At 31.1% G+C, this 72,089-nt stretch overlaps 5 protein-coding genes across 11 annotated transcripts; all 5 read right to left on the minus strand.

Annotated features, from left to right (window-relative positions):
- Positions 1 to 24,181: 24,181 nt before the first annotated feature.
- Positions 24,182 to 26,687, minus strand: LOC110640820 (stearoyl-[acyl-carrier-protein] 9-desaturase, chloroplastic). The gene is made up of 3 exons (XM_058148311.1): positions 26,465 to 26,687; positions 25,600 to 26,104; positions 24,182 to 24,902 (listed from the first exon to the last, which is right to left on the minus strand). The coding sequence occupies exons 1-3, from the start codon at positions 26,587 to 26,589 to the stop codon at positions 24,342 to 24,344; spliced, it is 1,191 nt and encodes a 396-aa protein (XP_058004294.1). The 5' UTR covers positions 26,590 to 26,687; the 3' UTR covers positions 24,182 to 24,341.
- A 4,121-nt stretch (positions 26,688 to 30,808) lies between these two features.
- Positions 30,809 to 38,202, minus strand: LOC110670166 (uncharacterized). Its single transcript, XM_021832130.2, has 17 exons — positions 37,881 to 38,202; positions 37,675 to 37,804; positions 37,302 to 37,352; positions 36,981 to 37,156; positions 36,494 to 36,571; positions 36,277 to 36,388; positions 35,827 to 35,911; positions 35,682 to 35,733; positions 35,528 to 35,589; positions 35,300 to 35,415; positions 35,098 to 35,219; positions 33,650 to 33,718; positions 33,412 to 33,469; positions 33,085 to 33,158; positions 32,188 to 32,236; positions 31,675 to 31,754; positions 30,809 to 31,121 (listed from the first exon to the last, which is right to left on the minus strand). Exons 2-17 carry the CDS (start codon positions 37,778 to 37,780, stop codon positions 31,059 to 31,061), a joined length of 1,353 nt encoding a protein of 450 aa, XP_021687822.2. The 5' UTR covers positions 37,781 to 37,804; positions 37,881 to 38,202; the 3' UTR covers positions 30,809 to 31,058.
- A 1,002-nt stretch (positions 38,203 to 39,204) lies between these two features.
- Positions 39,205 to 44,766, minus strand: LOC110670146 (protein IQ-DOMAIN 14). Of its 2 annotated transcripts, none has more exons than XM_021832104.2 (6): positions 44,333 to 44,766; positions 43,019 to 43,116; positions 42,094 to 42,519; positions 41,576 to 41,809; positions 40,792 to 40,920; positions 39,205 to 40,132 (listed from the first exon to the last, which is right to left on the minus strand). In XM_021832104.2, the coding sequence occupies exons 2-6, from the start codon at positions 43,091 to 43,093 to the stop codon at positions 39,365 to 39,367; spliced, it is 1,632 nt and encodes a 543-aa protein (XP_021687796.2). In that variant the 5' UTR covers positions 43,094 to 43,116; positions 44,333 to 44,766; the 3' UTR covers positions 39,205 to 39,364. The 2 variants fall into 2 exon arrangements, with proteins under 2 accessions (XP_021687796.2, XP_021687803.2); XM_021832111.2 differs by having other exon boundaries at positions 43,019 to 43,149; positions 44,333 to 44,749.
- A 15,063-nt stretch (positions 44,767 to 59,829) lies between these two features.
- On the minus strand, positions 59,830 to 62,337 carry LOC110670119 (uncharacterized). 6 transcript variants are annotated; one of them, XM_058148313.1, is made up of 3 exons: positions 62,049 to 62,337; positions 61,819 to 61,909; positions 59,830 to 60,623 (listed from the first exon to the last, which is right to left on the minus strand). In XM_058148313.1, the coding sequence occupies exons 2-3, from the start codon at positions 61,841 to 61,843 to the stop codon at positions 59,953 to 59,955; spliced, it is 696 nt and encodes a 231-aa protein (XP_058004296.1). In that variant the 5' UTR covers positions 61,844 to 61,909; positions 62,049 to 62,337; the 3' UTR covers positions 59,830 to 59,952. The 6 variants fall into 6 exon arrangements, with proteins under 6 accessions (XP_058004296.1, XP_021687762.1, XP_021687780.1 ...); XM_021832070.2 differs by having other exon boundaries at positions 59,830 to 60,618; positions 62,049 to 62,336; XM_021832088.2 differs by having other exon boundaries at positions 59,830 to 60,576; positions 62,049 to 62,335.
- A 2,620-nt stretch (positions 62,338 to 64,957) lies between these two features.
- On the minus strand, positions 64,958 to 70,304 carry LOC110670109 (uncharacterized). The gene is made up of 6 exons (XM_021832054.2): positions 70,156 to 70,304; positions 68,832 to 69,266; positions 67,406 to 67,713; positions 67,247 to 67,303; positions 66,472 to 66,950; positions 64,958 to 65,642 (listed from the first exon to the last, which is right to left on the minus strand). The coding sequence occupies exons 2-6, from the start codon at positions 69,248 to 69,250 to the stop codon at positions 65,328 to 65,330; spliced, it is 1,578 nt and encodes a 525-aa protein (XP_021687746.2). The 5' UTR covers positions 69,251 to 69,266; positions 70,156 to 70,304; the 3' UTR covers positions 64,958 to 65,327.
- Between the last annotated feature and the right edge of the window lie 1,785 nt (positions 70,305 to 72,089).

A 72,089-nucleotide genomic window follows, 5' to 3' on the forward strand; every position in this document is an offset into this window, starting at 1 on the left:
CTAGTCCTATCCTTGCTATCTCTACTTTGCTAGGGCATTTTAGGGTTTATTTGATTGGGGTAACTTGCTTAGAAAAGTTTAAGAGTCCTTATTACTGTTGGAGCAATTATCGATAAAATCACTTTTTTAAATATATTAGTTAAAAAGTATTAAAAAAATAATTTAAAATTAAATTTGATTAGTTTTAATTATAAAAAATTTAATATAACAAAATAAATTTTTTAAATAATATTTAAAATTATACTTTTATTAAAAAAATATTTTTAACCCTCCAAATTCAAGCCCTTGAAAAGTTAGGTGGCCATTAAGTTTTTAACTACCCAAAAAAGTAATGTATTGCACTTTCTTAATGTACGGAAACTTCAACTTTGTTGGCATCAAGTCCTCTTCCTTCCAACCTTACCCCTCTTACTTCCCTATCTTTTCTCCATAATCTTCCTGCTCTTTCAATGAACAGTTATGCCCTTTAATTGTTAAATCAATAAGTAGCACTCTTCAAAACAATTACTAAGAAGGAGTAGTAGGGTGGGGAGAACATAGGAAAAGCTCAAAAAACTAGAGGGTTAGGAGGGCATTGATGGGCCATTAATCCTAGTTTATATGTGCAAGGAACCATGATCTTGCTAACGATTTGCATTTATTTATATTTATAAATGGAATCTCTAAATAGTTATAGTTATGTAAAAGTATTTCATTGTGTACATTGTTAAAGTTAAATAAAAAATTTATGATAAACTTATATTAAAAATAATGAAAAATTAGATAATAAATATAATAAGAAAAACTTAAATTAAAGAAAAATTATTTTCTATTATTTAATTATAATGTTAGAATAAAGATGTATTTATATCATATATGTATAAATATTTTCATATTTCAATAAAATTTTTAAAATTTAAAAAATAAAAAATAATTTCTCTTTTAAATAAAAGAGAAAATTCTTTTTCTTGAAAATGATTTTATTTTTTCTTTAATAAAAAAATATTTTTTATTAACTTATTTTTTTAAATGATTCAAATACTATAAAATATGAAAAATATTTTTTCGTAAAATAAATGAAACCTAAAAGAATGGGAAAATATGCATACGTATTTCTTATTCATTTTTCTTAAAATACTGTATCAATTACCTCAAACAAGAATTTTTTTTTTATTTGTATAATGTCCATATCTCTCTCCCTTTCCTCTCTCTCTCTCTCTCTCTCTCTCTCTCTCCCCAACTCGTTACTCTGTATCACTCTATTTCTCTCTCTCTTTCCATGATTATCTGTCTCTCTCCCTATTTTTGTCTCTCAAACTCTCATCCATAATAGCCATTTAATTTTTTTTTTACTTTTTTTAAAATTTTAAAATTCTTAAATTTCTGCTCATCATAAAATTTCTAAAAATTATTTATTTATTAAATTAAAAAGAGTGAATTATTTTTTTAAAAAAATTATATATTTAATTAATTATTTTAAAAATGAATAATAACCTTCTTTATTTTTATATTTCGTTATATAACATATTAATAATTTTTTAAAATTCTTTTTATTGCATCAATTAAAAATTTTAAAATTTCTATTGATTAAAATATCTCTAAAACTACTCTTTTTTTAATTAAATTTTTATTAAGTTAGAAAAAAGGTGACTTATATTTTAAAAATTACATATATACAAATATAAATACACGAAAATTATATATATAAAATTTAAGCATTTATTTTAAAAAACATTTTTTTATTGTATTTAAAATTTAAAGAATTTTAATAATAATAATTCAAAAAATTGCGACGTAACGTGTGCTTTTTCCTCTATTTATTTTTTATTGGTATATGACAAAAATAAAAAAAATAATAGATTAATATCTTTACAATAAATTTATAATGAATCAAGAATTTTATTATTAATAATATGATTATGAAAATATAAAATTTAGAAAAAATATATTAAATTATATTATTAAAATAAAAAAAAATGAATGACATATGCAACACGGAACAAAACTGACTAGTTACATCATAAAGTAGATGTCCAACATTCAATATTGAATCAATAATCTAAAGTACTTAAATGAAAAGAAAATTAGGTGATGCAAATTTTGACAAGCAATCTCTCACATTAGAAGATCACAAGAAAGTGCTAATTATGAAATTCCTTCTCCCAACCATGCTAAATTCACTTGGTGTGGTGTGTGTAACTTGTGCTTCTTGGCCGTGCTCACTAGAATGGAAAAGGAAAGGCAACCAACATCCCTTGTTGTTCATGGTTTGAATGCTACGTACAGTTTGAGGTTGTAAAAGAACTAAGAAATTTTGGAATAAGAATTCTAATGTTTATTGCCCCAGAAATCAAAGATATATATAAAAAATTACAGCTAATAAATAGGTTCCTAATCAAGCTAAACTATCAAAATTGTATCAGAATCTTACAACAAAAGGTAAGAACAGATATGCACACAAAAATTCCTAAACAAATGCCCTAAATAAATGCAAAATAAGTGGCAGCTAACAGCTGCCTTTCTAATACCCTCCCTCAAGTTGGAGCGTGGAGATCTCGAATGCCCAACTTGCGAAGAAGAAAGTTAAACTAATTCTTTTCCAACGCCTTTGTGAAGATATCCGCAGGTTGCATTGAACTACGTACATAATTTGTTCGAATGTTACCATTCAATATCTCATCACGAATAAAATGACAGTCCACTTCAATATGCTTAGTACGTTCATGATAGACAGGATTAGCAGCTATATGCAGAGCTGCCTGACTATCACAATACAAATTCATAGGTTCAGTATGCGCCACACCAAGAGAATTCAATAATCCTTTCAACCATTTAAGTTCATAAGTTGTAGTATTCATAGACCGATATTTAGCTTTAGCGGATGAGCGAGACACTCTCTGTTGCTTTTTAGTCTTCCACGAGATAGGGGATTCACCCAAAAGAATAAAATAACCGGTCAAAGACCGTCTCGTCAAATGACAGCTAGCCCAATCAGAATCACAGTAAGCAGACAATTTGAGATCACAATTGGCATGCAGTAGTATACCCTGACCTGGATTTCCTTTCTAATAATGCACAACTCTAACAGCTGCCTCCCAATGAGCTTTCTTCGATTATTGCATGAACTGAGCAAGAATATGCACACAATAAGATAACTCGGGCTGAGTTATTGTTAGATAAATAAGCCGTCCCATCAGATGCCTATACTGAGCAGGGTCATCCACATCATCACTCTCGGTAAAGGCCAGCTTGTGATTTTGTTCAAGAGGAGTTTTAGCCGGCTTGCAACCCAGTAATCCAACTTCTGAAATTACATCCAATGCATACTTACGTTGACACAAGAAAATACCATTCGAGTTTCTGGCTACTTCAATCCCTAAGAAAAATTTCAGCTTCCCCAAGTCTTTCATATGAAAGCAATGACTCAAATAGTTCTTGAATTTTTGTACAGCGGAAACATCATTGCTGGAGATAATAAGGTCATCCACATAAATAAGCACATTCAATTGAACAGTCCCAGCTCGAAAAGTGAATAAAGAGTAATCTTAATATGATTGCTAAAATCCATAAGCTTTCAGAGATGCAGCCAATTTCGCAAACCAACATCTAGGTGCTTGTTGCAAATCGTACAGAGATTTCCAGAGTTTACAAACCTTCCCTGGTGATTGAGAAGCAAATCCAGGCGGCATCTTCATGTAAACCTCTTCCTCTAAATCACCGTGTAAGAAAGCATTTTGGACATCCATCTGATGGAGTTCCCAATTCTTTGCAGCCGCAACGGCAAGAAAGGTGCGCACAGTAACCATTTTTGCTGTAGGAGCAAAAGTCTCCTAATAATCTATGCCTTCAACTTGATTATTTCCCAATATCACTAACCGCGCCTTGTATCGTTCAACACTTCCATCAGAATTGTATTTAATTTTGTATACCCACTTGCTTCCTATTGCTTTCTTCCCAAATGGCAGATTTTCAACTGTCCATATACCATTATCCTCCAAAGCTTGTATTTCTTTTCTCATAGCCGCTCTCCACCGTTCATCCTTAACTGCTTCTGCATAAGAGCTTGGTTCATGTCCTGTAGTAATGGCTACCAAAAAACATCGGTGTTGTGCAGAGAATTTATCATAACTCACATAATGTGCTATAGAGTAAGGCGTACCTGAGGAATCAGATTGGGAAGATGAGCATACTGAGGGGCTTATTTTGATGGCGTTTGTCACATAATCCTTCAAACGAACACTAGGTTGCTTGGCCCTTTGTCCCCTAGCTAGTTGCTCTTCAACTTCACCTCTATCCACTCCCTCACTATTTTCATGGATCAATTCTTCCGTTTCAGGATTCACCTCACTTTCTCTAACCACACTTTCTTCGTGCTCCTTTCCCAAGGTGTTCTCTAAACCATCAACTTCATCACCCAACTCCTCAACTCCATTTTTAATGAGTTCATCACCCATTGTTTTCTCATTTGCATTTGGAAATTCTGTTTCAGCGAATACCACGTCTCTTGATACAAAGTATTCTTTAGTTTCCAAATCATACAATCTCCATCCCTTCTTTTCAAATGGATACCCAACAAAAACACACCTACGACTTCTACTACCAAATTTATCTTTATCCCGATTCAGATTATGCGCATAGCACAAACAACCAAAAACCCGAACGTGTTTGTAAGAAGGTACTTTCCCAAAGAGCATCTCATATGGGGTTTTACCATTTAATAACATAGATGGAGTCCTATTAATCAAATACCCGGCTGCAAGTACACATTCTCCCCAAAATTCTATGGGTAAATTTGCTTGGAAACGCAAGGCTCTTGCCACATTAAGAATATGGCAATGTTTTCTTTCCACTCGGCCATTTTGTTGAGGTGTTCCTACACAGGAAGTCTGATGCAACATCCCTTGTTCATCAAAATATTCTTTCAAGCACATAAATTCACTTCCGTTATCACTTCTGACAATTTTCACATTTTTTTCAAATTGGCGTTTAACCATCACAATAAATTTCTTAAGAACACAAGCTACTTCTTGTTTTCCATTCAGCAAATATATCCAAATAGCACGAGAGTAATCATCAACAATTGTTAAGAAGTAAATTGCTCCACAAGAAGTTGGGACTTTATAAGGTCCCCACCAATCACAATGTATCAATTCAAAACAACCATCAGCTTTATTGTCACTAGAAAAGAAAATCTCTCTTGTTTACTTTGCTCTAAAACAAACTTCACAAGTTTTATTAGTTTTCCTAACTAGGCTACCAGCTTCTGGAATTAACTCTACCACCTTATAAGAAGGATGACCCATTCTCTTATGCCAAAGCTCAAAAGACCCCACATCAGTTACCTTGCAAGCATGTACCGATGTCACTCCCTTGAGAAAGTACAGCCCCTCGTGTTGCTCACCCACTCCAATCAGGTTCCTTGAATTTAGGTCCTGTATAGCACAAATTTTTTTAGTGAGTTGAATAACCAAATTTGAATCATTAAGTAGTTGTGATACAGATATCATATTGCAATTCAAATTTGGCACATAAAGGACTCGTTGCATTTTCAAGTCTCCTCCAAGTAACACAGTTCCTTCTTTCACCGCCAAGGTCTTCTCCATTAGGTAACCCGACTGAGCATGGCACAATGTCACGCAATTCACTCGAAAATGCCAACATTCCTGTCATATGATGGGAAACTCCTGTGTCAATAATCCAAGGAAATATCCTCTGCTTACCTATCAGCCTCTCATTGTCACCATTCTGACAAGAATTCAACATGCCCAACAAAGCAGCCCACTGCTCTTCATTTAATCCACTAAGACCCTTTTGATCTGAATCTGTCACAATTCCACGCCCACCATCAACTCCAGTTGCTTGTGTGGCGTTGGCACGAATAGCTCCTCCCTTGCTACGTCCTGCTCCATTGCCACGCTTTTAAACACCTCCTCGTCCAGCAGAAGTTCCACATGGTCTATTACCCCACCATTCTGGATAACCTATCAGCTGGAAACAACTTTCAGCATCATGTCCCTCTCGGTTGCAATTAGAACAAATTGAGGATTTGTCTTTATCTCCCCCTGAATTTCGACTACCTGCTCGAATTGCAAAACTCATAGGATTGCCTCTTTCTTCCTTGGTTCGTGTCATAGTTCGCACCCGCTCTTACTGAACAACCATAGCATAGGCACGATTCAAATTAAGCAAGGGTTCAGTGCTCAAAATATTAGAGCGCACTGTTTCGTATCCTTATTCATCCAAGCCCATCAAAAACTGATGAACTCTCTCTTCTTCACGCTTTCTTTCCAATTCAATGGTAAGATTGCATCTGTAGCCTGCACAGATACACACTGGTATCTGATCATAGTTGTTTATTTCATCCCATAACGTTTTGAGTCTTCCAAAATAGGACACGATCGGTTGACCTTCCTGCCTACAATTCGCGGATCGATCTCGATTCTTTGCATTCGTGGACCATTCCCAATCGAGAACCTCTGTTTAATATCCTCCCACAGATCCTTTACGTTCTCCATGTGAGAGATGGTCGAGCAAAGCGTCAGTTCAATGGTGTTAAACACCCAAGAAACCAGCATAGAGTTAACCGTCCACCAATCTTCGAGTTCCAGTGAGTCATCTGCTGATTGCTTGACAGATCCATCAATAAAACCATATTTCTTTTTGGTCTGCAATGCAGTCCGCATAGCTCGCGCCCATTCTTCGTAATTCTCGCCCTTCAACTGAACTTGGGTAATCAAGTTACCTGGGTTGTCAGTCGAATTCAGTGTGTAAGAACTAGAAGTTTTCTTCCCTGATCCAGAACTCTCATTTTTCTTTTCATCAGCCATGGCTCTGATACCATGTAAAAGAACTAAGAAATTTTGGAATAAGAATTCTTATGTTTATTGCCCCAGAAATCAAAGATATATATAAAAAATTACAACTAATAAATAGGTTCCTAATCAAGCTAAACTATTAAAATTGTATCAGAATCATACAACAAAAGGTAAGAACAGATATGCACACAAAAATTCCTAAATAAATACCTTAAATAAATGTAAAATAAGTGACAGCTAACAGCTGCCTTTCCAATAGGGGTATATAGAAAAAACAGAGAAATCAAGTCACATGGGGTGCCAATGATTATACAGAAAAGCAGAAAGCAAGACATCTATACGTTAAGTTACACTGCAACATAATTATCATATACTGTTTGGTATCGTTGGGCAGAGCAAAATGCAACAGGACCTTCTCAATACAAGATGAAATGACTTGGGAAAGCATTTACCAACTCAGTGAATTCTTTGACGCTGCAGTTTCGCATTATGTAAACTCTCCATCTCTTCCTGCAAATTTTAAATGTTTATATGTACAACGAACCATGATCTGGCTAACTATTTGCATTTATTTATAGTTATAAATCGAATCTCTAATTAGTTATAGCTATGTAAAAGTATTTCATTGTGTTCATTGTTAAAGTTAAATAAAAAATTTATGATAAACTTATATTAAAAAAATGAAAAATTAGATAATAAATATAATAAGAAAAACTTAAATTAAGATTCAATTTGTTTCACGAAAAATAATTTATATATTAAAAATATTTTCTATATTATTAGAAAATATTTTTCATTATTTGATTGCAATGTTAGAATAAGGATATGTGTTTATACCATAAATATTTTCATATTTTAATAAAATTATTAAAGTTTAGAAAATAAAAAATAATTTTTCTTTAAAAAAAAAATCTTTTCCTTAAAAATGACTTTATTTTTCTTTTAATCAGAAAAATACTTTCTATTAATTTATTTTTTAAGTAGTCCAAATGCTATAAAATATAAAAAAATATTTTCTATAAAATAAATAGAATATAAAAAAGAGGAAAATATATATCTCTTCTTCGTTTTCTTAAAATACTCAATCAGTTAATCAAACAAGAAACTTTTTCTTTTTATTTGTATAATGCCCGTATCTCTCTCCCTTTCCTCTCTCTCCTCTATAATTCTCTCTCTCCACTCTCTCTCCTTTCTCTTTCCCTCTCCCTAACTCCTTACTCTGTATCACTCTGTTTCTCTCTCTCTTTCCATGATTATCTGTCTCTCTCCCAATTTTTGTCTCTCAAACTCTCACCCATAATAGCCATTTAAATTATTTTTTTATTTTTTTTTTAATTTTAAAATTCTTAAATTTCAGCTCATCATAAAATTTCTAAAAATTATTTATTTATTAAATTAAAAAAAGGGTGAATTATTTTTTAAAATATATATATATTTAATTAATTATTTTAAAAATGATTAATAACCTTCTTTATTTTTATATTTTGTTATATAAAATATTAATAATTTTTTAAAATTCTTTTTGTTACATCAATTAAAAATTTTAAAATTTCTATTGATTAAATTATCTCTAAAAATTACTTTTTTTAATTAATTTTTTTATTAAGTTAGAAAAAAGGTGACTTATATTTTAAAAATTATATATATACAAATATAAACACACTAAAAAATTATATATAAAATTTAAGCATTTATTTTAAAAAACATTTTTTTATTGTATTTAAAATTTAAAGAATTTTAATAATGATAATTCAAAAAATTGCGACGTAACGTGTGCTTTTTCCTCTATTTATTTTTTATTGGTATATGACAAAAATAATAAAAAAATAATAGATTAATATCTTTACAATAAAATTATAATAAATGAAGAATTTTATTATTAATAATATGATTATGAAAATATAAAATTTAGAAAAATGTATATTAAATTATATTATTAAAAAAAAATAACTCATGCAACACGGAACAAAACTGACTAGTTACATCATAAAGTAGATGTCCAACATTCAATATTGAATCAATAATCTAAAGTATTTAAATGAAAAGAAAATTAAGTGATGCAAATTTTAACAAGCAATCTCTCACATTAGAAACACGACATTTTCAAAGATCACAAGAAAGTGCTAATTATGAAATTCCATCTCCCAACCATGCTAAATTCACTTGGCGTGTGTAACTTGTGTTTCTTGGCCATGCTCACTAGAATGGAAAAGGAAAGGCAACCAACATCCCTTGTTGTTCATGGTTTAATGGTACGTACACATTGAGGTACTAGTTTTTTTAATGTGCGTTATTGCAATCGTTATATATATTCATGATTAATTTTTTTTAAATAATTTTTATTAATTTTTCATATATAATAATAATAATAATAATAATAATAATAATAATAATAATAATTTCATTATAAATTAATATTAAATTAAAATATAATTTATTTAAGGATTATTGGTTAGAAAAATCCAAACCTTTGAGTTGATTGCTCGTTTTATCTAAATCTTTTAATTTTGGACAATTAAACCAAAACTTTTGCAATTGAAGAAATTTTATAAAATTGGAAATTTAGACTTTTGCCTCAAACATGCAGCAAACTCTCACCCCTAACCTCCATATTAGAGCCATCATTATCTCTCCCTCTCTTCCTTGCACCTCACTACAATGTACTCCCTGTCTGCTTCTTTGGTGGCCTTTCAACTCCTCTCTTCTCCACGCTCTTCTCTAGCACCTCTTCCCTTAGAGTTCATTGAACTGTAGCTTGGAGTTCACAAGTAGCAAGACTTTCTAGTGAAAGTTCTTTGAACAAAGTAATTGCATTGTTGATCTCTAAAGAATTTTTGAATGTAAATAGAGTAGACCCCTTCATCAAGCTTCTATTAAATCATTTATGTTGCCGGATCACCCTCTTATACCTTTTAAATTCCTACAAAATAAATGTTTTATGTAAGTATATAACTGGTTTCTATAGCTAGTTTTCTTGCTATAGTTCTATTTTAATAAAATTCTTCAACTTAAAAAAAAATGTAATTATTATTAATAAAAAGTTAGATTATACTATTAGAAATAAGTTGAACACTTAAGGTCCTTTTTTCCTTTAAAAATTTTTTGAGATAATACACACCACCCACAAAATTAGCTTATGGATGGCGACTCTCTCTAGTCTCTGTATATTCATTAGGATTACACTTATTTTCTTTATAGTTATCCATATATTTTTTTTAGAAAATCTATTATGTAATGTTTATTTTCATTATATTATGTTTGTTTAATTTCATTGGCCACAATTTTATACAAACACAACATCAAACTCTTATAATCCCATTTAAACACTATTGCATGAGAACTCTAGGGTTTTTTAGTTAATTTCTTTACTTTTTAATTTTATCATATTTTATTTTATTTAAGATATATTAAATTTCAAAACAATTTTTTTTATAATTATTTTTAAATATTAAGGTAAGATTATAGACTTGTAGGAATTTTTTTCCCTTTTCATGTTAAATATGATAATAAATAAATAAATAAATAAAAATATGTTTGATAACATCACTTAAATTATTTTTGTTTAATAATATAGTAGAAGGTTTTCCAAAATAGAACTTTGAATTCAAAAAGGATTTATTTTAAGGTTTTTTTAAATAATTTAAGTTTAAAAGATTTATTAATTCATGTAAATATTTAGTTTTTTAATTAATTTTATTTACATTTTCTAGTTAATTAAGCGAAAAGTAATTTTCTTTTATCTAATTGAAGTTTGTTCATTTTATGCAAGAAGTGGTGGAAAATGGTAAAAAAATGGAGAAAGTTTCATGGTGGCAGAATGTAATACCTCTATTGGCACAGCCTGGTACATTTTACTGTTCTGATGACCAGTGTCAGTCCGGACAAGTAAAAGAAGTAGAATCACATCTAAGACACCTAGATAAGCCCTGAACGCAAATAATTAGTAATTGTCAAATAGTTAAGTATAAAGAAGAAAAAACAGAACACAAAAAGTTAGATGAGCCGAGAGTCACAGTGATGGGTGATCTTCTCAAGAATGACTGCGAGGTCAGTCTAAACTTAAATTTTGAACCGAAAAATGTGATGCCGTGGTCCTTAGGACTATTGCGAACACAGTGGGAAAGAGAAAATCACGAAAAGAGTTGTTAAACAGGTCAAATAATTAGGTCAGGGATCGGGAAGAAATATTGAATTACTTGCAAACTGGATCAAACCGGCGAGGGGCAATTTGGTCAATTTACCCCTAGAGCTGACTCCAAACCTAACTGTCTAATAAAATCAGAGAAAAGAAAATTTTGGAGTCAAGAATTAAATTAAAGAAGAATGGAAAAATGGAGGAAATAGAAAAAGAAAAGAAAAAGTGAATTATTATATCATCCAAATGACCCCACCATGACATCATTAAATGATTTTAATTTATTTAAAATTTTGACTAAGTAAAAATTAAGATAAAAGAGCATAAAATAACAAAAAGAAAAGAAAAAAAAAATTACACTTCTTCTTCTTCCCAAGCCGGCACCTCTCTCTCTCTCACTTCACCATTGAAAAACTTCCATGGAAGCTTGATTAAAGCTTTTCAAAACCTCACTTTGTCTCCAAATTTCCCATTAAACCTTGTTAACTTCACTTGAGAAGAAGCTTGAGCAAGAAAGAAAGAAGAAAAGAGAGAAGAAATTGGTTGAGTGAACTTCAAAGTTGAGGTAAGTTATTTAAAGTGAAATTCTTTAGTTAAAGCATATGATTTAAGTTAAGTTAACTTAGAAATTAACTTAAAATCAAAAGAAAATAATTGTTGGAGGACCAAATAGAAATTTCAGCCAGCTAGGTTTAGTGTTTGAAATGAATGAGTTTGAGGTGTTTGAATGGTTATTTGATGTCAATTAGGTGTATAGATCATGAATATACAGTTTGAATACATTAGATTAAACCTTATGTAATTAGGGTTTTGAGCATGTGAAAAAAATTGGAAAAAAATTTGAGAATTAGTCAATTGATGTAGTTGACCTTATGTGAGTTGAGAAATGGTCAATTGTGACCATTTGTGGTGTGTGTGAATTGTTAGAAACAAGTTTCAATTCGGATTAGTTAGGGTCAGTCTGCAGGCAGCTTGACCTAGGTCTCTTTCAGGGACCAAAACTAAAAATTTACCAACCCAATTGGTGTGAGGCCAATTGGGAATGAAACTAGACACAAAATGGACCATTTTTCATTTAGGAATCATGCCCAGAAAGTGACCATAACTTAGTGAACAATTAGGCCAAATCCGGAATTAGGCACACTACCCTATACAAAAATGACCAAATGAATAGTAGTTACGTAAATGACCATAACTTGGTCTAGGAAGGTCCAAATGACCTAAATTTTATACCGATAGAAAGCTGAGACATAGCCCTACAACTTTCATTAAAAAAAACTCAAATTGTGACCATAACCTGTCCAAAAACTCACCTGCAATCAATGTACAAAAATTGCCAAAATCCAAAAAATGGCAAGAATTCTGGGTAACATCAAATTCGACTAGCCATGTTCAAATAGCTATAAATAGGGGTACAAAACTCCAAATGGAGTGATTCAAAAAGAGAAATAAATTTAAGACAATAAGGAACAACTTCTATGAAGAAAACTTAGCCAAATTACCACAGCAACTTGACCAATGGAACAGTGCAAAACAGGGCACCAAATCTAAAATTTTGGAAGTTTCACCTAAGAAACTTAAAGTTTGAGAAAACAGCCAAAACTAACAAATTAGGTAATCAAAATGTGGTATGTGGGTGTAATTAGAATTCTCATACCTATTAAGCATTAGAAAGTCAACAAATTGACTTGAATAGTATCAGAAATAGTAACCCCGAAGTGTAAAATTTAAATGAACATCAAGTTTAGCATATTAAAGCTAGGTATAAATAGATTTGAATTTATTTTTTGACTTATGATAAATTATGATACTAAAATAATGTAAAATTGTGTGTTTCAGTTGAAAAGAATATCGGGAAAGAACCCGAGGCATCGAGTCAAGGCCAAGAGGCGACTCACATAAGGTTTGTGCACAACATAAATATTCTTTAAAATTCCTTTGCAAAATGCATGAAATGATTTGTGGTTTATTTATATTGCAAAATGATGATTGAAATGTACACTATGCTTTTGATCTAAATTGTTGGAAATTTGATGATATGTGATTTAATTGTTAGTAAATGTTTGATAAATTATTAAGATAGTTTTGAAATCACAATGTCATGACCATATATTTGAATACTTCACTAGCATGACTAGTGAGAGGAAATAGTTTTGAATTTTGATTCCCTCTCTTATTGAAGTGTTGAGGTGTGTGCCAGTAGAGGAAGAAATTTGAATGGGTACCCATAGTTTGAGCTAGCTAGCCTTGTGATTACTCATAAGCCTCCGGCTATTGAGATGAATATTGTTCTGAATGGCATGATATAACTCTGTGTTTTTATTAAATTCGTTTTGCGACTTCCTAAATGAAATTTTTTAGACTAAAAGTTTATAAATCATGTTTTGTATCAGTCTTTCATTTTCAGTACTGTATTTGAATAAATGTGATTTGAATTATGCATAAACTGTTATTTTAGTATGTTGTGCACCACTGAGTCATAGTACTCGTGATGGTCATTATTCTTTGCCGCAGATATAAAGACTAGAGAAGCAGCAGAGCGAGCTGCTGAGGATCTTGGAGCCACATCCCTGAAATTTTGTCGGGTATATTTTATACCCTGACTGTAATATTTATTTTGGTGTATGTAAATGTATGTACATGTATAAAATGGTCATGAGCAGTTGTATAGAGTTTGTAACAAAATTAGTTTGGATTTTCTCATGTATATTTTGGATGATGAATGTAATTTGTTTTTACTTTAATAAAAAATGAATGAAGTTATTTAGTGTTATATTTTGAAGACAATTGAAATGAGAATTATTTTGAATTTTGGAGTTGGGAAAAATTGATGTTGATTTTGTTGTGGTAGTGTTTGATTTGATGAAATGAGATATTGGAAGTGTTTTTACAGGTTTTTGAAGAACTGTTTTCTTAAAATATAGACGGCACTCTGTCAAAATTTTTTCAAAATTTGCGGACAAATAAAAATAGACAAAAATTTTAACTAACTTTTAAACTTCTATTAAATGTGAGAAAATGCTCACCACTTCCAAAAAGTAAGAAAATAGTTTTAAAATCCCTTGTAGGGTACTTAATGAGTTATCGGTAGGTGAAGTTCAATAGTTCATTAGGTATTCTACGGGATCATGTTATGCCTTACAGAGGGGTAAGGTGTGACATGTTTTAGTGGTATTAGAGCAAATTTTTAAAGTGTGTTTTGACTTGTGAATTTGTGTCTTTTCTTTTATAAGTACAACTGCTCAATGTCCTTATTTGTTACATACAATGCATTACATCATAAATATGAACTAACGGAGGGAAATCTCCTTGTGTTATTTATTCAGGAGATATCCTAACTCCAGACTGAAATGGAAGAAGGGGATCGCTCAGTTGAGTAGTTAATAGAGGCTGAGGCCTAAGGGGAAGCCCCAGCTCTCCAAAATATTAGTGGGTCAGTGGCATCAGCCCCACAAATGCCACAATTTTTGGCACAATTCGCCCAGCAGATGGCTACTATGTTTCAACAAATGGCTGGGGGTATGCCTACTCAAGCTCCACCCCAGACTCCTGTGGTACAACCTCAGGTCCAGTCAGACAGTATGACAAGCTGTTGAAATATGGGGCGACAGAATTCAAGGGTACAGTAGACCCTTTAGAGGCAGAGCAGTGGCTAGAGAGGATGGACTGAGTGTTTAAAAAGTTGCACTGCCTAGATGAACTAAAATTTGAGTATTCGGTATCGTTATTACAAGGGGATGCGTATGACTGATGGAAGACCATTCCCCACAGCTTGGCAGAATCACCAGTATTGACCTGGGATGACTTTAACAGAGAGTTTAGAGAGAAATATGTCCCAGATGCATATGTGGATCAGAAATTGCAAGAATTTTTAAGTCTGAAGCAAGGGAATAAATCAGTGGCAGAGCATGAAAGGGAGTTCTCTCGCTTAAGCCACTATGCTGGGAGTCTCCTGTCTACCAGCAAAGAAAGGTGCAAGAGATTTGAGACCTGTTTGAAGCCCAGTCTGAGGATGCAAGTAGTGGGATTCAGACACAGTAACTTCTCTGAGCTCATCTCTCAGGCACTTGAGTTAGAAAGAATTGAACTAGAAGCGACACCAATGATAGAGAAATCTGAGAAGACAGAAAAATCAGAGAAAGATAAAGGGGGAAAATCAGTAGAGCAAAGTCTCAGTGGTACATCTGGAATGAAGAAAAAATTTGGGGGACCAAACAGAGGTAGAGGTAGAAGGTTTGGAAGGGGCAGATTCTCTGGACAGAGATCCCCTAGATCTGGTCAGCAGTCGACCAGGGGTTCATATCCTCCCCACCCCTGTGAGACCTGTGGCAAGACTCATGGGGAAGAATGCTATTGGGCAACAGGAGCTTGCTTTAATTGTGGAGGTACGGGCCATCTTGCTAAGGACTACACCAGTGCCTGTAGATTTGGGCCAGCTCCTACTACTGCAAAAGGATCTATTCAAAGTTTTGCTATCAGAGGTTCACAACCGGTTAGCAGAGGAAGAGGCAGAGGTAGAGGCAATGCTTCTGGCAGTCAGAGTACTGTTAGCCAGTCTGCACAAGGAGTGCTCTGGCCAAAGTTTATATTATGAGACAACGAGAAAAGGCTGAGACTTCCGATATTGTAGCCGGTACTTTCTCTATCTCTGATCAAGATGTCTTTATGTTATTTGATCTGGGTTTAACCCATTCGTATGTTAGTGCTAGCATAGTTAATTCCCTTGCGGTTTCGTGTGCCAAAATGGATTTTGAAGTGCTAGTAACTAGTCCGTTAGGACAAGAGGTCCGGGTTAATAGAATGTATAGAGATTGTCCTTTGGTGATCTAAGGATATATTTTTCTGTCAGATTTGATCGAAATGCCCTTCAGAGATTATGATATCATCTTGGGCATGGATTGGTTAGCCAGGTATCACACAATGATTGACTGTAGACTGAAGACAGTCACTTTTGGTCTCCCTCTGTACGGTGATATGGTAATACATGGGGAGAGGCAGTTACTGCCATCAAACATCATTTCGGCTGCACTAGCCAGAAGGATGATCAGAAAGGGGTGTGAAGCATACTTAGCACATGTGATAGACACCCAAGTGGGGAGTCCAGCACTAAGGGACATCCCTACCGTATGTGACTTTCTGAATGTGTTCCTGATGATGAGTTGCCAGGACTACCTCCGGAAAGAGAGGTGCAGTTTGAAATTGATGTTATGCCTGGTGTGGACCCAATCTCTATAACACCATATAGAATGGCACCAGCAAAATTGAAAGAATTGAAAGTGCAGTTGCAAGAGCTACTTGATAAGGGCTTTATCCACCCTAGTGTGTCACTTTAGGGAGTGCCAATGTTGTTTGTTAAGAAGAAAGATGGCACTCTCCGTTTATGTATTGACTATCGGCAGTTGAATAAGGTGACAATAAAGAATAGATACCCATTGCCCTGCATTGATGACTTGTTTGATCAATTAAGGGGTGCAGCTGTGTTCTCCAAAATTGACCTGAGATCAGATCATTATCAGCTGAAAGTACAAGAGCAGAGTATTCCTAAAACTGCCTTTAGAACCCACTATGGCCATTATGAGTTCTTGGTCATGCCATCCGGGTTAATTAATGCTCCGGCTGCTTTTATGGATCTGATGAACACTATCTTCAAACCATACCTCGATCAGTTTGTTGTAGTATTCATAGATGATATATTAGTCTACTTGAGGAGTGCAGAGGAGCATGATAGACATCTGTGGATTGTACTGCAGACTTTGAAGGAGAAATAACTATACGCCAAATTATCGAAGTGTGAATTTTGGCTGAAAGAAATATCCTTCTTGGGGCACATAGTATCGGCAGAGGGCATCAAGGTAGATCTAAGTAAGATAGAAGTTGTCCTTAATTGGAGGCCACCCAGAAATATCATAAAGATTCGCAGTTTTCTGGGTTTAGCTGGATACTACCGTCGATTTGCGAAGGGGTTCTCCATGTTGGCATCTCCATTGACTGATCTACTTCAAAAAGATGTGAAATTTCAATGACGGATAAATGCCAACAGAGTTTTGATGAGTTGAAGAGGTGTTTGACTGAGGCTCCAGTCCTTACTTTACCTACCCCGGGTAAAGAATACACAGTTTATAGTGATGCTTCTCACAATGGGTTAGGCTGTATACTGATGCAAGAGCGGAATGTCATTGCCTATGTAACGGCCCGGCCCACTAGTGATATTGTCCGCTCTGGGCCAAAGCCCTCACGGTTTTAAAACGCGTCACTAGGAGTTACGAACTGCCAACTTATAAACCCAGCATCTCTCCCGTGTTTTGCCGATGTGGGATTTGCCTAGGGTGTTACAATCCACCCCCCTTATGGGACTCAGCGTCCTCGCTGAGGTTTGCCCCACCATCGTTCAAGGTTGCACGCGGAGCGGCTCTGATACCACAAATGTAATGGCCCGGCCCACTAGTGATATTGTCCGCTCTGGGCCGAAGCCCTCACGGTTTTAAAACGCGTCACTATGGGTTATGAACCACCAACTTATAAATGTAATGGCCCGGCCCACTAGTGATATTGTCCGCTCTGGGCTAAAGCCCTCACGGTTTTAAAACGCGTCAATAGGGGTTACGAACCACCAACTTATAAACCCAGCATCTCTCCCGTGTTTTGTCGATGTGGGATTTGCCTAGGGTGTTACAATCCACCCCCCTTATGGGACTCAGCGTCCTCGCTGAGGTTTGCCCCACCATCGCTCAAGGTTGCACGCGGAGCGACTCTGATACCATAAATGTAACGGCCCGGCCCACTAGTGATATTGTCCGCTCTAGGCCAAAGCCCTCACGGTTTTAAAATGCGTCACTAGGAGTTACGAACTGCCAACTTATAAACCCAGCATCTCTCCCGTGTTTTGCCGATGTGGGATTTGCCTAGGGTGTTACAGCCTATGCATCACGCTAGCTGAAACTGCATGAGAGGAATTATCCGACACATGACTTGGAGCTAGCAGCTATTGTGTTCGCTCTTAAGATCTGGAGACACTATTTGTATGGGGAGAAGCGCTACATCTACACAGATCACAAGAGTTTGAAGTATCTGGGCACTCAAAAAGAGTTGAATTTGAGACAGAGGAGATGGTTAGAGTTGATAAAAGACTATGATTGTCTGATAGACTATCAGCCAGGGAAAGCTAATGTGGTGGTTGACGCCTTAAGTCGCAAGACTATGGCAAGTCTACGAGTTTCTCCTTTGTCTATAGTACATGAGTTGAGAGTATTGCATGCCAACTTAGAAATTAATAATGAGGGGCAGACAATAGTTGCATGGCATGTACAGCCAGTGTTGATTGATCAGATCAGAATGGCTGCTCAGAATGATCAGAAGTATCAGAAGCTGTTAGAAGAAGTCCGACAGGGCAAGAAACCTGAGTTCTTAGTGAGAGATGATGGTTTATTGCTACACCAGGACAGAATGTGTGTTCCTAATGATATTGATTTGAGACAGATCATTTTGAAGGAAGCACATGAGTCTCCTTTTGCTATGCACCCTGGTGGCACAAAAATATATAGAGGGCTGAAAGAGCACTACTGGTGGATGGTATGAAAAGAAATATAGCAGAATTTGTTTCCAAATGCCTAACTTGTCAGCAAGTGAAGGCAGAGCATCAAGTACTAGCTGGTTTGTTACATCCACTACCAGTACCGGAATAGAAATGGGAATGAATAATTATGAATTTTGTGATGGGACTTCTGAGGACACAGAAAACTCATGATGCAATATAGGTCATTGTTGACAGACTGCAAAGTCTACTCATTTTCTGCCTGTCTGGATGGACTATAGCCTGGAAAGATTGGCCAAGTTATACATTATTGAGATAGTAAGACTGCATGGAGTGCCAGTATCCATTGTATCAGACAAAGATCCTAGGTTCACTTCTAGATTCTGGGGTAGCCTTTAAAGAGCCCTAGGAACTAGATTGAACTTCAGCACGGCATTCCACCCACAGACAGATGGCCAGTCTGAGAGAGTAATTCAGATCTTGGAGGACATGCTACGGGCTTGTGTAATGGAGTTTGAGGGCAGTTGGGACACACGCTTGCCTTTGATTGAGTTTGCTTACAACAACAGCTACCAATCAAGCATTGGAATGCCTCCATATGAAGCTTTGTATGGCAGAAAATGTAGAACCCCATTGTGTAGGGATGACGTGGGTGAAAGAAAGATGATTGGGCAAGAAATTATTCAGCAGACTGAAGAGAAAATCATATTGGTTAGAGATCGACTCAAAGCTGCATCAGACCGTCAGAAGTCCTATATTGATATGAAGAGAAGGGATATTGAATATGCAGTGGGTGACAAAGTATTCCTCAAGGTTTCTCCTTGGAAGAAAATTATGAGATTCGGCAGAAAGGGAAAACTGAGTCCTCGTTTCATTGGACCATATGAGGTTCTAGAGAGAGTGGGTCCTTTGGCATATCGTTTGGCGCTACCTCTAAAGTTGGAGAAGATACATAACGTCTTCCATGTGTCTATGTTAAGGAGGTACAGATCTGACCCATCTCATGTACTACCAGTAGAAGAAATTGAGGCGAATCCAGACCTCACATATGAGGAAGAACCCATTGAGATTCTGGCTTATGAGGTGAAGTAGCTACGGAACAAGCAAATACCGTTGGTAAAAGTGATGTGGAACTATCATTCAGGCTAGGAGGCTACTTGGGAAAGAGAGGAGGACATGAGGAGACAGCACCCACAGCTGTTCAGAGACTGATACCAGGTAAAATTTTGAGACAAAATTTATTTTAAGAGGGAGAGAATTGCAACACCCCTATTGGCATAGCCTGGTACATTTTACTGTTCTAGTGACCAGTGTCGGTCCGGACAAGTAAGAGAAGTAGAACCACATCTAAGACACCTAGATAAGCCCTGAAATCAAATAATTAGTAATTGTCAAATAGTTAAGTATAAAGAAGAAAAAATAGAACACAAAAAGTTAAATGAGCCAGGAGTCACAGCGATGGGTGACCTTCTCGGGAATGACTGCGAGGTCCTTAGGACTATTGCGAACACATTGGAAAAGAGAAAATCACGAAAAATAGTTGTTAAGCAGGTCAAATAATTAGGTCAGAGATCTGAAAGAAATATTAAATTACTTGCAAACCGGATCGAACCGGCGAGGGGCAATTTGGTCAATTTACCCCTAGAGCTGACTCCAGACCTAACTGTCCAATAAAATCAGAGAAAAGAAAATTTCAGGGTCAAAAATTAAATTAAAGAAGAATGGAAAAATGGAGGAAATAGAAAAAGAAAAGAAAAAGTGAATTATTACATCATCCAAGTGACCCCACCATGACATCATTAAATGATTTTTATTTATTTAAAATTTTGACTAAGTAAAAATCAAGATAAAAGAGCATAAAATAACAAAAAGAAAAGAAAAAAAATTACACTTCTTCTTCTTCCCAAGCCGGCACCTCTCTCTCTCTCTCACTTCACCATCGAAAAACTTCCATGGAAGCTTGATTAAAGCTTTTCAAAACCTCACTTTGTCCCCAAATTTTCCATTAAACCTTGTTAACTTCACTTGAGAAGAAGCTTGAGTAAGAAAGAAAGAAGGAAAGAGAGAAGAAATTGGTTGAGTGAACTTCAAAGTTGAGGTAAGTTATTTAAAGTGAAATTCTTTAGTTAAAGCATATGATTTAAGTTAAGTTAACTTAGAAATTAACTTAAAATCAAAAGAAAACAATTGTTGGAGGACCAAATAGAAATTTTGGCCAGCTAGGGTTAGGGTTTGAAATGAATGAGTTTGAGGTGTTTGAATTGTTATTTGATGTGAATTAGGAGTATAGATCATGAATATACACTTTGAATGCATTAGATTGAACCTTATGTAATTAGGGTTTTGAGCATATGAAAAAAATTGGAAAAAAAATTTGAGAATTGGTCAATTAATGTAGCTAACCTTATGTGAGTTGAAAAATGGTCAATTGTGACATTTGTGGTGTGTGTGAATTATTAGAAACAAGTTTCAATTCGGATTGGTTAGGGTCAGTCTGCAGGCAACTTGACCTAGGTCACTTTTAGGGACCAAAACTGAAAATTTACTAACCCTATTGATGTGAGGCCAATTAGGAATGAAACTAGACACAAAATGGACCATTTTTCATTTAGGAATCATGCTCAGAAAGTGACCATAACTTAGTGAACAATCAGGCCAAATCCAGAATTGGGCACACTGCCCTGTACAAAAATGACTAAATGAACAGTAGTTACGTAAATGACCATAACTTGGTCTAGGAAGGTCCAAATGACCTGAATTTTATACCGATAGAAAGCTGAGACATATCCCTACAACTTTTATGAAGAAAACAAACCCAAATTGTGACCATAACCTGTCCAAAAACTCACCTGCAGTCAATGTACAAAAATTGCCAAAATCTAGGAAATGCCCAGAATTCTAGGTAACACCAAATCCGGCCAGCCATGTTCAAATGGCTATAACTAGGGCTACAAAACTCCAAATAGAGTTATTCAAAAAAGGAAATAAATTTAAGACAATAAGAAACAACTTCTATGAAGAAAACTTAGCCAAATTACCACAGCAACTTGACTAATGGAACAGTGCAAAACAGGGCACTAAATCTGAAATTTTGGAAGTTTCACCTAAGAAACTTAAAGTTTGAGAAAACAACCAAAACTAATAAATTAGATAACCAAAATGTGGTATGTGGGTGAAATTAGAATTCCCATATCTATTAAGCATTAGAAAGTCAACAAATTGACTTGAATAATGTCGAGAATAGTAACCCGAAGTGTAAAATTTAAATGAACATCAAGTTTAGCATATTAAAGCTAGGTATAAATAGATTTGAATTTATTTTTGGAATTATGATAAATTATGATACTGAAACACTATAAAACTGTGTGTTTCAGTTGAAAAGAATACCAAGAAAGAACCCGAGACATCGAATCAAGGCCAAGAGGCGACTCACAAAAGTTTTGTGCACAACATAAACATTCTTTAAAATTTCTTTGCAAAGTACATGAAATGATTTGTGGTTTACTTATATTGCAAAATGATGATTGAAATGTACACTATGTTTTTTATCTAAATTGTTGGAAATTTGATGATGTGTGATTTAATTGTCAGTAAATGTTTGATAAATTGTTAAGATAGTTTTGAAACCACAGTGTCATGACCATATATTTGAATACCTCACTAGCATGACTAGTGGGAGGAAATAGTTTTGAATTTTGATTCCCTCTCTGGCTGAAGTGTTGAGGTGTGTGCCAGTAGAGGAAGAAATTTGAATAGGTACCCATAGTTTGAGCTAGCTAGCCTTGTGATTACTCATAAGCGTCCGGCTATTGAGATGAATATTGTTTTGAATGGCATGATATAACTGTGTTTTTATGAAATTCATTTTGCGACTTTCTAAATGAAATTTTTTAGACTAAAAGTTTATAAATCATGTTTTGTATCAGTCTTTCATTTTCAGTAATGTATTTAAATAAATGTGATTTGAATTATGCATAAACTGTTATTTTAATATGTTGTGCACCACTGAGTCATAGTACTCAGCGATGGCTGTTATTGCTATCGCAGATATAAAGACTAGAGAAGCAGCAGAGTGAGCTGCTGAGGATCTTGGAGCCACATCCCTGAAATTTTGTCGGGTATATTTTATACCCTGATTGTAATATTTATTTTGGTGTATGTAGATGTATGTACATATATAAACTGGTCATGAGCAGTTGTATAGAGTTTGTAACAAAATTAGTTTGGATTTTCTCATGTATATTTTGGATGATGAATGTAATTTGTTTTTACTTTAATGAAAAATGAATGAAGTTATTTAGTGTTATATTTTGAAGACAATTGAAATGAGAATTATTTTGAATTTTGGAGTTGGGAAAAATTGATGTTGATTTTGTTGTGGTAGTGTTTGATTTGATGAAATGAGATATTGGAAGTGTTTTTACAGGATTTTGAAGAACTGTTTTCTTAAAATATAGACGGCACTCTGCAGAAATTTTTCCAAAATTTGCTGACAAATAAAAATAGACAAAAATTTTAACTAACTTTTAAACTTCTATTAAATGTAAGAAAATGCTCATCACTTCCAAAAAGTAAGAAAATGATTTTAAAATCCATTGTAAAGTACTTAATGAGTTATTAGTAGGTGTAGTTCGATAGTTCATTAGGTATTCTATGGGATCATATTATGCCTTACTGAGGGGTAAGGTGTGACATAGAATATCTTATGGCAAGCTATGAGATGTCTCATGGCTCCCTGCGAGGTTGTAAAATACACATGGCTAGCTGTGGGATTGACTCCATGTGCATGGCCAGCTGTGAGATACTATATAAGAGTATTTTCTCACCCAATTAGCTTGTCACATCTCACCAAGTGAAGAAGAGGAGTCAAAATTGGAGTTAGTTGAGATTTTCTGCAATAGGAAGGAGAGGAGACATTTTTGACACTCCTAAATACTAAAAGACCTGCCAATATTAGCGGAGCAAGGATCTTGAAAGGGGGATTTTTGAAACTTGAAGGAGGAAGACATCAATCTACATCCTTTATAGCATTATTTTCTTTCCTTTTTAATTTCTTTTCTTTAGAAGAAATCCATTTTTGTTCAAAGATGTTGAGTTTGATTTGTTGAGTTTTTTTATGATTTTTTATATTATGAGTGGCTAGATATTTTAGCTAGGGATTTTACGTAGCTTAACTTGATTTATCTCTAGATTTTGATCTAATTTTCTTCACTTTTTAATAGTTGTTATTTTTTATTTTAATGTTTTTGAATATCTTGATCAAATACTTGAATGATTTTAGATTTATAATCTATGGTTGGAAAGCATGATTATGAGCTAGATTTAATAACAACTATTATAGATTTCAATTAAGAGTGAAAACTAAGACTGTGTCTATGAGATTTTGTTGAAATAATTTTATCTTAATGCTCTAACTAATTGAGTAACTCTCTATTGAGAAATAGGAGCTAATTCATTAATTAAAAGATTTGATAATGCCCAAAACGGATTATTAAATACTTTTAATTATTTACCCTTGTAAAAGTAGTTAAAATTAATTATTAGACAAAATTAATTTAGATTAATTATTGTGTTAAGTGAAATCAATATCCCTAGCTACTTTCTAATTGGTTTTTAACCCAAAACTTTTATTGCTTTTATTAATTAATTTCAATATTAGTTAATTTCATTTTTAGTTCCATTTTAATTTCTTTAATTTAATTTAATTTGATAGCCTAGATATTTATAAAATTAAGATAAATTTTGATAATTAAAGAGAATTCTCGTGGGAACATATCAATTTCTAAACAGAACGCAACTGCAAAAGTCTACCTCCACTCCTGACTTTGTAAGGAAGACCATGCAAAAGAGTGAAACTAACCATTTCTATTTCATTCTGCACTCACAACTTCACTTTTCTATCGAAAATCCAACTGAAAGGAATTGTCGCTGCTTCCTTTGCCCTTACTTGAGCTCTCTCCTCAAGCCTTCTAATTCTTGGAGGTAACCGACAAACATAATCTTGAGCCTTCTGCCCCTCAGCTGACAGCCCAGTTAGCTTATCCACCTTCCATCTTCCCACCAAGAACTCCAATATATCTGCATAGTCTTTTGCAGTGTAGACCCCAAGCCGCTGTGCAACAGCTGAAAAGTGGTCAAAAAGATTATCATCATGGCCATCGTACATCAAGTGTGCAGGCATAGAAATTTTCTTTCTCATCATGTCAGCAAAAGCCATAACAGTTTCATCAGGATCTATCTCAAAGAGTTTTTCCACTGTCTTTGTGTATGCTGTCTCATGGCGCTTCTCATCTGATGCAATTGTACCACATATTTGAGCCAATTTTATGTCCCCATGTTCTTTGGCAAGTCTGGCAGTGTTGCCATGGGAAATGAAGGTTGCCCTTTCTTGGAACGACGTGTAGATGAAACCATGGTATGGACTGTTTTCCATTTGTGGATCCTACAAAATGATATAAATAAAAAACCTCAATATAATAAACAAAAAATAAAACAGAGAGAGAATAAATAAGCATTGTGATCAAATAGAGTGAAAAGCGAAAAACAATTGGTTGCCTACTTCATAAATTCACATTATTAATTCTTCAAGAGTTACATATCAAAACAAAAGGCAAACTAGCATTTGAATGAAGTCCATCGGGCCTTGGTGTCCATAACTTTGGTATTTTTTTTCTTTTGTGCATGAATCAGGATGGGATTTTTTTGACATTCCAGTTTGATTTTCATGGAAGAAAACCAAAAATATTGAACTGAACCAAATTATGTGTATGTGTGTGTTACTAAAAACCAATGAACCAGATTATTTCAATTTTGTTTGGTTTATAATTATTTTAAGTTTCATTTGGTTCCCTCTTCAAGAATATCAGCATTTTAGTTTTGCTCAACTTCAAACTGAATCAACCAATGCTAGCTGCTGTGCATGAAGGATCAAATGAACATGCATCATTATCAGTTTTGCATGAATCCTTGTTAAGCAGCAAATATATATTTGTTATCTACCAAATTGAACTTCGTATAAATGAAGTATCTTGATGTCTCTCCCTCAGAAAAAGGCCTTGAGTATGCTAGCACATTTATCTTTGTTTCAAAATTGTCTATGAGAAAATTTAAGACTATAAAAAAACTGGCAAAGACATTACCATTCCGGACCCAATCAAATATTGAATTGTATTCTCAATTTGCCTCATGTCCACTCGTCCAGATAAGTAGAGATACTTATTGAGGAGGTCACCATGTCTATTCTCTTCCGCAGTCCATTCCCTTGTCCAAATTGCCCAGGGAGTAAGGCTTGCACCTGTTTCATCCCGAACTCCATCCAAGGTGTTCAGCATGGTTTGATAAGTGGGAAGAGCTTCTTCAGTGATCATGTCTCCAACCAAAACAACTAAGCAATCATCTGGAATCTCCTTTGCTCTCTCCCTAAGTTCCTTGACTTGTTCTTCAAATCCATCAGAGGCAGGATCTGGCAAAAAATCCTGTGGTTGCCAACACTTCTCAACTGGGTTCAAATGAACCAGGATGTTCTGCCCCACCCAATCCTCTAGAGATTTAAAAATCTCGATCTTGTGGGCGGGCACAGAATGGGTAACCTGAACATGAACCTGCTGATGAGGCATAAAAGGCTTCTTGAGATTCTGAACCTCCCTGAATTAAAAAAAAAAATTGATTATTGTGGAATTACAGTTCAATTGGATTTGTCACAGGAATTAGGAATAGCTCTGTGCTTAAAGAAATCACAAGCAGAGAAAAAATATATATATATATATATATATATATATATATATATATATATATATATATATATATATATATATATATATATATCACATTTAGTTAGAAGTGTTTCCTCATGTCTTACTAAGGGCTGAGCATTCGGTTCCAACCAAATCGAATCATCAAACCGAATTATTATATTTTAAAAACTGAACCGAACCAAAATGAATAAAAGTATGCAAGGAGCCATTTATTACAGTAAAAAAATGGAAAACAAAGAGGGGAACTCACTTGGAGCCAGACTTGAGCGTAGAGGCCATGTAGAACTTAGGAGATCTGAGGCTGGCTATTGATGGGAAGGCGAGATAAGGCAACTTGTGAGATTGAGAAATGAAAGAATTGAGCTTGAGAGCCATTGCAATTGAAGTTTTGGGTTGTTTTTAGTTCAGTTTCCTCCACAGAAGAGAAGAGAGAACAAATGAAAGACAAAGGAATAGAGAGGAGTGACAACTAACAATTGGGTCACTCCCCCCTTATATAAGAAAAAAGTTCAACGAATTTTTAAATTAAATATTTATTATAAAACTATTATTTTGTCAATTTAATTAATTATTTTAAATATTTTTAAATAGTTTAAAAATAAATAATTTTTATATTAAAATTAATTTATAATAATTACACTTTATTTTTTTTATAAATCATTATTTTATCGTTAACAATTCTCGTACTTTCACCCTTAAACTTCCCCTTGTTGTGCCAATCAGATAGCAAATAGGCCTATATTGAAATTTTTTTTTTAATTTTTTATACAAGTACTCAAATTAGTTTTAATTAAAATTGATGAAAGTCAAATATTTACAAGAGGGATTTTAGTAAAAAGTAATTACTTAGTTTGTATATTTTAAAAAATATATCATTTAATTCTCTGTTTTTTTTTTCTGTTTATGTCAACTGTTTAATTCCTTTTATTATATAAAAGAAAATTTTTCATTTCACCTTGTTCCTGTAATTTGAATAATATAATTATTTAGTATTTATGATTTAAAATTTATTAACTATTCAGTTTTTATCTACAATTATTCTATCTATTTTGACTAACTTGACTAATAAAAAATTTAACAAGAGGGGCTAAATAATTACATATTAAAAATAAAAAATTAAATAGTATATTTTTTAAAATAAAAAATTAAATAGTATATTTTTTAAAATAAAGAGACTAAAACTCTATTTGTTTCACAGAAAATAACTTATATAAAAAAATATGTTTCAAAAAAAATATTTTCCATGAAAATTTTTTCTATTGTTTAGTTAAAATGTTAAACTAACGGTATATATTTATGTCATATATATATAAATATTTTTACACTTTAGTAAGATCATATTTTAAGTCATTTTATTTAAAAATAACTCATTTTCCCTTTGACAAAAAAAATATCTTTCATATACTCATCTCCTAAACGACCCAAACGTTAAAAAATGTGGAAAAATATTTTTTATGTAATAAATAAAGTCTAAGTAATTATTAATTTCATTAAAATATAGAGACTAAATAATAATTTTTTCTTTTATTTATAAATATAAAATAATTAATAAGACTTAAATATAAGAGCTTTTCATTCACATAGCCTCAGCAATTTTTCTACTCCAATATAGAAGTAAACATTCAAATGTGAAATTCAAATATGAAGTCGTAATCAAGGATTTTTTTTTTAATTTGACTTTAATTAAGATTAGAATTTAAAATTTTATAATCGTGAGATGATGTAAATACTGTACTCTTTAAGACATAGATTTATGCATATTTATGCCTTTAAATTTACCTGTCATATTTTTAAACTTGTAAATTTCATAATAATTAAACATAATTTTGCTATGCCGATGATGTGTACACTTTTTTTTTTTTGAATTGAAACAATGTGTGTACTTACACAAGTGATAAAGCTAGAGAACATAACTCCCTTGTCCTATTTCTTTAGGATTTTGTTGATTTTCTTAGTAGCCAAATAGATCAAGGAATTGAAGAAGAGGCTCCATCTTCTTCTTTGAAAGCCAACAACCATCTTCTTCATTAAAAGTTGGCTCTCCATCTTCTCCATTTTTAGTTCCGCTACTATTGCTTAATTACAGGTTTGATAGAATATTAAAGCTTAATATGGACAAACAAAACTGCATATATGCACTAACTCTTCACAATGTATGCTCTAGGCCTTCATTCTAGCTAGAAAATGAATAGGAAATTAAGGGTTCATGATATGTAATATTTAAAGAATAATATTTTATTTTAATTATTTATTAATTGTACTGCAACAAATAAATAATATTGAAAATTAATATAAATTTAAATAAAATATTAAAATAAATATCATTAAAGGAGAGAGGATAAAATAAGAACTCCATGCAACATCTTCTTAAAATGTCTTAAAAGGGTTTTACTTGCTTTATATATATATATATATTAAAACTGATAAGTTTAGAGATATAAATACCATTTGGCCCATAAAATCTTCTAGTCATATCCTTGCTATCTCTACTTTGCCAGGGCATTTTAGGGTTCTATTTGATTGGGGTAACTTGCTTAGAAAAGTTTAAGAGTCTCGTTGTAACAGTTATATGAGAAAATCACTTTTTTAAATATATTAATTAAAAAATATTAAAAAATAATTTAAAATTAAATTTAATTAATTTTAATTATAAAAATAATAAAATAATTTTTTTAATTATTTTTTAAATAACATCTAAAATTATATTTTTATTCAATTTTCTTAATGTACGGAAACTTCAACTTTGTTGGCATCAAGTCTTCTTCCTTCCAACTTTACCCCTCTTGCTTCCCTATCTTTCTCCGTAATCTTCCTGCTCTTTCAATGAACAGTTATGCCCTTTAATTGTTAAATCAATAAATAGCACTCTTCAAAACAATTACTAAGGAGTAGTAGGGTGGGGAGAACATAGGAAAAGCTCAAAAAACTAGAGGGTTAGGAGGGCATTGATGGGCCATTAATCCTAGTTTATATGTGCAAGGAACCATGATCTTGCTAACGATTTGCATTTATTTATATTTATAAATGGAATCTCTAAATAGTTATAGTTATGTAAAAGTATTTCATTGTGTACATTGTTAAAGTCAAATAAAAAATTTATGATAAACTTATATTAAAAATAATGAAAAATTAGATAATAAATATAATAAGAAAAACTTAAATTAAAACTCTATTTGTTTCACACAAAATAATTTATATGTGAAAAATATTTTTTATAGTATTAGAAAATATTTTTTTTGAAATTATTTTTATTATTTAATTACAATGTTAGAATAAAGATATGTGTTTATATCATTTATGTATAAATATTTTTATATTTTAATAAAATTATTAAAATTTAAAAAATAAAAAAATGATTTCTCTTTTAAATGAAAAAGAAAATTCTTTTTTTTTGAAAATACTTTATTTTTCCTTTAATCAGAAAAAAATATTTTTCATTAACTTATTATTATAAGTGATCCAAATGCTATATAATATGAAAAATATTTTTTACAAAATAAATGAAACTTAAAAGAAATGAAAAATATGTATTTCCTATTCATTTTTCTTAAAATACTCTATCAATTACCTCAAACAAGAAATTTTTTTTTATTTGTATAATGTCCGTATCTCTCTCTCTCTCTCTCTCTCTCTCCTTACTCTGTATCACTCTATTTCTCTCTCTTTCCATGATTTTCTGTCTCTCTCCCTATTTTTGTCTCTCAAACTCTCATCCACAATAGCCATTTAACTTTTTTTTTTACTTTTTTTAAAATTTTAAAATTCTTAAATTTCTGCTCATCATAAAATTTTTAAAAATTATTTATTTATTAAATTAAAGAGTGAATTATTTTTTTAAAAAAAATTGTATATTTAATTAATTATTTTAAAAATGAATAATAACCTTCTTTATTTTTATATTTCGTTATATAACATATTAATAATTTTTTAAAATTCTTTTTATAGCAATCAATTAAAAATTTTAAAATTTCTATTGATTAAAATATCTCTAAAACTACTCTTTTTTTAATTAAATTTTTTATTAAGTTAGAAAATAGGCGACTTATATTTTAAAAATTACATATATACAAATATAAATACACTAAAATTATATATATAAAATTTAAGCATTTATTTTAAAAAACATATTTTATTGCATTAAAAATTTAAAGGATTTTAATAATGATAATTCAAAAAATTGCGGCTTAACGAGTGTTTTTTCCTCTATTTATTCTTTATTCGTATATGACAAAATAATAAAAAATAATATGTTAATATCTTTACAATAAAATTATAATGAATGAAGAATTTTATTATTAATAATATGATTATGAAAATATAAAATTTAGAAAAATATATATTAAATTATATTATTAAATTAAAAAAAATATGAATGACACATGCAACACGGAACAAAACTGACTAGTTACATTATAAAGTAGATGTCCAACATTCAATATTTAAATGAAAAGAAAATTAGGTGATGCAAATTTTGACAAGCAATCTCTCACATTAGAAGATCACAAGAAAGTGCTAATTATGCAATTCCTTCTCCCAACCATGCTAAATTCACTTGGTGTGTGTAACTTGTGCTTCTTGGCCGTGCTCACTAGAATGGAAAAGGAAAGGCAACCAACATCCATTGTTGTTCATGGTTTGAATGGTACGTACAGTTTGAGGTATATAGAGAAAACAGAGAAATCAGGTCACATGGGGTGCTAATGATTATACAGAAAAGCAGAAAGCAAGACATCTATACGTTAAGTTACACTGCAACATAATTATATATACTGTTTGGTATCGTTGGGCAGAGCAACATGCAACAGGACCTTCTCCATACAAGATGAAATGACTTGGGAAAGCATTTACCAACTCAGTGAATTCTTTGACTGCTGCAGTTTCGCATTATGTAAACTCTCCATCTCTTCCTGCAAATTTTAAATCACTTGGTTCAGTGCTGCCTGCCAGGATTACATACTCATAGTAGCCAAAGAATAAGAAAATGGGCAGCAATTGATTCCTCAAATTTCAACTTAAAACCATTTAGCTTGCCAACGCAAGAAAGTTGAGTACAGCAAGGAAAAATTGGGCACTAATAAAATATGACCGGATTCCCTTTACAAGAATGAATAATTGGTGCCTTCCAAGGAAAACCTTTACTAGTTTACTTTACACTTTGTTTTTCCCATCATTTCATCCAAAGTCAATGGTTTACAATGTGCAGTTTACATTGTAGACGACAAAGTTATCTTAAAATTCCCCTATATTAATATGCCTTGTGCAGAAATGGGATAGTCCTTGATTTCAAATGTCTACTTTCTATCACCAAAACAAGAGAAGCACAAAGTTCAGAGTTTCTACCTAGGCACCCAATAACAGAATAGCTGAAGTAATGTTCATTAGCCAGCCTAACTGAATTCAATATGTGCTGCACAAAACTAAGTTACAAAACAGAGCATGCCAAGTTGATTCTGGATATACCTTGCAAGATTTTAGAAGAGGTCGCAAGAATGACGATCTGAAAAAGCTGAGTGATTTTCCAAGCGAGGTTCTATCACATTCTGCCATGAAAAAGTTGCATATATTTGTATTTAGGTCATCAGTTGAACCCAGAAAAGGGGGAAAAAATCCATAAACGGAATCTGTGAAAGTGCAGTAAACACGAAGCTCTAGCAGCATTCCCCAAAATAAAAGTAAAGCTAATCTTAGTCCACATTTGGTTTGCTTTGAAAAGGGAATGTAATCCAATTCTTGGCATAAAATTCCATCTTTTTTTGGTATAAAAAGAATTCAATATTTTTAATGATATTTAAAATACCATTAAATCTATTAATTATTTAGAGAGAGAGAAATTGAATTCCTATGATCTATACATCCAAGTCCATTCCATTCCATTTCCAAGAGGAAAAAAAATGCCTTAATATTCTGACCACTATGCACGAAAGGCTGCAAAGAAATGCTAGAAATGTGAAGTTCAGCATTATGTTGGCATACCTTTGTCATCATCTGCTCCAACTCCTCCCATGTTAAGTTCTTCCAAAAGCTGCAAATCCAGTATAGTTATACAAGGATTCAAAATAATAGGGAATCCTATATAAGACCATAGAGTAATTAATGCTGCAGCAAACATAATATTTATTATTTCTACTTTCACATGCACAGCGGTCTAATAATATATGCCCAAAAAGGAACATTTAAGCCTCTAGAAGGCACATACTTGTATATTTAATTTCATCTCAAATGGGGAAGCATACACTAGTGCAGGAAAACATGGTAAATTTTTCCAGAGTTACTCAAAGAATAACTAAGCCTACCTTGGCCCATAAAGCTCTAATGAAACAAGAATTAAGAATCCAGAGTATGCAGTAATGAGTTTCTAATCCTTATACACCAAAATGAAACATCCATGGATGTCCTTTTTCTTTTTTCAGTAAGAAAAGGGAAGGAAACAATGTTCAAATCAATCAGTGTTTCTATATACTTTGTTTTCCTCATAGGTGAGAACAGAGACCATACAACTTAACAAAGCATTCAAAGTAGTTCATATCTACAAGAAAATTTTTTATAGGACTAGGAAATTCAACAGCAATGAGGGGAAAAATGTAGCTGCAATGACATAACCTATAAGAAATAAATCAACGGCACAAACTTGAATTTCAATCCATTCCATCATTTTTGCCCCTATAGCTATTTTACGTAGATCTTTTTCCAGACCAGTTGAAACTATCCACACATCAAGACAAGAATTACTGAATCAGGAAAAAATTGATTGAGTCTACCAATAAACTAGCATTGAAGAGTCATCTAACACACCCCACCAGAAAGTATGCAGATAAAAAATAAAAAATAAAAATAAAAAAATAAAAAAAAAGAAGCCCAGTGCACCATTACCTGGGAAAGTGTTGGTACCACAGTAGGATCAAATTCTTCACAATGTTTTGGGTCAATAGGTACACAAACACGTCCTGGAGCAAACAGAATAAATGAGCATAGCAACAAAAGGGCCTAAATAGATAAGGACTCACAAGGTTAACAATAAATAACAGTCAAAGATTCAAAGGATGATAAACGATTACTCCTTATAAGCTCTATGCACAAACTCTTGGAGGAGGAGAGAAAATGGTTGGACGGAAAAAAAAAATTGAAATTTCAATGCCAATTGATAATTAAGTATGACATGCACTCACAGCTGATACACATAGAACTCCAAATACCCACCTGTTTTTGGATGAATACAGAAAGGTGCCTTCAGCAAATGGTTCATGTGTTTTGAGACCTGACACATACATAGAAAAGTTCAAAATGGTTAGTGCTTAAAACGATAAGTATATAGTTATTGAAAGTATGTAATTCTTTATCTACGCTAGGGGACAACCATGAGGATGTGGCACTATTAGAAGAATTCGTTGTTATGAGGGATAGAACTATAAAAGTGGGGAGGGTTTTTTGTGCAAACCTCCATATCAATCCTAGGATAAGTAAAAGAGAACACAATCTCTTCAACACATCTACGAAGTCCTTGTGCCTGAAAAACAAATAAATATTAAAGCAAAGTAAAAGCTTGCAAGGATAAAAATAAGACCATTAAAATCAGACAAGAATTTTTGCCACAAATTCAAACAAAAATTATTAAAAGCAAGAACTCTCAACTTTGACACAGATGCAGTGAAAGGGCAAATAATCTTACAAAGGCAAGAACTAAAAAATGATTAAAGGGCAAAAACTTTGGCAATTATGATAACCATGCAAGTCTTCTTCTAATCATATAAGATCTTTGTAGACAAATATGTTGATACTAAAACAAGAACATGCCTTGCTCCAAGGAGGTTAGTAACTTTTTGTTTAAGTCATTTGAGTTTGTTAAAAGTAATGTTCCCCAACCCAGTTATGCATCTTTTAATCATGCATTGAAATGCAAAACAACAAATTATCTTTAATGATCACAGTGAATATGCAACACAGTTTGCATTGTGACTGCCTCCAAGCTACAAGATTGTGTTCTGATTATTTTCAAACATCAACCTCCATTAGTCACTTCAATTGACTTGTGTTTTTCACCAATTAACAATTACTTGAGTTGCTTGACACCTTTGTTTCATTTTTATTCATCTTACATATCCTTTTCTCTTGCAGCTTTCCTTCCCATTTTTATACCTTACACAGGTTTGTCTTTATAAACAGAAATAGACTTCATAACTGGACAGCACTTCTCCAAGATAATGAGAAATTTCAACTGCAAGTCATAAACAAGAAAAGGTGTCCACTGATCATGTATAAACAGGATTGTTGGGCACGCATAATCAATCATTTTATTCAATTTGCAAGAATATCAATGTTAACATCATAATATCAATTCTCCAAAACAAAAGAGAGGAGAGGAAGGGGAGGCGGGGGGGGGGGGGTGGTTGGGGTGTGGTGGGGGAGGGGGAGAGAGGGGAGAGAAGGAGGTGGGAGAGAAGGAGGACACAATAACAATCAGTTAATGTTGTTAAGCAATTTATTCTAAGAGCATAGAGAAAATAATTGCCAAGAAATGCAAGAACTACCAGATACTGTGAATTTAAAATGGATTCTCAAAAAAAAAAAAAAAAAAAAAAAAAAAGAGATTAAATGACAAACCGATCCTACTTATATGGAATCAAGATATAATTAACATCAATCAAATTTTCCCCCGAACTTGAATTGAGAAAAATATGATTATTAAGGGCAACAAGCACTAGCTGGGAATTCTATACTCCAAGCAAAATAATACGCATCCACTGGAATTTCCTATATGGAAGTCCATACACATATTAGATTTCAACTGTTATTTGGGTTAGGTATGCATGATAGAAACAAATATTGCCCACCAAAAAGTAATCCATTTCTTACAAAAAATGGAGTTCCACAAATATCAATTTTTACCTTCTTTTGTCCAGATTGTAATGAATGCTTTAGCTGCTCCCATCGAACAAGATTAATGTCTTCTTTTGAAATGGAGGATCGTTTATTATTCTGCCACTTTCCCTGAAGCTCAGAAGTAACAGCTGCAAAGACAACACATTTATTGCTGCAAGAAGACATAGAGATAACTATATATGGAATGAGAAAATAGGCAAGAAAATACATTCATCTGGAATCATCTCCAAAATCTTCCCATATCTCTCTTCAGTTGAAAATAGATTTTGACTGGAAAGCAATTTTGTCTCAAAAAAGTCCTTGAGAACTTCAGTATAAGATCTCCTGCAATGCAATATGACTTAGCTGAACAAATGGGCTCAGACCTTCCATAGGGTGTAGAAGAATAAAGAGGAAAAGTAAAATTAACAATACATGACTACATTTGAGAACTTACACAAGGAAAGGATGAAGAACAGGACCAGTCAGAGAAACCCTTTTATTACTATTTTCATTGCCCTGATGAAAGCACAGAATATGCAGCTTCAATTGAATTTTATCCTATATAAATTCTCATAATGCATATACATTCCTAGAATGTAGTACACCACCTTGTATACTCGGAAATAATCAGCAATAGCTGCCCTCTGTTCATTGGTCAACCTGCATGCATAATGGCAATGAATTTAAACCATTGTGTCATACTCATACCACAGGATAGAAAATAAAAGGAATACAGTTTATTAGCAAAATTACCTCCTTGCTTTTCCATCACAAACCCAGCAATGGACACCACGTCGACCACTAAAAACCCAGAGAATGTGATTGAAACCAAAGTCATCTGCATGATTAGAGAAACTGAGTGGACCTTAAAATGAAATAATGATGGGTGTGAGACAGGCATGAAATTAGCTGTCTGTTCCCTTTGTTTGTGTGTATAGGAAATTGATTCAGAGCAAAAGGTAAAAAAATGTTTAACCTGAATAAAAGTGGAGGGAACTGAAGAAAACTGATAAAGATTAAGGACTTCCATTAACAACAAAGTTTAAAATTTAGCATTGATATTTACAATTTGAGAGAAACATGCAAGTTATGAGAAAATGTCGCTGACTTATATAATGCAGATATAACACTAGATTCTCAAACTGCTAAAACCAAGGTGACTATCATAGTGAAGACTTCAGGAAGCCTATAAAGTACTCCTACCTCTGAGCGAAGCATCAATCACTTTAATAGCAACAGTCATTAGAGGCCAGCAGTCCAAGCAAACATCAGCTCCTGAGCAGCAATATCTAACATTATCATAATCTGATATATCCTGTACATATTTGGAGCTTGAAGATGTTACAAATTACATCATGATAAAAAAAAATGTAGAATTAGGCTGTCATAATTTGGTTGCAGCAGAAGTCTGTGGACTTACAATATCAAAAATTAGCTCCCTCTCCACAGGTGTAAAAACATTATCACCACTTTGGGAATAGGCATGCCTCTTTGCAGGCTGTAGCACACAAATATTGTAAAACATAAAGGACATATAAGCAAAAGGGTAAAAAGTTACTATTCCGGTCTACATGGGAAGGAACTAAAACCATCCAGAGAACATAATCTAACTTTCAATTTCATAGCTCGTAATTAGAAATGCTTGAAAGCATAACTGATTCCAAGACTGCATTTAATCTAATCAGTGAGTCTAGTCACCAATAAAGGTAAATGAACATTGTATTTATCGCACATTAAAATCACATTAACCTTTTTAAGCCAAATGTGTAAGACCAGAAACAAGGAACCTAGACAAAAGCAATCATCCAGGACAACAGGTTTATGTACTCAAAACATAGGAACAATCATTAACTTGAAAAGCAAAATAATTATCTTGAATTGAAAATGACAAGCCATGAAAATCTTACATCCACACTGTAAACAGGGCCAATATCTATTTTAAATGGACATTTTTCTTTTATGGTATTCTCCAGTTCAAACTCATTGTTGACAGACTGGAACCGCAGATAAATGTCATTATCCAGCGTGAAAGAGAACTCTCTTCGACCAAAGTAGGACTTGTCACATGCAGGATGCTTCCCATCTATAGAAAAGCAATGAAGTAGAATAATTACATATAAAACAAATATCAGTTTTAATGTGGACTAGTATGAAAACAGTAGGAGTATGGCATGCTTGCTCCCAATGTTGCAAGTTCACACGTACACACAAAAGGATTTGTGGATTACCATTTCCATAGGAAAGCCATTTGAAAATATCAGCATAAGGGAAAAGCTTTCCTGACATAAAGAAAACTTCTGGTTAGTGTTTTTTTTTTTTTTTTTACAAAACGGAAAAAGAGCTAGTGACCATCTTAAATAGGAGACTCAAAGAGCATAGGAAAACAAAAATCAGGGAAAAAAAAAAAAGAGAACTGGAATTTATATCAGCGACCATAATGAAAAATTTGTGGCATTGTTATTCAACTGGGACAGTAACCTATATCACGGATAATGTTCGACTAAAAATTAAATTGAATAAGAATACAGAAAATTAATTAAACTAAAGAAAAATTTAATCCCTTGCATCACTCCTCCCTACTCAAAAGAAAGAACGATTTACCATAGTAAAGTTTAAGATAGCTAGCATTAAATCCACCTGGGACACCATTTCCCAGGCTTTGGCCATCGATCGACATGTCATCCCTTCCATTATCAACTTCCATCATCTGGTCTACACCTTTTGCTTGATGCTGAAAAATCAAGCAAAGAGTCACCATCATTATTATTTTGAAGAAATGGCCGAAATTACTTCAAAAAGCACAAAACCTGTAGATACAATAGTCCAAGCGTCAATGAAAAAGAAAGAATAATCGGGTAGAAGTTGTTGATGATGTGATGGTGGAGTGGAGGAGCTCTGCTGTGATAGCGAGAGAGGCAACAAAGGTGGTGTTGTGGATCTGGTGGTGACGGTGGCCGGAATTGGGGCGATGGGGGCGAGAGAAGTGTGATAGTGTGGAGTGGTGAGGATTAGGTTTTAGTGCTTGTAGTTCTGGAGCTGAGAATCTTAGAACAGGGAGATTAGGCGGGAAAATTTTAGGGCTATTGAGTTTTGTGGCGAGGAAAGATTAATAAAGTGTAGGGTCTTCAATCAGACGGTAGCTGACCAGTTCATCAAGGTTTTAATGTACACCCGTTTCAGATTGATTTTGAGTTGGGATTAGGGCTAATTCGTTCGATTTCAAATCAACTAGATTAATTTTTTAAAATGACAAAAATAAAAATTTTTAAAAAAATCAAACCTACATGAAAATAAAATAAAATAAAAACTATATAATTACAAAAAAAAATCCATATTATTCAATTATCGTCTATGTTCAATTTTAGCCTAACCATCTATGCATGCCTAAGCCTCAAAGTTATATAGACTCTCATCAAGTAAGTATTTTCATAATTTCTAAATTTTTATAATTTTTTAATATTTATAGGAAGATACTATAATATATATATATATAAATTAAAATATATAAATACTTATAAAATCATATCACATGTTTAAGAAATTTTAATAATACCATGCTAAAACACCCTTAATCTTCCACACATACACCTTTAATTAACACTTAACATCATTAAAAAAAATAATAATTTTATTTAAAAATATAAATTATTTAAAATTTAAAAATATAAAATATTTAAAATTTCATTTTAAAAGTAAAATTAATTTTATTAGATAATACCATTTTGAGTTAAAATATCATTTTAACTGTTTTTAATTATAAATTTAATTATTAATATTAAATAATATTTGACTTAATAATTTTATTTTTAATAATTATTGATATTAAATTAAAAAATAAGATAATAAAAGTATAATTAACTATGGGCAATATAAAAGTGTAATTAACCATAGAATTGCCCATTTTTATTCATGTTTCTTATCATTCTATGACGAATAATGATAATTGAAAATTTTAATATTAACAAATTTTTAGTATAACTTTAAAAATATAAAATATAAAAAAAAATTAGTATTAAATAATATTATTAAAATAAAAAAGTAATCCAAGCAATGCATACTCTTAAAACTAAATAAAAAAATAAAAAAAATAAAAAAGAAAGAAAAAGAGTTGCAACATGTAATAACAAATGATTAAAACAATCAGAATAAGCACACTCTTAAATTCAAACCATCACTTTCTATTTGTTGGTTCATTATATTACATCAGGATTTTTGGAAAATATCACCATACACTCAATCAAATGACACCAAGAAGTATGAAAAAAATGTTAAAAATATTTGAAAAAGAAAATCACACAAATCGGTTAAATGGCTTTCTTCCAACTGTTGCAGGCATAGAGACAGTTGAATCCACGCTCAAATTAAGTGACTCATGTTTATCTAAAACCCTTTGAGAACTTGAATCCTTGTTAGAGAACAAGGACCCTTTGTTCCACTTGAATGATCCAATGCCTTGTGTTAGAGGGAATGAAAGCCTCCTCTTTTCACTGCTTGGGGTCCCTGGAAACCTCTCCTTGGGATTACTATTAGCTCTAGCTTTGGCTTTGGCTGAAACTGTAGGAACCATGTAGTTTGGCACTAAAAAGGGTGGGCAACTGGTCAGGCTATCGTCATCCTTCAATGGTAAGTCGAAAGGGGATTCAGCTCCACTAGTTCTCGCTCTTGAATATTTTGACAAGCCTGAGGTGTTTGCTTGTGGAGTTCTGTGTACAGGAGTTCGTGCTTGTCTCGTCGACACAAATGCAACTGATTTACTGGATCTTGGTGTGGGAGTGTCCATACTATCAAACCCAAAATTCTGTTGCTTGTGGGTGCTTGATGATGGCCTCGGGCTAGCCTTCATCTCAGAATGTGGCCTTGGTGGTGTAAGTTGAAAATTCTTTATGGCTGGGCTTTCAGGAGGCCTTGGCGATGTAAGACGAAAATTCTTCACGGCTTGGCTTTCAGGAGGATTTGTTGGAGGTATTTGACGTTCTAACCAGTTCCACCACCATGGGAACCCATTGGATCGAATGTCCGTTAGAGCTGATTGAGCAGATTTTGGAGTTGATTTCCATAACTGCAAGCAAAGAGAAAAGAAAATGTTATAATGTACCCCTTTATCCTAAGAGCCAAAAGCATGAAAAATGCAGGATGAAGCATATATCATTCAAACCCTTTAAACTACAGACTATGAAATCCAGTACACACATCAGCAATTGAAGAATTATACTGCAGATAGATTTGCTAAGATGGCAGGCCAAAAGAATTGAGGAATCTATAACTTGGCTGTAATGTTACTGGGTATAACGTGTAGAAGCATTCAAATTTTGATTCTGTTTATGATTCTTCAGACAAGGAAGAAATAATAGGCTTTTATAACATAACAGCTACAATGTTTCTTGAAAATCCAGGCTATAAGCCAACTCCAAGAACATTGCACGTGTTGCATAGAGTTGTGTTCTGATCTTGCAGATCATATGTAATGAGCAAGTCTATCCCCAGCTCACTGACTATGGACATGAAGTTTCTAATAGCATCTGTCCTTTCCAAAAGTTGCTAGAGGGTGCTTTTAAGTATGTTAAAATTACTTTATTAATCTATCATGGCACCCTTTCTATCACCATCAGAAAATTTCAAATTACCAATAGAGAATATTTTCTACACATGAAAAATTGAAAAATCATAAGGATGTGAGAGAAAAACAAAAAATTATAAATTAATATTTGGTATAGATACCTGGTGGGAATATGCATATGCCATTGCTCTTTCTCTCTTGATAACTGCATCCACCTTTCTCTGCAACCTTGCCTCAATTTCCTCTTTTGCTAGCAAGCTGTCATCCCAATCCTCATCACCTGCCTCAGACTATAACAATGGCCCCAATCATGATTGCTACTTTTCATAATAGAAATATGGAAAGACAATTAAATAACAGACATGGCAATAAAGATTATGCTTTCTTGATTTAGACAACAACAATCAGTGGATCTGCTTTGGTACAATTCTTAACTATCATGCCACAAATGGGTCTTGGGTTGAAAGCAACTTGATGCTTTCATTTTTATCAAGCAGCTAATGATTCCAGCAGACATATATAATTCTCAAGTCTCAACGTGTGATAAAAGTCCACTGACCTAAATAAATACCAGAGAGAACACCCTTTTTTTAGCACTGAAACTCCAGCCACCAATTGCAATAACCTGTAATTGTGTCTCTGGCAATTCAGCTAGCCCCAACAAGTGACCACAGTGTAAACATTTCATAATCAACAAATGGACACCTAGTGGTGATACAGACAAGGTGTGGAGACCTCAAACAACGCCTATGAAATGGAAAGCCAAACAATAACTCTGCAGGTATGACTTTAATTTTTGGAATCCAGACCAAATCAAACTGCTGACCACAATGATTGAAACTCACAAGATGAACAAGTAATGGACCAAATAACATATTACAGTTCCAAAGATTTTTAGCTGCTTAACAGATAGAAACACAGTCACGAATCACACAATGGACTTACAGCCATGCTCCATTTGCCCAAGGTACTCTCCACTTCTTTATCATTCCTATATTGACCTTGACACCGTGCTTGGTTTTCTAACATCTGGATCCTCCGTGACTGAATCTGAGATTGGACCCGGACCAAGAGCTGCATGTATTTCATCGCATTCATCGTCTGCCGCTTCACACTCTGTCCTCTTACCACTCCTTGAAGCCTCACCAGGCCCTTCAGAGCTCTAAAGCTCCTTCTTGCCTGCATGACAGGAACAATGTAATGCCAGTTACTAATAGTCCACCATCACTGCAGTATCCCATAAGTTTATTACTTGAGCAAATGGACCAGCAGAATTTTAAATTGCAGGATTCACTGTAAAATCTGAATTTTAGTAGGTGCAGCTGCAGACACAATTGGTTATTACATCAACTCCCTTTCAAACTCCCAAAAATGTGCAATTTCATAATAGGAAATATATTGCTAGTAGATGCAATGCTTCTTTTATTGAATTTTGTCTTGATAATAAGGGAAGAGAAACTCACAATATAGCCTCTATAGGCTGCTTGGATCTTGGTGGCTGAAGCATGGTGGTTCCTCAGAGTTGGTTCTGGTCTGTAGTATGTCTCCTTATGACGAAGAACATTCTTTGGAGAAGCTGCCCTGGGGGAACGAACCCTTGGAGATGCAGCTCTAGGGGAAGAAACTCTAGGAGAAGCAGCTCTTGGGGAGGTAACTCTTTGAGAAGGAACCCTTACAGAAGCAACTCTGGGAGGTGCAAAAGGTGGTGTTTTTGGTTGCTCAGGAGATGTGGGAGGCCTGAAAATTAATTTATGCTCTCTTTCGGCCTCACCCAAAATTTTCTCAACACTACTGGGTTCTCTAAACAGTGGAATGAAGGTATTTGTATCAGCATGCCTTAATTTTCCTAGGCCCTTCTTCTTTTCTTTTGTGCTTTTCCTATCTGATTCCTGAAATGTGGTTTGTGATGGTAAAGATTAAAGAAAACAAAATAAAGGAAGTATCCAAAATGCTAAACATAGAGTGCTATAAATAAAAGAATCTATTGGCCATGTATGAAAGTCAGGCAACCTAATACATGTTCTGCTTCCTTAATTAAACATATCGTTCATCTTCAAAAATATATCATAATTCATACTTATCAACCATGTCTCACAATCTTTTCAAAGGTCATGCATGTGAATCAAGCGCTTCTAATTTGTAGCAATAACCACTGCTCTTTCAGAATAAAACAAATAGGCATCAAGCATGAGATATTATGAAATTACAGTCACTTCTCTAAGCATGAGCACTCACAACTTCAAAACTATTTGCTTTGTGATTTCCAAAAGAACAATGAAAATATATTCTGGAAAGAAACCAAAATTATTTTCGAGGTTTTATAAACTAATTTCTCCTAACTTTCCCTTGAGTTGAATCCAAATTACCAGAAGTAAGATATCCACTTACATTGGCTAGCTTGTCCTTGGAGTTGGGTAGAAAGACCTTCTTGATTGTAGAAAACCAGCTCCCTCTCTTCCCCATGTTCCTAGCATTACTGTCTCCACCTGGATGGGCAAACAAGCTTTGTAATTAACTATCTGCAGGTCCAAAAATAAAGCCATGCTTATCTGTACGTGCATATGGGTTATAAATGTATGTGGATATCTATATTCAGAGTTAAAATCTTGACAGATGACAAAACATTTTTTTACCAATGAAAAAAAATACTGGTGGAATCGCTCTGATGTGACAATTCATATACTTTACCATGTTATTTTCTACACCCCATTAAGGGACTGCACAGGGTGAAAATCACAGGGTGCAGACACTACCAGATGAATACATCATTGATAATTCTTATCTTTTCAACTCAGTGTCTCAAAGCTAATAAGCGATCTACAAACTCTACTTGAAGTGTAACATAGAAGAAAGAACTAGATTTGAAGACGCAAATAACAAAATAAGCACAAGAATTTTAGGGAAAAAAGGGTTGGGAACAAGATTCCCAGTAGAATTTTGTTAAAGAATATACATTCAGAGGATAGGATAAGATAAGGAGAAAAACAGAGGAATCTTCAAACTGTATTAAGATATTTGAGTCATAGAAGAAAGAAAGCCTCCATCTTTACACATCACAACCAAAATTGAGGGTGAAAAATTAGAGAAAAAGAGTATATCAACAGAAACACATAAAAGCTAGAACGTACTGCCTAAGCAAAACAGTTTCTTGTTATATATATATACATATATATATTAAAAATTAGGAAGTAAATTCTTGTCAAGCTTGATATCCTTCTCTTGTACAAGTTTAAGCTAAACAGAGAGAAGAGAACAATTTAAGTATAATACCACACAAAGAACATGGGAAAAGAGAGAGAGAGAGAGAGAGAGAGAGATGATGGGGCTATGAGGGGTTTGCAGTTCTCTTCCGGATGCTAAATCACAAGTAGAATTAACCAAGAGAAATAGTTCTTTAATGGGATTAGGAGACAATTATAACTCATCAAGAACACAAATATCTGACAGTTGACAGGCAAATGTATCCAAAGACAGAAGGAATTTAATAGGAAAATCACCTAAAAACTACTGGGTCACAAACAGTACCAAGACCTCTAAAAAAGAGAAAATTCACCTTTTAAATAATTCCACTTCCTTTAACAAAAAACAACAAAAAGATCACATGATCCACAACAAATATACCCTAATTAACACATACCCAGAAAAAATCTTTACAAGAAGAGAAAGGAACCAAAAAAAAACTGAGAATAATAAGAACTATACCTTATTTAAGACCCAGTTTTTGCAAAGAAACCAAAATTAAGCAAAAGGAAGGAAAGAGCAGGAGGGGGATCAGCAGCAGCCAGAGAAGACTCTGTCTTTATCCTCCCTCTCCTTTCCTATAGAACATGCTGTCTGTTTTTTTCTTTTGTAATTTTTCTTACATATAATTCTGTCCTTGTTTAGATTTGTTTCAAACAAAAACTCTCTCTTGTCTCTCCTTCTCTCCCTTTCTTTCTTTCTTTCTCTCACTAGGAAACTTTGAATCAGGTTCTTGGTTTTATGAATTTACTTTTCTTTCCTTCCAACCTTTCACCTTTTGTTGGATTTATAATTTTTACTTTATGTGTTGATGATCATGATTAAGAAAGAGAGAGAGAGAGAGATGGCCACTTTCTCACTCAATGGGGTTGATGCCAACTCCAACCAACTTTTCTTGAATGGTAAGACTATTTGGACATCAAGATCCCTAAAACGGTTAGGTTCTTGGTACCCTCTTCCTAATGTTTATTATTTCTTCTAATTATCATCACTATTATTATTACGTTTGCATGATATGGATCTTACACTTAACTTTCTTTCTTTTTTTTTTTAAAAAAAAAAACCAAATATTAAAATTTTTCATTTCACCTAGCTTCATCTTTTTTTTTAAATTAAAAAAATTATCTCATTATTGAGCTAGTTGATTTTTGCATTACTATTTCAATTAATTATAAATTTAAAATATAAGATATATAATAAAATTTATTTATTAAATATATAAATTTATATATTTATTTATTAAATTAATAATAAGTTAAGTATAAATAAAAATTTTCCTAATTTTTAAAACAATTTGAAACAATTTTTGTTATTTAATTGATTAAAATTTTTATAATTAAAACATATTTATAGTAAAAATTATTTTTATTCTCTAATTATTGAAAAGCTAAATATATAATTTTACACATAATTTTATTAAAAAAAATTATGACATTCTGAACTTTTAAAATGTCTCGTGAACTTTTATAAATACCCTTAAAATCAAGCATAAACTCCAATAATTCTAATATAATGATCTATTAATTAAAATTTAAAAGATTTTTTAATTTCACTTTTATTAGAGTTAAGACTTACCGTAAAATATTTGTAAAAATTAAAATACTACAAGTTTTTTTAATAAAATTTAATATTCAACTTATGTATTTAGCTTTGTTGAAATTTTTATAATTAAAAATATATTTAATTTATTTTAAGAAAATAAATTTTAACAATTTGTAACTAATATAATTAAAGTGAGCTATTTTTTAAAATAATGGTTTAAATAAAAATATTAAAACCGATTTCTTATTTTTAAAAAATTTAAAAATAAAATAAATTGTATAAAAAAAATTTTGCTTTACCAAGCAATTTTAGATTCTCTTATATTTCATCTCCGCATATTCAGAGAGTGTTTTTCACGGTCCAATCATAAGGAGTTCGTGTGTTCACGACTCACGAGAACACTCTGCTTCATCCATGTGTTGGCACTTGCTTTATCTTAACGTATGTAATCTTCCCACCCACATACATATATGGTAGGCAAGTTTAATTATTTATTATATATTTAATTTAGATATCAAAATATAAAATAATTTTATTAATTTTTTATTACATTATTGAATAATTTAATTTTTATGGAATCATACATTCTGTTTGACATTGATACAATCTGTGTGTGTGGCATTGAAATGATTAGATGTTGTTGAAAAATAATTTAAATTTTTTATTCATATATTTCAAAAATTTTAATTAAAATAAATAATTTATAATTAAGTCTATGAAATACAAGTAAAAGCCATAAGTCATAAGTTAATCATTTATTTGTTTTTAAGTAATAATTTAAGTCTTAAATTTAATTTTTATTAATAAATTAATTGTTAATCTTTTTTAGTTTAAGATAATTTAATCTTTGAATTTTTATTTTATTAATAAAATAATTCATAAATATAAATTTTATATTAAATAAATTATTTACTTTATATTTAGCTTTGGTATGGTATTTTTTAAAGTAATGGGAGGTTTTTAAGGTTTAAAAAGGTAAAATATTTAATTTAACTCATGTATTTATTGAAAATTTTTAATTTAATATTTTTAACTTTTTATTCAAATTAACATAGAAGATTTGATTTAGCTCAAAACTTAATATTTTTATGTTAAATTTCTCGATTTTTTAATTTAAATAAAAAAATTAAAAAGTTTAATTTCTTAATTTTATGATTAAATTTTTTTATTTAAGCTCAAAAATCAAGATGTTCAATTTCTTGATTTTAAAATTTTAATTAAATTGAGATTAAATTGAAACTTACAGACTAAATTGAATAAAAGTTGAAAATGATTAAATTGAACCTCACTAATAAGTACAAAGGAGAAATTGAACTTTATTGCCATTTAAAAACTTTAGAGTAAAAGGTTTTTTAAAATATAGTTTTTGAAGTTTTTTTTTTAATTTTTCGCATTATTAAATTGGTGAATTAACAAAATTTTCATTTTAAAACCTCTAAATATCTTAAAAAAACCTTCACTTTTTTCCAAACACTAAAAAAATAATGAAAATTTGAAAACTATGAAAAATTTTATTTTGAAAAATTTTACTTTATAAAACCTTACTTTACTCAATTTTATTTCAAATAGAGTGTTAAATAATTATGTAAAATTATTTTAAATTAAAAAGCAGTAAAGGACAAAGACTAATTTATTATCAAAATTTAAATTTAGCAATCACTCAAAAATAAATTAGGGATTGACCTGTAAATTTTGCTATATTTAAATTTAAATAAATCAATTAAATAATCTAAAAAACAATTTTTTTTTCAAGATAAATAAACTTGCTTTTATTCCACGCTAAGCTTATTTTGGAAATTGTTAAGGGAAGGTAGGCCAACATAGATCATATTAGATTATACCATTCTAAACAAATTTGGATTGGGACATAAAGATAGATAAATTATAACGTTGATACCTCAATTTATGAGTATAAAACAGTAAGATACTTAAATTTTAATTTATAATACAAAATCTCATAATCTTTAATTTAAGTAACATAAAACTTTCATATAATATTCAATAGTCAATTTTTAGGTTATTTTTGTCAACGAGACGTTTATTATATTAAAATTATATTTTCTCTTTATAATTTGATAGTAATAAAAATACTAATTTTGTTATCTATCTACCTACTGTCACAACAATTAAAATTGCACATATTAATATTTAAGTAATCCAAAACCTATTTACTTAAAATTATCAACCAATAAAAATATAATTTTTCTATTTAATAAATGTCACATCAATATAAATAATTTAAAATCAATTACTAAAGTTCATAAGATGTTTTGCATTACTTAAATTAGAGATCAGGAGTTTTGTAATGCAAATTAAAGTTTAGATACCTTATTGTTATATACTTCTAAATTGAAGTATTGTTTATATAATTTACCATAAATATGTTGCTTCATATAATTATGATTTTTTAAATGTAATTAAGGGGACAATTAGCAAAAGAATAAATTAATTAACCATTTTGTTGTTTTATAACTAATCCCACATAAGTGTTTACTTTGATTCTATTAAATTAATTTGACAGAGTAACACAATACAACAAGAGACTAAGTAAAAATTCAAAAAAATCTTCACCAAGCTTCAAGTTTGGGTCTAGTCTAAGTCAATTGTGAATTGCCCTTTGGTAGCAGCTCACCCACAATTTCTTGCCATCTCTTTTAAGTCAGTCTTTGTATTGTCCATTTCACAAGTTAACAAAATTATATTATTGCATTTAATATAAAAAAATTCAAAATTTTAAAATATTACAATTTTATAATCTTACTATTTATCCATAACATTTGTCAGATGAGTAATATTATTTTAATTTTTGAATCAAATCGGGTTAAAAAAAATAAGAAAGTGTTATTCATTTCTTATAATCTCACTTTGATTTATCCGTAAAATTAAAGGGATAAAAATGATCATTTCCTTAGTTTCCGTTCATTTTGGGGAAGATATTTTTTGAAAAACAGTTTTTGCATTTTCTAATGTTCGGGACACTCAGAAAATAGATTAACATAAAATATTTTTCTAGAAAAAATTAAGATATTTTTAAAGAAAATAACTTTTTTTAAATAAATAGTTATTTTATAAACTTTGACATTCTTATTAAAATATAAAAATACTTATATATATATATATAATATAAACATATACTATTAGTTTTAATATTGAATCATATAATGAAAAATATTTTCATAGAAAAGAAAATATTTTTTTAAAAAAATAGTTTTTATATAAAAAATTTTCTATATACAATATATTTTTGACAAATTAAACAGAGGTTTAATATTGAAAATATTATTAAAATATGAATATTTGACGCTTAAGATTAAAATTCTTTCATATATTTTAAAATTTTCAAACATAAAAAATTGCTTAACCTCTTTTATTTCTTTTTTTTTTTTAATTTTACATGGATTAAACATTATTCTTTCCTTTATTATCTAACAAAAGCACCTAAGCATTCTAAGAAAATTCTACTATGATATCATTTTCTTTAAAAATTTTTCATACTGCCGTTAAAATATTATTCAATAATTATATTATAAAATATGAATAGAATAATTATTACGTGTTAAATAATTAATTATTTTATTTTATTTTAATTTTTAAATATTTAATAATCATTATATCTTACATGAGATTTCGTGATAATCTTTTTTTAACGGTGAAGTAGAGTTGGTAATAAGGATTAAAAATTTTAGGGTTTAAATTGAATTGAATTGAATTATTTAATTTAATTTTTAAATTCTTATAAATTTAGAAATTAAATTAAATATATCTTCAATCCAAAATTATATTAGATTTGAGTGAAGTAATGCATTCTATGAATAGAATAATATACGAATAAATAATTTTCATAATATGAAATAGAAGTGCAAAAATTTGAAAATATATATTTTTATCCCTAATAAAATTAAAATATTAAACTAATAGCTTAATTAGTGAGTATATAATTCATAATATAAAAAATTAAAGAAAATTTAAAAATTGACATTTCAAATAAAATATATCATTAAATTTTATTTTAGATATGATAACACCTTAAAATTAAACTACTTAATTAAAAAAATACAGTCTATCATTTGGAAATTCATATTTTTTTATCAATTGGGATTAATTTCATTAAAATATTTTAAAATTATCTATTTTAAATATATTAAATTAATGTGGACATTTAAATCATTTATCCTTATTTTAGAAATTAAAATTTTACAAAAATTTAATTTAATTATTTTTTTTTTATCAATTCTCATAAAAGAATTTAATTCTTTTTAATTTAAAAAAGAAATTTATTTTAAAAAAATAGAAATCAATTGAATTTTTTTTTTTATAAATAATTTATTTTAAAGAACATCTTAAAAATAAAGCAAAGAATGTAGAAAATATAAAATCCACCAATAAATTGATTGATATATCAATCTATCACAATAGAGATGACAAATCCAAGATAATCTTTTATCATCCCATCTCCCAAACTAGGAGGTTAAGACCCTCAAATTAAAATATGCTCATAATGGATAGGATAAGAAAAGGAGAGCAGAATATAACAATGGAAATGGGAATGGGACCATTTTTGCAATACCATCATTTCTTGTTTCTTTTTTTATGTAACCTTCTATGGGTCGTGCTAATGGTGGGGTGGGGCTGTTACAGATGGGTGATGCCTAACGGTACATTATGAGGATTTTTTTTCCTAAAAAAGAAATACGACCCTTCGAGCCTGATAAATAAAATTTCGTAACTTATAATTAATATTCTTGATTTAACTTAATCTCATAATAAAAGACTTACTATTGAGATCTCAATGAGTCTAAAACAATTCACAATCTATCAACGTTCTACATATTAAACAAAACAATGTTTAATTTCTATGTGTTTGATATAGGGGATTGAGTCAGGATTAAATATATCCACTATCAAAGCCCTATTGCCGAGCCACCACGTTATACATGATGAGAGGGTGGGACTAATCACAATCAAGTAGGATCCTATGTGATATCAGCCATTGGATTTGGATCAGAATATCATATGGGTCTGAAAAGTTGAAGCAGGTGAGGGGATTGATTATTGATGGGCATGAATCTGCAAAGGTTGGGTTGGGGGTGGGAATAAGAATTGGAGATTATGTAGGGAACTTATTATTGCTATAGCACTATCACACACCCTGTCTTGCACGTGAGACTTGGAAGATCAAACATGCCAAGCCATGGCAACTCATAGATATGAGACACCAACCAAGACAACTACCCCACCTTCCACCTTGCTTTAGAATAAATCCTGTCAGTGTACGTGCGTCCATGCATTTTTGTCATAATTTCACTATAGGAAAGGATAATATATTACAAACCATTGATATTTATAATAGGGTTTACCTATCCTCCACTAGTAAGAAACTCCAATGATAATTAGTGAGATTCAAACTTAAGATGAAGTACATCAAGAATTGAATCATTATTTGTTGAGTCATCTAATGTGGATTTTAAAAAATTTATCTTTTTTTTAACCGTAGAAAACGAGAACTCTCCAAGTATGACAGTCATCACCCCTTAGACTCAAGGTCTGGGGTCACTGGTTAATATCTTTGATTTAATCTAACTTCATAGGAAGAGATCTACACCGAACTAGAGAAAGAACCCAATGAGACGAATTATGTAACACCCTAGGCAAATCCCACATCGGCAAAACACGGGAGAGATGCTGGGTTTATAAGTTGATGGTTTGTAACCCTTAGTGACGCGTTTTAAAACCGTAAGGGCTTCGGCCCAGAGCGGACAATATCACTAGTGGGCCGGGCCATTACATTTGTGGTATCAGAGCTGCTCCGCGTGCAACCTTGAGCGATGGTGGGGCAAACCTCAGCGAGGACGCTGAGTCCCATAAGGGGGTGGATTGTAACACCCTAGGCAAATCCCATATCGGCAAAACACGGGAGAGATGCTGGGTTTATAAGTTGATGGTTTGCAACCCTTAGTGACGCGTTTTAAAACCGTAAGGGCTTCGGCCCAGAGCGGACAATATCACTAGTGGGTCGGACTATTACAAATTATATGACAACTCATCACTGCTTTTCATTACATTTCTAAGTAGAGATAATATTTAGTCATTATGCTAGTGCGAAATTCGAATTTTGATAAAATAAGGCCATATCACCAAATTAATCACCGGGCTAAAAAATTTCTCTTTTATAATAGATATATGCCAAATTGTATTGTCCATCATCTCCTCTTTATGATTATGTGGATTGCTAAGCACGAATAAACATTGAGCATGGGGCAGCTTAAAAGGACATTTCATCATTGTGTGAAATTGGAATCCACTAATCTAGTTGTCAATGACAGATTCCTATTATATCAAAACCAAATTTGCCATTAATTAATTGAGTAATTTATAAATTAATTTTAAATTATGACAAAAAATATAATTTTTATTTTTATTTTCCAAAAAAAATAATTAATATCTGATTTATATTTTTATTAATAAAATATTCTTTCTATTAAAATTCACTGAGCTGTAACATTGTAATCCTTTATATATTAGTTTGGATGGTACCCTAAAATCAATGGCTTGCCTTAAAAACTTAGGTCTAAGTCAATGGTGAATTTTTTTTTCTTAGTATTGAGGTTATGATAGAAGAAGTGCTTTTTAAAAAAGTATTATTTTAGATGTTTTTAAAAAAATAATTTTATTATTTTAGATTTCTTATGACAAGAAAATTATTCTTAAATATCTTATAACTAATACATTTTAAAAAAATTCTTAATAATAATTTTAATAATAATGTCAAATAGATCCTAATAATTAAAAAAAAAACATTGTAAAGCATATATAATTTCTACAAGATAAATTTAAGGGCAATATAGATTTATGCTTCAATTGTTTTGGTAATGAACAATCATTACTTAGAGGAAAACTATTTTCCTAATTCTATATTTTCTTCCAAAGTTGCACACAATTTTATCTATTAAGTTCAATGATGAAATGATAATAAGGCAGCCTATTAACTTTTTTATTATTTCATTTGGTTTGAACAATTTTTTACTATATTTTTTTTAAATTTAGTTGTGGACAAATCATGCCAATGAACATATTTATATGTTAATTAAATTATTAATTTATTTTGTTAAAATAATATGATGTTACATACCAATTTTCATATAGTATATTAAGTCTATTTTTATAATTCAATTGAAATAAATTATTTATATTGAAGCCAAAATATTTAGGAATTATATAAATAAATTATATAGAAAATTAAAAAAAAACTCCAGATTGGCATACCGTGTCCATGGGATAAATTTTAACAATGGTCTCCGAACTTATCTAGTTGTAACTTTACAATCCCTTAACTTAAAAATGTAATATAACACTCCATCAACTTTCAAATTTTACACAGTAAAATCCCTCTAACCTCCAATTTTCAGTTTTTCAGTTAGATGCTGACCTTGACAGTTCTAGCATGGAGCTTAGCCAATATTTCTCTTTTCTCTCTTAAACCATGTGTAAATTAAAATCATTTTTCTTTCTATAGACAAAATAATTTTTTGATGTATAAAGAGAATAATTTTACACATTGCATTAGAGAGGAGAGAGAAATATTGACTAAGTGCCATGCAGGAGCTATTCATATCAGTTTCTAACTGAAAAATCAATAATTGAAAGTTAGAGGGATTTTACTGTGCAAATTTTGAAAGTTTAAGAGATTTTATGTTATATTTTAAAGTTAAAGGACTGTTATGTTATAACTATATAAGTTCAGGGACGGTTGTTAAAATTTATCTCATGTCCATGCCTAATTTCTCCCCCTTTTCTCTGCTGCGATCCACCCACGCGCCCTTTCTGCTCGTGACTCACCCATTTGATATACATGCTTAATTTCCTTGATTATTAACATAGATTTGAGTTTTTTTTATTGTAAAAAATAAGAGTTCTCTCGATATAATGATTATAATTCCCTTAGGCTCGAGGCTTAGTATCATGGATTGACGTCCTCAATTTAATCGAACCCCAAATTGAAAAAGGCAATCTATATATACTTTAGTTAGTGCAATCATTTGATGGCACCACGAGTCCCACATCTAACAATGTATGGCAAAGAACATAGGGATGAGCATACTTAAGGGTCACCTATTCTGAGGTATAAGGTGCATTTGGTATTGCTGTTAGAACTGTTATTGAGAAAAATATTTTTTTTTAAATATATTAGTTAAAGAATATTAAAAAATAATTTTAAATTAAATTTAATAAGATTTAGTTATAAGAATACTAAATTAATAAAATTACTTTTTGTAAATTGTTTTTTAAACAGTATTTAAAAATATGTTTTTTTTTTCTAAAAACAGTTTTGACTCTCTAATTTCAATGTCAAACAGGCACTTAATGCTTGTACTAAATTTGGTCATTTGACGCTCCAGATTCTTAGAAAATGAATAAAAATAAAATTGAAAAAAATTATTTGGTTTAGGTATGATATAGTTTTTATTTTATAATCTTAACACTGAAAAAAAAAGATTAGTAATCGACCGAATCGGTTGCTAATCTATTAAAATCAGTTGCTAATCAATTTAGTAACTTATTTAACAACCGATTCAGTTAGTTGCAATGAGTCTGATTGTAAATAGTAACTAACAATCAAATCAGTTGTTAAATTAATTAAACTTAAAAGGTAAAACTTTTGGTAAAAAAACTATCGGTTGCTAGTAACAACCGAAGTCGGTTGCAAAAAATATGGTGTCTTTAATTTTGTAATTTTGTAATCATTGTGTAAATTGATTGCTATTTGCAACTAATTTAGCAGTTAAAAGGTTGATTACTAATTTCAAAAGAAATTATAAAAAAATTAAATTTTCAAATAAGAAATAAAAATTCAAATAAATAAATTTTCAAAAATTACTAAGAAAATAATTTATTAATGACAATTTGTACTAAAATGAATATAAAAATATTATAAAAAATTACTAATAACAATTATGAAAAATATTAACAAAAAATTAAATATAAAACCATATTTATAAGACAAATTACTAAAAAAATTACCATATATATACTATAACAAAAAAATAACTAAAAATTAATGCTATAAATAATTTACTAACAAAAAATATATTTGTATGAAAATTTTTATTTTATACTAAAGAAAAATAAATTAAATAAAAAATTTGAAAAAGAAAAAAAGATGAAGAAAAAAAAGATAAAAGGAAAAGATGATGAAGAAAATAGATTAGAAAGAAAAAGACGATAAAGAAAATATATGATAAAAAAAAAGATGATGAAAAAGAAAATAGATGAAAAAGAAAAAGATAATTAAGAAGAAAATGTATGAGAAACAAAAAATGAAGAAGAAAATAGATGAGAAAAAAAAGATAAAGAAAATAGATGAAAAAATTGATGAAGAAAATGTATTAGAAAAGAAAAAAATGATGAATAAAATAGATGAGAATAAAAAATATGATGAAGAAAATGAGAGAAAAGAGAAGAAAAAGAGAAAAAAATGAATAGTAAGAAAAGAAAATTAATAGCAGGAAAAGGAAATGAGTAGTAGTTTATAGAAACGAACTAGCAATCGATTTTAGTTACTGATTGTCAGTTGCTAATTTCTTTTAAAAATTGGGTGAAAATTTTTAGAGAAAAAAATTTGCAACCAATTTATAATTAGTTGTAAAATCGATTGCTAATAGTAACTAATTTCAATCAATTGCAATTAACAACTAATTTACAACTTGGTTGCAAATCAAAATTAAAAAAAAATATATATAATTTTTAGAGGAAAAAATCAGTTGTAAAATCGATTGCTAATAGCAACTGATTTTAATCAGTTTTAAAAATTGGTTGTCGTTAGTAACCAATTCGTAAATCAATTGTAAATAAAAAAAATTAGGCAGGGATTTTTATAAGAAAAAAATTGATTGCAAACTCAATTGCAAAAATTGGTTACTACTCGTAACCAATTCGCAAATCGATTGCAAATTAAAAATAATAATAATAAAAAATTAGTGATATTTTTTAGAGGGAAAGATCATAGCAAAATTGGTTGCAAATAAAAAAAAAATTAGACAGGAATTTTTGAGGAAAAAAAATTAACAATTGGTCTATAATTAATAATAAAAATCGATTGCTATTAGCAACTGACAAATAATTAGTTTGGTTGCTAATTTTTGTAACTAATTGTAAATCAATTACTAACTCTATAGCTAATTAAAATAATTTTTTAATTTAGCAATTAATTCCTTAAATCAGTTGCTATTAGTAATCAATTTTAAAATTGATTGTTATTAACAATAAATTTTAGTAACTATTTTTTAACTGGTTGTTAATAGCAACTGATTTTAAAATCGGTTGCTAGTTGTATATTTAATTTTTTTTTTAATACGATTAACAACCGATTTAGTAACCACCTATAAATTGGTTGCTAAATATTTTTAAAAATGAACTATTTTATTAAAAAAATTGAAATTATAGATTAATTGCAAATTTAATTTCTAATAGCAATCAATTTCAATAAGTTATAATAATTGTTTACGTAACTGATTGTTTTTGTAGTGTAAATATGATATTGTTAAAATTAAAAGTATATATTATTTAAAAGAAAAAACTAAAATTGAGGATTTTTGAGACTCTTGCCATGATTGAAAACATTATAGTGTGCTAGTGTAAAGAACAAGAATAGGCAAAGGAATGAAACATTGGGAAATAGGTCATTGGAGGCAAGCTCCTTGGAGTCCAAGTCTCTTGTTGAAATACTAATCAAAGCTTAGGTATATTATGGAGAATTATTACTCCATAAGATTAGTTGTATAAAGGGTTGATTTTTCAATTTTAGAATCCCTTCTTTTTTTTCTTTTTCTTTTTTTTTATGAATTAGGAATTAGAGTTTCATTTGTTTTGTAAAAAATAAAATATATTTTTTATGAAAATATTTTTTATTTTTTAGTTACAATATTAAATTAATAGTATACGTTTATATTATGTATAAATATTTTCATATTTTAATAAAATTATCAAAATTTATAAAATAAAAAAAAATACTTAATTTTTCTCTATTGACCTGTTTTTTTAAGTACTCCAAATACAAAAAAATGTGAAACAAGCATAGCTTAATGAAAACTTTAGGCATGGACGTCACCTTCTTTTTTTTTTTTTTTTTCCTGCTAATCAATGATTTCACAACATAGTGTGTAGTTGAAATTAATTATTAATATAAAAGCAATTAAATAGTATCATATATTAATTTTTGTACATTATATGAAGTTTATATTTTTATTTAATAAAAGAAAATTATTGATATAAAGAAATTAGTTAATGAGATCCGAATATTGGCGTCTACTCTAGAATATTTAATTTAAATCAAGATTAGAGAGAAACATGATCTTAGAAATAAAATCCTTGTTACTAATATTTAATATAATTTCAAAATTTCAAAATTAGTTAATAATTTAAAATTATTTTTGCATGTTGCAGGTTAATATTATTTTATAATTTAACAAAATGAGAATTAAAAAATATATAAAATATTAATTTGAAAATTAAATTCATTATTTAACAGTCGAATAATTTAATAGGACATATTAATATCATTTTAGACAGTATCCAATGAGTAAAATATAGGATGCGCTTTGTGTGTTTAAAAGTTGGTACATTCATTACTTATAAAAAAGTAATTATTTTTTAAATTTAAAAATGTGAAATCACTTATTTGTGAATAGTAATAAGCATATATATATATATATATATATATATATATATATATATATATATATATATATATATCCAACAAATCAAATGCAAGCTTACAACTTCACTATTTTTTTTTTCATTTTTTCAAAGAAAAAATAAGGGTTTTGAGTGTGATGATCATGGCCTTCTTAAATTTAAGGCTCGTGATCAATGATCGATGTACTTTATTTAATCAAATCTCATAAAAAATTGATCTACCATCAAGTTTGAGATGAATTTCAAAATGTTGAGATGTGAATAACTTGTAAACATCAACATCCCACACTTAAAGTGGAGACAATATTTAGTTTCAAAAGCTGATGCGGGATTAATAATAATAACTGTGAGCACTATTTATTTTGAGCCAAAGAAATTAAATCAAACCGACTTAATTTTGTAATTCAATTCGATTTTTAAGGTAATTCAATTGGTTCAGTTTTAAATTTTTAGAATTTCTGTTATTTCGATTCAATACAGTTTTGAAGAGAAAAAAAATTAGTTAAATCGAATCGAACTGAATCGAATTGCTTTATTGATTTTTAAATTATTTTATTTTATTAGGGAATTTATGTTTTATATGTATTTATATATATATAAATTATTTAATTTCATTGATTAATGGTTATTAGGTTCAAATCAAAGTCAAAATCAAACTAAATAACTTGAAAATCAAGTCTAAATAAAAAAACCAATCAAAGCCTAAACATCGATTAGTTCAAACCGAATAGAATCGAATTAGAACAGTTCAATTTGATTTAGTTTTTCATATATTTTGATTTAATTCAATTTCTAAAATATAATAATTCAATTAATTCGGTTTTGACAGTTCAATCTAATTTAATTTAACTGAATGCTCAACCCTAAATTCAAAATTATATACATCTAATGCCAACGTTTACTTCCAGAGCACCACAACCCATAATATTTTGTATCAGAAAATAAGAATATTTAAGTGTAAGGTGATAAGATTGCCTAAGCAGGAACCCATAATTGAATAACGAAGTGAGAAGAGAATCATGCATTTTTGGTAATGGTAATCTATAAAGAGGAAATGAAAATGAATAAGATAGAAATGGTGGTTTAAAACTAATGAATTTTAGTTTATTGATTGAGCCATTTATATGAAAAAATAGATAAAATGGTGGTTGGAAAAGCCAAGAAAAGGGAGCATTAGTGAGTTGATAGGAGAAGTAGTGAGCATAAAACAACCTAACTTAGTAAATGTGACATATATAGATTGAATAAACACTAGCAACTAGCAACACTTGCTCCTAAAGTTCCTCTCATTTCTTATAGAGTGGCGTATAAGCAAACTATTCTGCCCATATTTAGAACAAAGTTACCCATTACAGTTTGCTCTTTAGGACAAACAAAAGGAATTAGATCAAAATCAAATGCAAGTTACAATTAATCAACTTTAACCTAAGTTGCTAGTGATTACATATTAGGGTTTTTTTATTTTTCTTTTAGAAAATTAATATTTAGTTTCTATAATTTTAATAAAACTAATTATTTATTTTTTATATTTTGAAAAATACGTTAATTAATTTCTATATTTTTATTTCATTTACTCTTTAGTCACTCTATGATATTAAGTGTTAGTTTAAATTTCATTCAGTCTCTGTAATTTGAAAAATATAACTATATAGTCTATTTATTTTTGAATCTTTGATCTATTTAGTATCTGTAATGATAATTTCTCTCTTTTGAATATATTAGCTAACAAAAAATTTGATTTAAACTGGACAGAAGGATTAACGAGCAAACAGAACAATAATAGATGGACTAATTAATATATTTTTCAAAACAGATGGATCAAATAGTTAATTTCATTAAAATTGAGAGACTAAATAATAATTTTTCTTTTTTTTTTAAACTTTTATTTAATTATATTATGTCTTGTTAAACATATTTCAAACAACAGAGAAAAAAGGAAGAAAAATTTTCCACCCTTCACCAAATCCGTTTGAATTGCTTGCCATTTAATGGATTAAGACTTTTAGCTATTCGAATAAATTCAAACAATTTAATGGTCTCATGACTCTCATATGTATTGTCCCCAAATTTGATGCAACAAGGTCCATCCTACAAAATTCTTGTCTCAAACATAAACATAAATATGCAGAAACGTGTTTGTCTTTGTTTATAAATTTGTCAAATCAATTTATAAACTCTAAAAATATACTAATTTATTTGTTCATAACAAATTTTGGACTTATAAGTTGTACTTATAAGATAATCCTCAACCTTTTATTTTAGTACTTATAAGTAATGGGCTTATAAGCTAATTTGACCAAGTATTTTACTATATTATCTTTATTTAATTTTTAAAATTTTATCATAAATCTTATTTAATATCATTTTTAGTCATTTTAATAATAAATGTGCTTATAAACTATTTTTTATCAAACATATTAATTGCTTATCAATTACTTATAAACACTTTAACTAAACCCGTAACTGTTTAAAATTTTAAATAATTATAAGCTCAAATTAGCTTATACTATATGTTTATAAGCTGATTTTCATAAGTTATTGTACATCTTATATCTTGAATTTATAATAAATTGAGTTTAAATAAGAAAAATCAATATATGAGTACTAACCAATAGTTCATAAACTGAGTTTAAATAAATTAATATATAAACTGAATTTAAATAAGAAAAATCAGTAAAGCAAATTATATATCTACCCTTAATTTTTTAAGGGTTTTAACTAAATGCTTTTCACCAACCAAAACCATCTAATATAAATGGCAGAAAATTGCAACAAATACAAACCTCAAAAAATGAAGAAAAATAGAGAAAAAAAAAATTAAATGAACATTCAAACCTTTTATCAATTAATTAATCTTGTTCCTCTTCCTCCTCAGCCATTACCATTCTACTAAGGGGGCTAGGTCCAAGCTTTTTTCTTCTCATCATACTTCTCTTTCTAATAACTTCCATCTGATTTCTCCTCCTAACTTGCATCATTGCCTCTTCTTCAACAACAAATCTCCTCATCAAAACATCATCTGTCAATGATTTCCCTCTAAAAACCCTTCTTCCTTCTGTACTAAGTCTTGCAGTACTTTGCATTATTCTTTCTTGTGAAGCAGCAAATGATTTTGATCTAGGGTAACTATTGCTTCTTCTAGGAGGAACATCAGCTCTAAAAACTTCATTGTAGGAAGATATTGGAGCACAAAGACATACTCTGGTAAATGAAGTAGCAACCCTAAGGGAAGTGCATTTTCTCAACTTCCCTCTATTAGGGTTTGCTCTAGTTGCCGTAGTCATCGACGTCGTCGACGACGGAAGATCCGTGGATTTGGAAATGGTTTTCCACAATGTCGCATTTGTTGTTGGAAGTTCTGTTGGCTTGGAAACTGTTTTCCATAATGTGCCATTTGATGATGGTGGAATTTCTGTGGACTTGGAAATTGTCTTCCATTGAGTAGCCATTTGTATTGCTCTTTGATACCAAGGCTTCCTAGAGCGCAAGAAATGCACATCATGCATCTTCTCTAGCTGTGCTATAGATATATCATGCACACTTGAGCAAGAAATTTAAATTCTATATGTAATTTAATATTTAATTAGACTCCTTTTGTTTTATAGAAAATATTTTTCTAAAAAAAGTCATTTTTAAGGAAAAAATGACTTTCTTTTCTCAAAAGAGAAAATCATTTTTCATTTTATAGATTTTGATAATCTTATTAAAATGTGAAAACACTTATACATATATAAAATAAATATATACCATTGATTTAACTTTGTAACCAAATAACGAAAAATATTTTCATAAAAAATATTTTCATAAAAAATATTTTTTTAAAAAACATTTTCCACATACAAATTATTTTTCTTAGAACAAACAGAGTTGAAATTTGTTATTGTATATAGTTGTAGTTTAGAATGAACAAACAATTCATATATGAATCCAATTACTAAATTATAGATAACAAGAATGAGGATTTATTCACTGAAGTTCTCATCTTCATCTTCTTCTTTTCAAATTAGAATTATGAAAATTTATGATGTTTCAAATACTTTTTTTTTAAATTATAAGTTCTGATACCACTAAACTTCTCCAGAGTTGTGAGGTCTCAAGTTCGAGTTTCAATTAGAGCTAATTGTAAAAAAAAAAAAAAAAAAAAAAAGAGTGCCTATTAGAGTTCTGAAATAAAAAGTACCAACATTATCCAACCTCCCAAATAAGGCAGAAATGAAGTGGGCTTTCATACTCTGATACAAAGAGTTCACAGTGGCCCATCAAATACTTATTGCTACAGGCCCAGAGCAGTGCTAAAGTCCATTGGGTTGTTTTAGTGCAATAGAAAGATATGGGTTTCAATTTGGCATACGGGATTTTTTTTTTCTCCTAAGAGCCAAATGCTTGAATTTCTATTAAAAATTAAGAGGCCTCCTTCCTAGGGAGGTGAGAATTTATGAGAAGAGGAACAATTTGTTATACAAATAAAAAATTGTTAAAAATTAAAATATTCATTAACAGTTTTGTCAAACATTGAATATCTGAAAGAGAATTTATGGAAAAAGAACTCCTATCATGATTATGCCTCGAATGAAAATAAAAGGAAAACAAAATCCTTTTTCACATACTGTGCAAGATGATTCTTCACCTCCATCAAATGTTTATCAGAAATTCAGAATATTCATAGCAAATAAGTTTGGAGATGATGAAATAAACAAATAAAAAGATAGAAGCACCTTTTGGCAATTGTGTAAGAGGCATGCTGCCTTGAAATTGTCATTTGGAGTGATCACTGATGGCTTAGGCTTTTACATAAATCATATGAACCTGTATATATTTATTTATGCACTAACCTTAGCTTAGCTCAATTACTCGTACCATTTTCTAACAAATTCAAGAAACACACAGTAATGCATGTCTAGCTCTTGCCAAGAAACCAAGAAACAAAGAGTTGCTTAGTGCTTACCTTGTAAGAGAGTTCTTTGGATCTTGCATGAAAAAAGCCAGCTGAAGTATGAGTATGGAAAAGAGAAGGATGAGGTTTTTTTCATTTGGGTAGATAGGGTGAGAGAGGTAGAGAGGGAGAGAGGGAAGAAGAACCCCTTTTTTGCCTTCAATTTTGTGACTGCAAGATGGGTTGGCAATGTGCTTCTTTTCTTTTCTTTTCTTTCTTTCTTTTGTTTTTATTTTATATTTCTCCTTCCATTCTTTATTACAAGACCCTCTTTTTAGCGTTGGCAGGCATGATTCCTATTGAAGTTTTAGAGAGAGAGAGAGATTTTCAAATTTCAAAGGTAAAGTAAAAATTGTTGCTTTTATTGAAATTACTAGATTACCCATCTCCTTAATCACTTTAATTGATTACTTTCTAGGGCATAGAAAGTATGTGGACACTTATAATCATGTATTTCTCCTATTGTGTATGATTCTGAGCACCTTTGAGCAGCTGAGAGATCAGTTAGGGATGGGGGCCATTAATTTTGTCTTAGACATGCCTGACCTGCCTTTTGTGTTGAAAGAATCATATTGGTTTAAAGTGAACTTTTTTTTTTTCCTTATTTTTCACCTCCCACCAAATTATATATATAAAAAATCTATTGGATTCAAAGTTTCATAAATGCAAACCCATTTTCTTTTATACAAACATTTAATTAATAAAAAAAACTCAAAATTTAAATTAATTCACGCTCGAGTCGAGAATATTATTGATATTTTTGAGATTAAGAAGAGGTGATTTTTATAATGCAAGTATGCAACAAAGTAGTAGGCATGCATAAGATCCAGTCTGTTTATAAATAATTTGCTAATGGATGGCATCATGATTCATTTGTGGCTGATGTTATATCCAGAACTTAAAAAGCTGCTACAAAAGAGAGGAAGAAAAAAAAAAAAAAGAGACATGATGATTGGAGATGTTGGATTAGATATTTCCATCAGTAGAATTAAAACATTCCCTTTTAAAAAATTTGTCAAAAAAGTTATGCTTATATTGGGTTAATTATCCTCGTTTTATAGAATTTTTTTTTAATATAATTGACTCTGATTGAAACTTGAATTCGAAAACTTATCGTTCTAAAGATGATTTTAGTATCACTGAATTAAAGCTGAAAGTACTTTAAAGTTAAATGACTGTATTATTGGGTCTTGAAAGTTGAATAAGTGAGAAACTCTCAAACACTAATGAAAAACAAAACTCCATTTTGGACACGTAAATGTAATTTACCCACAAAGAATTCTTAATAAGATGAAAAAGAGGAAAATGAAATTGGGGTTTGACAACAACTTTTTGAGGTCAAAAGCATTAGGGTTTGCAGACATCTTTTGCTTTTGTACATTGTAGACCATAGACATGATTTTGTCTGTCATGAATTGGAAATAAGATGACCAACAAGCTCTTACAAAGAAACTACTAAACTTATGGCCTTTACCCTTTACTGAAATTAATGTCTTAGTGAAAATATGTGCAGTTATTAACTTCATAATATGTAATGTGTGATTCAGTAACATTAAATTTTCTAAGCATAATTCAATCTAAGTAAAGGGTGATTTTAGGCTATGTTTATTTTTGTGGGAAAATATTTTTCTCATTTTTTAATGTTTAGAACATGCAAAAAATGAAAAATAATTTCCTGATCAAAAGAAGAAGTTAGTTTTTAAATTTTTAAAATAAACGCATATCATTATTTTAATATTACATATAAACAATAAAAAATATTTTAATGAAAAATATTGTTAAAAAAATAAATTTCATATATAAATTACGCGAAACAAATGAAACTTTAGCATAATGATTAAATTTGTCCATTTATAATATGGAGATCACGAGTTTGAATCACGTAAAACGATCTTTCTATGGAACATAAACAAGATTGCGTACATTAATTCTCTTCGGAGCGCACAAGTATGAGTCTTCATGGAATAAGACATCCTTCTATGATTAAAACTAGAAAGGAAAAATTGAGAGATCTTTAAATCCTATAAAGAAAATCCTATTGAGTCATCACGTGAAATGCCACAGAGGTATCCACGCGTGCAACTTCTGACACTCATCAAGTGGTCAGACCCACCTGAACCCACCAAAGCCTGCCTGCATCAGCTTATCCAATTTTTCACATTAGATTACAATATTAAAATTAAGTGAATTTTCATAATTTCAATAGCATTTAACACTTTAATTGTATTTCCAACTCATGATTGTAATTAGTTGTTCTTATCAAAAACTGAAGTTCAAAATGGTGGCTATTAATCAAGTTCCAACTCTCATCAATGTAACAGAAGCTAGAGCTGAGTTCCACACTGTTATCTTCTTCGAGTCTGCCATCTCTTCGTTTCCTAATATTGTTTACAGAATCCTGAGGTTCATGGTAAGATCAAGATTCTTTCAGGTTTGAGCAAACATAACTTATCACGTTTATATAATTCCATCCCTATGATTCAAAATGAACGGTTGAGATTTTGTTCTCATATATAATCACCTACTCCTTGAAAATTAAATTTTTAACGTTTAACCAAATCTCAACTATTTATTTGACTTCAAGAAATATGATAGGTTCCATATTCAACTGAAAAACAGGCCTTTCAACTAAAATACTCACTGAAACAGGAGTGTCAAGGATTGCATTTACTCTGGACTTGAAGCTCTTGCAATGCTGATACACTTTGTTTTCAGGAATATTATGATCTTCAATGTTGGTGGCTCCTTCTGTATCGAAACATAATATTTTGATTAAAATTGCTAGACATAGATAAGAACTGCCTACTCTCATTAGTCATCCAGATTCTGGGGGAAAGAAAAAGCTTTGTTAAAATTAACAGTTTGAATCCTAAACAAAGCCTCTGCCAGGAGATACAAGGCTTTATTTGTGCCCACAGACAGTCATCAAAATCCATCAGCCTTTATAAAATAGAAATGCACACTAGTTCTTGACCTTGGTTTGGCATCACTTGCCAGCTTTACAGGCTTAGAGCTACACTTGTGATTTCATACTAAACCAAGCATAAAAACAGCAGAACCAATACACAAATGACTGCTGATCATAAAGTTTAGGCTTCAAAACGGTCCTATACATGGCAATGGTGCAAATGATATGCTCTTTACCAGAAGGTGATAGCACTAGCTGGTGCTAAAATTTATACTTATTAGAACACAGCTTCAAGAATAAGGCGAGTACCACTTCTAGTAGCTTATTAGCAAAGCCAAGCATTTGAAACTTGTTGGGCTGGTTTCATAAAAAGTTTCTACAAATCACTGGCTGTCAGGTTCCCCTGAACATTTCTTGTTCCAACCACCAGAACCAGCTTTCCTCTCTCCCCGCTTTCTCTTGTTCTTTGGAAATTGGAAATCTGAGGCTAAACATGATTTCAGAGTTGATTGCTCCTCTGAGAAAGTGGTTTTTGCCGTTGGATCTGGTTCTAAGGTAGTAACTGGACAAGGATTGGTGCTTTCTTCTTCTCCTTTCTCTTGTTCGTGATGCTTCTCTAGAAGTTGATTATCTGTCCCTATGAAAGTGTCTCTCTCTCCCTTGGTTGATTCAGTATGTGTCAACACATTATCCACAATCTGCAAATGCAAAAAGTACATGTAAAGCGATGAAACATTTTGGTAGTGGAGAGCAATGGATTCTTTATTGTTATCAATATTTCAAAATAATAGTGTCCTGTCAAAATCAGAAGAGGCATCCCATCTATCCAACAACTTATTCCCAGTGCATAAAGTTTTCAGTTTTGCCGGCTCTGAGGATCACATATTACACAGCCTTCATATGCATTGCAAAGAGACTGTTTCCATGAAACATTTATCCAACAATTTACAGATTTAAATTTAAGTGATTCGACTTTCTAGAAGAAGAACAAATCTGGTGGTACAAAGGTTTTAAAGATAATATTAAGGGTTTAAGAATCACAGTTAACTTTATAAGGATTTAAAAATCACTGAAGAAAGATTGCAAAGGAGCTAATATGGCACACGAAGATGTGAAATAAAATTCAGATAGAATTTGAAAGAATTATTAAAAACTGAAAATTTTATAGACATGTATATATGATGGAATAATCCATGAAAATTTTCACATTAAATTTACTTGGAGCAATTGAAAAATTCATGATGCAGCCAGCAATAGCATACATGTCACATCATATTACTAGTATCTTGCTACATAAGCTCAATGAAGAATGAACTATTTTCTTGTCATTTGAGTGAAAAATAGTGTTCTTCACATATATATATATATATATATATATATATATATATATATATAGAAAGGCCACATAAGCTCAATTAACAATTTTCCTTTTATCAGTTTTAAAATCATATTCAATCACGTCAAACAATAATCACAGTTGACTATAATTACAGAATGTACATAGATAACAGCAATATATGTTCTTACATCTTCACATGAATCTCCAATTTGTGGCTGATGGAAGGTAACATCATCAGCAGCCAACATTCCAACTGTGCTTTCAATTAAATCAGGTACTTCGATAGTCTCTCCACAACTTGATATGGCACTATCAGGCATAATCAAATCTCCAATATCACATCCTGAGATTTGTTGATTTGCATTATGCATAGCTTCTATTGACATTGTGTCTCCATTGCCAGCAGGGAATGTAGGACTAGCAGCAGAACTAGTATGTCCATCACAAGGAGCAAGAAGGCGTGGATTCTCAGAGGAAGAAAATGCAGTGGCATTTTCTGACATCACCACATCAAGTTGATTCCTCAACTTGTGAATCTGTGATTGCATTATTTCAATTTTCCAAAGGACTTGCTCCAAAAAATTATTATCATCTTCAAGCTCAAAAGATAATTGTTCATTTTCATTGCCAAATTTGTAGCTGCAATCAGCGTGACATTCTGTTATTGCTGATCCAAGATTACACCAAACGAATAGCAGTCAATTTCAAAATTAATGAAAATTTTTATAGTTAAAACATGTGTGTTAAATAATAATAGGAGACATCAGAACATGTTATTAAAACACCAAGCCGAACTGGTTAGTACACAGTACTGCATAGCCAAGAATCCTTGACATTTATTAAATAGAACATATGGAAATTAAAAGTCCCGCAATTCTAGGAAGTAGGCAACTATGAATATTATTCGGGTCCTTTAAATGCCATGAAGCAGAAATCAAGTCAAAATATAACAGAAACTGTTACCTGCATTGTCAAAATCATCTACCATTGAACTTCCATCAGGATTAGATCTCTTGTTATCTGCAATAAATCATGCAGTGAAGTTGAAAAACAATGAGAGGAAAGGGGTGAAGAGTGAAGAACCTAAAGAACAATATGCAAGTATGAAGAAGAAGCATATACCCAGATAAGAAAAAAGGCTATGATGTAACATATATGACGATGTATCAGTTGTGTCTTCTATCCTCTTTCGTTTCCTCCTCTTTATGGCCCTTCTTCTATAACACTGATTCGAAAATGGTGACAACTTCGAACAACAATCTTCAAATGTAGATTGATAGATTCGTGAATGTTTTCTCTGTTCATATGCTGCAAGTTTTCTGGCATATTTCAATGCTTGAGACTCAATTTCTTTAATTTTCAGTTCTGTCCATTTGCAACGCCACATCAGAGGACGTATGAAGCTCCTCCAGTGATTCGTTAACTTCTTTCTATATTGCAGCAAAGTTGAGTAAAGTGTTATTTTGACTCAAAAGGGTGCAATTTGAGTTTCAAAGTTATGCAAGGAGCAAAATATTAAGCAGGACACTCCAAACCTCAGCAGAAAATAATGTGGGAAATAATGCAAATAATGCCAGAGGGATATAAATTATTGTGTCTAGATGAGAGATGCTCTTAACTTCAGGAAAATAAGCCTAATTTATGTGGATCAGTCAAGGTTACATCTTCATTATTTGATCAATCATCAATATAGTGCTGGATTAACCATAAGGCCATATTCTTCAAATGAATACCAATAACAAATCAGATAACATCAGCCTGGAAGTAATGAATAACTGACTTTCTCTTCTAATTGATTTTTTACTATGTTGATGTTAATTTTAAGCAGCACTTCCCTAAAATGCAAACCCACCTAAACATTTTTCCTTATACCTCCAGTTTACAATTAACAAATTATTTATTAACATCTTTCTCCTCATTTAAGAGTTCCTCTCCCAAGATTAACAAATGAACTATGTATATGCATGCATAATTGCACAATAATTAAAATAAACTCCTTGATCTCTTTAATTTGGAAAACCAGTTCATGACTTGGGAATGGCTTTCCCCTACAATAACAAGCCAAAAACTTCTCTAGGAAGCACTGAGGCACACATAAAAGACATCCAAGAGCTAGAGTCCAAGACCATGATGTAATAATGGGAAATGAACAGATTGATGATATATCAACCCTTGGAATGAAATATCCAGTATTATTAACTTGCCAGGAATAAGACTTGACACAATAAAAAGAGGGATAATTTAGATGTATGACGAAATGAAAAGAGGGATAACAGAGATTTATAACCAAATAAACCAAATAGATGCTGTAAGAATACACTGTGACAAGGCAACAATGAGAGTTGGCATAGAATTATTAAAAAAAAAAAAACAAAAACATAAGTCCTAATTGTGTAGAACATAAAGTGTTTTGGTCTTAACTGCTACAGCTTCACTGTTGAATAAAATTTTTTAGCATTAATTTGACGTATATCTTTATAATATAGTAACACAAGAACTGGCAAATAATCAAACACTTTTCTGACACACTTAAGGAACGAAAACATACCTTGTTTTAAAAATGCTACTAAATGCATCATATGGGGATGCCAAATAACTGTCACCCAAAAATTGTGATTCTACTTCAGTTTCACTTCGTCCAGAACATTTCTCGTCATCAGAAAAAGTGTTGGCAAATGAGCTTGAATATTCAGTTGCATCTGGATCTTCAGGTCCTGCTGATCTGGTCTCCTTACTATTTTTATATGTAATTATGTCAACTTCCACATCTTCAGGGTCCATTGGCTTAGTTTGTTCATCCAAAAGAGTGCCTCTCTCACCAACTGTTTCCCCACAGTTATCTACGCACTTTGAACGCATTCCATCTGATTTTGCCAAGATAGTTTCGTCATCTATATCAACTTCAACTTTTGTAGAATGATGTTCATAGTCTGGATGGATATCCATTAATGGCTGTGCAGGAGTCATGGAACAATAAAAAGCTCTACAGGAAAATCACAAGTCAGAACAGAGAAGTAAAAGGAGAATTGATTAAAAATTTGAGGAGAAATCAATGGCAAACAGAATTAACAAGTGGAATGAACAAGTCATTCACTTCAAGTTTGGAACTAGAAAATTTCAACTAGACCTTTCTCATTTATTCACTTGCTAATCAAACATTTACTTTGAACACTCTAAAAGACAACTGTTTCCACTCATAACATAGAATGTTCATACGATATTACAATATACACAAGTACACATGTACGAGGCGAGAATGTTAAAAATAAACTCATAAAAGAAGTAAAGGAGAAATAAGCAACTATAATCGTACTTTATAAGACAATTTAATTCAGCATCAAGCTCCAAGTCTCACAATTTCTCAAAGATCAAAACTATATCAAATTTTCAAAAACTCTGCTTGTCATAAAAGCCACAAAGATGTCGCCGCAACAACCAGCCTTTGTACAAGCAATCATCAATTTATCCAAAAAAGACCACAAATTTGATAACATAATAGGATTTCAAGCATTACCCAGAATCATTTCACAGCATATCAAAACACCCCAACAATCATAAAAGCAAAATTTTGAATTACATGCACAAAAAAATGTTCACAACCATAAATAAGGGCAAATTATTACACTTGACACATAAAAACACACGTCTTACACACAGAGATTGCGAAAAGCGATCAACCAAGTTTAGAAAAATTGGCATGCATTTCTAGCAGTACTAAAAACAATAACACCCATCAATGATAAAAGAAATGACAAGAAAAAAGAAAGCAGTAAGGCTTGAACATGAGAAGACAGAAACAGAACAAGCTATAAAAGAAAGGAAGAGCTCAATATCAAAGAGAGACATGCACGTAAAGAGAGAGGAAGAGGTACCAGTGAGACAACGAGGCTAAGGGAAGTGTCAAGTGTGGACGTTGGGTGTGCGGCGAAGAGGAAGAAACAAAGGAAGTTAAACGTTATTATAAACCTAAAAAGCAGTTGGTAGCAGCAGCATAACAATCTAGTATATAATCTACTACACTTCCCGCTTTTGTTGATACGTGCGATTCCTCTACTGGTTTTCATATATATATATATATATATATATATATATATATATATATATATATATATATATATCAACAGTACCCATTTAATTAAAATTATATTTATTCTATTCTATTTTAATTTTTAAGGTATATATATCAAAATGTTACAAAAAAAGAGTTTTGGGTTTGGCCCATTAGTCGGTTGATGTATGATAGGCAAACTAGGTATATTCATAATTCTTAAAAAAAAAAAAAGGTATATTCATAATTAAATTACAAAACTATCCTTTCCTTTTTTAGCATAACAAAATAATGGTAATAATGGGCAACAAAATTGATCAAAATCCATTTGTTATGTGCATCACACTATGCGGCAAGTGAGGGAGAAGTTTTTATTACAATTTAAAAAAAAAATTCATTATGAAATACTGAAAAAAAAAATACATCTGTTAACAATTTTTGACTAATGATTACAAGGTGAAAATCTAATAATTGAATCAATTTTTATATAATTTTTAATTCAACGATACTCATTTTTTAATTCAAGGATAATTTTTATAGTTTATCCTTAAATTTTACTTTTTACTTTGCTTTCATCTTTTAACTTTAATTTATTATTAAAAATTTTTAAAATTATTAAAAAAAAAGGGCGTCGCCTTGCTTATGGCTTTGAGAATGGCCTGGTTGATGGCTTGTATGAATTTTGTTAGTTTTATTAGAATGAGGGGCTCTCAACTAGCAATGATATCAGAGCCAAAGCATTAGCGTGAGTCCGCAACCTTAGAAGAACTAATGAATGGCATAATGTCTCAAAGATAAGTAAGGAGAATCCACCCAATATGAGTTGTCAAACCCCTCCTCTTGCTTCCATATCTGTTACTCAACCTTTACCTTTTGACCTAATAAATCTAACCTCTTTTCTTTCTCTATCTTCTCCTTGTCGACGTACGCTCTTTTTTAGAATTGATAATCTAGTAGAGATCTTTACTTTTCCGGAAGGAGTTCAAGTAGAAGAATCTCTTTTTTCTCTTCTTAATCCTTATAATGTTTATCGAAGACATGATTCTCTTATCAGAAGTATTAGATCTATACTTTTGTCATGCAGATCTCTTCCAAAGGAGCATGTCCAAGCCTCTAAAATGGATCAATGTCTTCAGTCTATTACGGCTGAGCAGTATGTAACTCTTGAGATTCCGGCTTCTCTAGTTCCTACCTGGAGGGCTCAAGGATATTCACATCTTCATTTTGGCACAGTCCGATTGATGCTTAGTCTCCACGATAGATGTGGTCTCCTAGTAACTGCACGAGTGTCCTTATTGGACACCCGATTCCTTCAGTATGAATATGTTATAATTGGAACATGTCTAACTACACTTCATGCTGGAAGTGTAGTCTTAACATTTTTTCCTAATTACAACATGTCATTAAGAGATCCAAATCTTTGCACTGCCTTAAAAGTTCAAATTCCAATCACAGGAGCATAACAAGTGACTTACTCTATGATAACCACTCTACATCACCAGATTATTTACAGGCTTCAGGATCATACAGTGAATTTATCCTAGCAAAGTATTTCAAATGAAGCTCTTCTTATTTTGGCTGATATTGAAACAACACCGACAATTTTCTAGATTCCTAGACAGATACCAAGGGAAGTGTCACACCTTACCCCTTCGTAAGATCTGGCCTGATCATATAGTATACCTAATAAATTACCGCACTTCGCCTACCGATAATCTATTAAATATACTACAAGGGATTTTGGTAAAGCAAATTCAT

Source organism: Hevea brasiliensis, chromosome 6, assembly GCF_030052815.1.
Source record: "Hevea brasiliensis isolate MT/VB/25A 57/8 chromosome 6, ASM3005281v1, whole genome shotgun sequence".
NCBI classification, from domain to species: Eukaryota; Viridiplantae; Streptophyta; class Magnoliopsida; order Malpighiales; family Euphorbiaceae; genus Hevea; species Hevea brasiliensis.

Excerpts from the sequence above, each read along its gene's own strand:
- LOC110670119 (XM_058148313.1), bottom strand. The coding sequence starts at position 61,843 with ATGCCTCTTACACAATTGCCAAAAG. Across the intron at positions 60,624-61,818 it reads TCTTACACAATTGCCAAAAG|CACAGCTAGAGAAGATGCAT; the intron begins GTGCTTCTATCT and ends ATATATCTATAG.
- LOC110670109 (XM_021832054.2), bottom strand. The coding sequence starts at position 69,250 with ATGACTCCTGCACAGCCATTAATGGATATCCATCCAGACTATGAACAT. Across the intron at positions 67,714-68,831 it reads AGTAGCATTTTTAAAACAAG|AAAGAAGTTAACGAATCACT; the intron begins GTATGTTTTCGT and ends GCTGCAATATAG. Across the intron at positions 67,304-67,405 it reads TAGCCTTTTTTCTTATCTGG|ATAACAAGAGATCTAATCCT; the intron begins GTATATGCTTCT and ends GATTTATTGCAG.
- LOC110670166 (XM_021832130.2), bottom strand. The coding sequence starts at position 37,780 with ATGATGGAAGTTGATAATGGAAGGGATGACATGTCGATCGATGGCCAA. Across the intron at positions 36,389-36,493 it reads GGGAGCTAATTTTTGATATT|GATATATCAGATTATGATAA; the intron begins GTAAGTCCACAG and ends AAATATGTACAG. Across the intron at positions 35,416-35,527 it reads GTTCTTCATCCTTTCCTTGT|GAGATCTTATACTGAAGTTC; the intron begins GTAAGTTCTCAA and ends ATTGCATTGCAG.
- LOC110640820 (XM_058148311.1), bottom strand. The coding sequence starts at position 26,589 with ATGGCTCTCAAGCTCAATTCTTTCATTTCTCAATCTCACAAGTTGCCT. Across the intron at positions 26,105-26,464 it reads ACGCTCAAGTCTGGCTCCAA|GGAGGTTCAGAATCTCAAGA; the intron begins GTGAGTTCCCCT and ends TTTTTAATTCAG. Across the intron at positions 24,903-25,599 it reads ATTTGATTGGGTCCGGAATG|GATCCACAAATGGAAAACAG; the intron begins GTAATGTCTTTG and ends ATCATTTTGTAG.
- LOC110670146 (XM_021832104.2), bottom strand. The coding sequence starts at position 43,093 with ATGGGGAAGAGAGGGAGCTGGTTTTCTACAATCAAGAAGGTCTTTCTA. Across the intron at positions 42,520-43,018 it reads CCAAGGACAAGCTAGCCAAT|GAATCAGATAGGAAAAGCAC; the intron begins GTAAGTGGATAT and ends ACCACATTTCAG. Across the intron at positions 41,810-42,093 it reads CAGCCTATAGAGGCTATATT|GCAAGAAGGAGCTTTAGAGC; the intron begins GTGAGTTTCTCT and ends CCTGTCATGCAG.